General features: G+C 35.4%; 7 protein-coding genes and 1 long non-coding RNA gene across 12 annotated transcripts; 2 read left to right on the plus strand and 6 right to left on the minus strand.

Annotated features, from left to right (window-relative positions):
* The first annotated feature begins 14,787 nt into the window (after positions 1-14,787).
* D2HGDH (FAD-linked oxidases family protein) lies at positions 14,788-18,070 on the plus strand. 2 transcript variants are annotated; one of them, XM_078980491.1, is made up of 13 exons: positions 14,789-15,036; positions 15,279-15,601; positions 15,700-15,801; positions 15,896-15,943; positions 16,068-16,138; positions 16,217-16,335; positions 16,437-16,532; positions 16,608-16,717; positions 16,796-16,977; positions 17,063-17,277; positions 17,352-17,437; positions 17,518-17,643; positions 17,851-18,070. In XM_078980491.1, the coding sequence occupies exons 1-13, from the start codon at positions 14,886-14,888 to the stop codon at positions 17,941-17,943; spliced, it is 1,722 nt and encodes a 573-aa protein (XP_078836617.1). In that variant the 5' UTR covers positions 14,789-14,885; the 3' UTR covers positions 17,944-18,070. The 2 variants fall into 2 exon arrangements, with proteins under 2 accessions (XP_078836618.1, XP_078836617.1); XM_078980492.1 differs by lacking the exon at positions 16,437-16,532 and having other exon boundaries at positions 14,788-15,036.
* A 1,751-nt stretch (positions 18,071-19,821) lies between these two features.
* Positions 19,822-21,899, plus strand: LOC145031855 (putative ubiquitin-conjugating enzyme E2 16). Its single transcript, XM_078980494.1, has 6 exons — positions 19,822-19,986; positions 20,190-20,293; positions 20,963-21,065; positions 21,165-21,228; positions 21,297-21,385; positions 21,478-21,899. The coding sequence occupies exons 1-6, from the start codon at positions 19,957-19,959 to the stop codon at positions 21,571-21,573; spliced, it is 486 nt and encodes a 161-aa protein (XP_078836620.1). The 5' UTR covers positions 19,822-19,956; the 3' UTR covers positions 21,574-21,899.
* Positions 21,900-21,993: 94 nt separating this feature from the next.
* Positions 21,994-24,849, minus strand: LOC145031854 (folate transporter 1, chloroplastic-like). The gene is made up of 10 exons (XM_078980493.1): positions 24,583-24,849; positions 24,396-24,472; positions 23,573-23,649; positions 23,273-23,363; positions 23,079-23,169; positions 22,922-22,995; positions 22,629-22,811; positions 22,447-22,539; positions 22,308-22,372; positions 21,994-22,223 (listed from the first exon to the last, which is right to left on the minus strand). Exons 1-10 carry the CDS (start codon positions 24,692-24,694, stop codon positions 22,076-22,078), a joined length of 1,011 nt encoding a protein of 336 aa, XP_078836619.1. The 5' UTR covers positions 24,695-24,849; the 3' UTR covers positions 21,994-22,075.
* Positions 24,850-25,429: 580 nt separating this feature from the next.
* LOC145031857 (uncharacterized) lies at positions 25,430-27,293 on the minus strand. Its single transcript, XM_078980499.1, has 2 exons — positions 26,580-27,293; positions 25,430-25,734 (listed from the first exon to the last, which is right to left on the minus strand). Exon 1 carries the CDS (start codon positions 27,178-27,180, stop codon positions 26,581-26,583), a length of 600 nt encoding a protein of 199 aa, XP_078836625.1. The 5' UTR covers positions 27,181-27,293; the 3' UTR covers positions 25,430-25,734; position 26,580.
* Positions 27,294-29,059: 1,766 nt separating this feature from the next.
* On the minus strand, positions 29,060-32,403 carry LOC145031856 (G-protein coupled receptor). 4 transcript variants are annotated; one of them, XM_078980496.1, is made up of 17 exons: positions 32,190-32,403; positions 32,038-32,101; positions 31,825-31,916; positions 31,697-31,735; positions 31,543-31,596; positions 31,378-31,452; positions 31,177-31,285; positions 31,029-31,074; positions 30,834-30,927; positions 30,680-30,732; positions 30,512-30,596; positions 30,317-30,419; positions 30,093-30,185; positions 29,929-29,995; positions 29,742-29,808; positions 29,583-29,636; positions 29,060-29,484 (listed from the first exon to the last, which is right to left on the minus strand). In XM_078980496.1, the coding sequence occupies exons 2-17, from the start codon at positions 32,075-32,077 to the stop codon at positions 29,335-29,337; spliced, it is 1,221 nt and encodes a 406-aa protein (XP_078836622.1). In that variant the 5' UTR covers positions 32,078-32,101; positions 32,190-32,403; the 3' UTR covers positions 29,060-29,334. The 4 variants fall into 4 exon arrangements, with proteins under 4 accessions (XP_078836622.1, XP_078836621.1, XP_078836624.1 ...); XM_078980495.1 differs by having other exon boundaries at positions 32,038-32,078; positions 32,190-32,402; XM_078980498.1 differs by lacking the exons at positions 31,825-31,916; positions 32,038-32,101; positions 32,190-32,403 and having other exon boundaries at positions 31,378-31,432.
* Positions 32,404-38,600: 6,197 nt separating this feature from the next.
* Positions 38,601-39,394, minus strand: LOC145031858 (uncharacterized). The gene is made up of 2 exons (XM_078980500.1): positions 39,075-39,394; positions 38,601-38,995 (listed from the first exon to the last, which is right to left on the minus strand). Exons 1-2 carry the CDS (start codon positions 39,291-39,293, stop codon positions 38,783-38,785), a joined length of 432 nt encoding a protein of 143 aa, XP_078836626.1. The 5' UTR covers positions 39,294-39,394; the 3' UTR covers positions 38,601-38,782.
* Positions 39,395-54,032: 14,638 nt separating this feature from the next.
* On the minus strand, positions 54,033-55,441 carry LOC145029145 (uncharacterized). Its single transcript, XR_013676391.1, has 3 exons — positions 55,184-55,441; positions 54,530-54,676; positions 54,033-54,185 (listed from the first exon to the last, which is right to left on the minus strand). It is a non-coding gene; the product is annotated as an uncharacterized LOC145029145 (long non-coding RNA).
* Positions 55,442-57,324: 1,883 nt separating this feature from the next.
* Positions 57,325-58,219, minus strand: LOC145031860 (uncharacterized). The gene is made up of 2 exons (XM_078980501.1): positions 57,909-58,219; positions 57,325-57,750 (listed from the first exon to the last, which is right to left on the minus strand). Exons 1-2 carry the CDS (start codon positions 58,137-58,139, stop codon positions 57,541-57,543), a joined length of 441 nt encoding a protein of 146 aa, XP_078836627.1. The 5' UTR covers positions 58,140-58,219; the 3' UTR covers positions 57,325-57,540.
* Positions 58,220-59,466: the final 1,247 nt, after the last annotated feature.

Consider the following 59,466-nt stretch of genomic DNA (forward strand, 5'->3'; position numbering starts at 1 on the left):
TGAGAGGCTACGTGAGTTCATCACGTCGGAGATCACCAGGGGCATCCTTGAGTCGACCCCCATCCTCTTTGGGTCGATCAAGGAAGGGATCATGGAGTTGATGGAGGATCGCCTACGGGCATTCAGGAGCAATTTAGCCTCTAGCCAGTCAGGATCTCGCACACTGTCCTTCAAGGACTTCAGGGGCAGTGGTGCGCCGGATTTTCATAGGGTGAAGGACCCCATTGTCGCCAGGCGGTGGATTGCGGATATCGAGTCTGCCCAGTTGACTAGCTTCTGCCTCGAGGGGTCGAAGGTGAGGTACGTAGCAGGGTGTTTACGGGACCGAGCCCGGGATTGGTGGGAGTCAGTGGGTGACTCGTTGGGAGCCTAGGCTATCGAGGCAATGACCTGGTCAGACTTTGTGACTAGGTTCAGGGCAGAGTTTGCACCGGCGGTCGAGCTTCAGCAGCTGGCCAGGGAGTTTCTAGACATGAGGCAGACGATGGAGACTGTGGCGGAGATCACCGCCAGGTTCCGGGAGAGGGCTTTATTGGTGCCCCAGTATGCCGGTGACGAGGATATGAGGAGGACTCGTTACCATGATATGCTACGAGCTGACATCCGGGAGCATGTTAGCTTTTCGGCTTGCCCTACCCTGGACTCTATGATTGCCAGGGCTAGGGAGAGGGAGATAGATTTGGAGCACATCCGGAAACGGAAACTAGAGGACGGTCAGGCAGGAGGGGCTTCGGGGAAGAAGCTCAAGGGATCAGACGGTAGACTGAAAGGTCATTCAGGATCGAGCCGCTGCGGGAAATGCGGCAGGACGCACGTGGGGATATGTAGGATGGGATCAGGAGGCTGCTACAAGTGCGGCAAGACATGGCACTTTAGCAGGGATTGTACTGCCCCAGCTTCAGCTATTCAGACATCCGAGTTGCTATGTTTTCACTGCAACCAGAGGGGCCACAAGAAGGCCAATTGCCCCCAATTGACAGTCACAGCGCCAGTAAAGGCGCCAGCTCCAGCGACCCTGCGGATCACGGATGGTCGGCAGGGCAAGGCAGAGGCTCCAGTGGTGAGGATTCGGGCATTTCAGTTGACTACCGAGGAGGCACGCGCCGCGCCCGATGTGGTGACGGGATCGTTCCATGTGAACGGCATCCCGGTTCAGGTATTGTTCGACTCGGGTGCATCCCGATCGTTCGTTTCTCTTACTCTTAGCAAAAGATTTCATGAGACTCCAGGTGAGTTAGATCGCCCGTTAGAGGTAGAGATTGCTGACGATCGATCGGTGCGAGCATCGATGGTGTTTCGAGATTGTGTTCTGCGACTGTTTGAGGAGCGTTACCTGGTAGACTTGGTTCCCATCCCGTTGTGTGGGAACAAGGTGATTATTGGTATGGATTGGTTGTGCCCTAATGGGGCAGTGATAGATTGCACGCAGCAGCTAGTGCGAGTCAGGACCCCAAGCGGGGGAGAGTTAGTGATTCATGGCAAACGGCCGCAGTGTGGACCCACTATATGTTCAGCTGCGAGGGCTAGGCGCTACCTCCAGCAGGGATGTGCAGGATATGTCACATATGTGATAAATACCCGGGAGGCGGGTAAGGCGACAGTAAGCGAGGTTCCGGTGGTTCAAGACTTTGCGGATGTTTTCCCGGAGGAGCTTCCTGGGATACCTCCGGAGCGACAGGTGGAGTTCAGGATTGACCTTGTCCCTGGCGCGGCTCCGATCGCCAAGGCGCCGTATCGGTTGGCCCCTCCCGAGATGCAGGAGTTGTCTACACAGCTACAGGAGCTGCTAGACAAGGGATTTATTCGTCCGAGCAGTTCACCCTGGGGAGCCCCGATTCTGTTTGTAAGGAAGAAGGACGGGTCGCATCGGATGTGCATAGATTATCGGGAGCTGAACAAGGTAACGGTGAAGAACCGTTACCCGCTTCCGAGGATTGATGACCTATTTGACCAGCTTCAGGGAGTATCTTGGTTCTCCAAGATTGACTTGCGTTCGGGCTATCATCAGATGAGGGTCAGGGAGGAGGATATGCAGAAGACCGCGTTTCGGACGCGCTATGGTCATTACGAGTTCGTGGTGATGCCGTTTGGGCTCACCAATGCTCCTGCCGCGTTCATGGACCTCATGAACCGCGTGTGTAGACCGATGCTGGATCGGTCTGTGATAGTCTTTATCGATGATATCTTGGTCTATTCCAAGACTCGGGAGGAACACGAGGAGCATCTGAGGGAGGTATTGGAGACCTTGAGGAGGGAGAGCTTGTATGCCAAGTTCTCCAAGTGTGAGTTTTGGTTGCGCGAGGTGCAATTTCTTGGACACCTCGTCAACCAGAACGGGATTCTGGTTGATCCGGCCAAGGTCGAGGCCGTGATGAGATGGGAGGTCCCGAAGTCTCCATCTGAGATTCGGAGCTTCCTGGGATTGGCAGGCTACTATCGGAGATTTATCCAAGATTTCTCCAAGATAGCCGTACCCCTGACACGACTGACGAAGAAAGTCGTGGTCTTTCGGTGGGGACCCGAGCAGCAGGCTGCGTTTGAGATGCTGAGACAGAAAGTGTGTGAGGCGCCGATCCTAGCCCTGCCTGAGGGCGTAGAGGATTTTGTGGTTTACTGCGATGCGTCCATTTCGGGGTTGGGCGCAGTTCTGATGCAGAGGGGGCATGTCATTGCCTACGCTTCGCGGCAGCTCAAGCCTCACGAGGCGAACTACCCGACGCACGATTTGGAGTTGGGGGCGGTGGTCTTTGCCCTCAAGATTTGGCGACATTACCTCTACGGGGTTCGGTGTACCATCTACACGGACCACAAGAGTTTGAGGTACCTCATGGACCAGCCGAATCTGAATATGAGGCAGCGGCGGTGGTTGGACGTGGTGAAGGATTATGATTGCGAGATCCTTTACCACCCGGGGAAGGCCAATGTGGTGGCCGATGCGCTTAGCTGCAAGACGGTGCCGATCAGGGACGTTTGCTTGAGGATGACCGTGGTGACTCCCCTATTGGAGCAGATTCGGGAGGCTCAACAGGAGGCTATCAAGGAGGAGCATCGGAAGAGCGAGCGTGTGGTGGGTCAGGTTTCCTCCTTTGATTATGATGGCAGAGGACTTTTGACACTACACCGTAGGGTGTGGGTGCCGTATCACGGTGGCGTGCGTCAGATTTTGATGGAGGAGGCGCACAAGTCCCGATTTTCTATTCATCCCGGGGCGACGAAGATGTATAGGGATCTTCGTCCGGATTACTGGTGGCCTTGCATGAAGCGGGATGTGGCATGGTACGTCGAGCGGTGTTTGACCTGCAGGAAGGTCAAGGCCGAACATCAGAGACCGCATGGCAAGATGCAGCCGTTGGACATCCCACTGTGGAAATGGGAAGATATCACGATGGATTTTATCACAAAGCTTCCCAGGACCGCACGTGGAGTGGATTCGATTTGGGTCATCGTGGATAGATTGACCAAGAGTGCTCACTTTATTCCAATACAGGAGAGCATATCGGCCGAAAAATTGGCCGACATCTATATCAGGGAGATTGTGGCACGGCATGGAGTGCCAGTATCGGTAATCTCGGACAGGGATGTGCGTTTTACTTCCAGATTTTGGAAGAAATTCCATGACGAGTTGGGCACTCGTCTGCATTTCAGCACCGCCTTTCACCCGCAGACAGATGGTCAGAGTGAGCGGACCATCCAGACTTTGGAGGACATGTTGCGGGCGTGTGTGTTGGATTTTGGTGGTAGCTGGGATACCTATCTTCCCTTGGCTGAGTTCTCCTACAACAACAGCTATCACGCGAGTATTGACCGACCACCGTTCGAGATGTTGTACGGGCGGAGGTGCAGAACCCCGATATGTTGGGGTGAAGTTGGCCAGAGAGTCATGGGAAGCACCGAGGTGGTGCTAGAGACGACCGAGAGGATCCAGCAGGTTCGGAGCAGACTTCAGACTGCTCAGAGTCGGCAGAAAAGTTACGCCGATAAGCGTCGATCCGACTTGGAGTTCCAAGTCGAGGATATGGTTCTCCTGAAAGTGTCGCCTTGGAAAGGCGTCATTCGATTCAGGAAGCGGGGCAAGTTGGGCCCAAGATTCATCGGGCCGTTCAGGGTCGCAGCCCGGGTGGGCAAGGTGGCGTATAGGCTGGACCTGCCAGCCGAGCTCAGTCAGATCCACAACACCTTTCATGTTTCGCAGCTGCGGAAGTGCCTGGTGGACGATTCAGCAGTAGTACCATTGGAGGATATTCAGGTTGCTGACAGCTTGAATTACATTGAGCGCCCAGTCGCAATACTTGACAGAAAGACAGAGGCTTTGAGAAACAAGAGGGTAGAACTAGTAAAGGTGCAATGGCAGCACCGCAAGGGTTCGGAATGGACTTGGGAACCGATGGACGAGATGATAGAGCATTACCCCGAGCTGTTTCAGGACCGGGCAGCAGACTTCAAGGACGAAGTCTAAAATAAGTGGGGGAGATTTGTAGCACCTGGTTTCCGGTATGTGAATTTTATTTGAGCATTGCCCTATTTTAGCCTTGGACTCGGCGAGTCATAAGGTCCGACTCGCCGAGTAGGGACGAGACTCAGGACACGTTTAAGTGGGCGAATCGGCGAGTCCATATCCTGGACTCGGCGAGTCACCGCTGCTGGATGAAACCCTAAGTTTCAAGGGTTTGCACCCTATTTAAACCCTCATTCCGCCCCAACTCGTCCCCATCCACCCCCCAGAACTCCCCAACATCGTTTTCCCTTAATTCCTTGAGAGATTGAAGTGCTCTTGGTGTGTTCTTGAAGGTTTTGAGGAGAAAGAGGTGTAGATCAAGAAGAGGAGAAGGAGATCAGGCATCTTTGTGTCATTTCAACATATTCCTTGAGGTATAGCTCGTTTCCCCTCTGTTTTCAAGCTTGTAATCTCTTTTAGCTTCATAGGAGTCCTTCTTGGGCTCTTCCCCAAGCTTGTTTGTGCTTTGTGGGTTGTAATAAGTTGTTAGCCTTTAGATCTAGGCATGATCTAGTCCCTGGAACTTGGATCTAATGCCTTTATGGGGTCATATTGCATGAAAGCCCTAGATCTACCTCTTTTGGTGCACTTTGAGCCTTAAAATCCATATTGGTGAATATCTACACGTAAAGTTGGAAACTTTACGTGTGATTTGTGTCCTAGAAGCCCAGATCTGTGAATGGTATGGACTGGAATTGAGCAAATCGGCGTATTTGATGGATGCATGGCTGCGACTCGGCGAGTCGTATATGTGACTCGACGAGTCTGGTCGCGAGTCACTGAACTGGTCCCTTTAAGATGTATCGAGTTGAGCCGTGAGTCACAGGGGGTGACTCGGTGAGTTGGAAGCTGAACTCACTCATGATAGGACTCGGCGAGTCAATGCCCTGACTCGGCGAGTCCAAGGCAATCTTCATAGATCAAGAACAAACTCGGCGAGTTGTTCATACAACTCGGCGAGTCTTAGCATATGTGTTCTTCGGATGAAGATGAACTCGACGAGTTGTTCATACAACTCGGCGAGTAGGATGAAGGAGTTGAATGACAGTTTAGAAGATGAACTCGTCGAGTCATAGCCCAACTCGACGAGTAGAATCAGGGACCCAGGACAATAGGTTGCTAGGGACTCGGCGAGTGGAGATCCACTCGGCGAGTTGGGTCAACTAAAAGTTGACTTCGATTTGACTTAGGGCTAGACCAGGGGTAAAATGGTCTTTTTACCCAAAGGACAGTTAGCAGTGTATGATTAAGTATATTGTGGGAATTACAGTCGGGGAGTTTCCGGAGCAGCAGCAGCAGTAGTAGGTGATCAATTCCCACACAGACCAACAGCTATTTCGAGGTGAGTTTCCTTCCAGTAGTAACGGGTCTAAGGCACCAAGGCCGGCCCGTATAGATGAGACGTTAGTATTATAGTGTGGGCCGAGCCCGTATCTATTAGTTGAGTTGATTGTGTTATATACCAGCATGATAGAACTGTTTACACTTGTTGTCTGTGCGATACTTGTATGATATGAGTTGGCGGTTGAGTGTGGGCGGGGCCCGTATCTCTCCGAGAATGGAGTGTGGGCTAGGCCCGTATCTCCCAGGTAGCGAAGTGTGGGCGGGGCCCGTATCTTCACGAGTGTGGGCGGGGCCCGTATCTCTCAAAAAGTGAGGTGTGGGCGGGGCCCGTATCTTCACGAGTGTGGGCGAGGCCCGTATCTCCTAATTGCATGTTATATGTTAAATGCTTGTATGGTATGGGGTATTATGGGAGAGCTCACTAAGCTTTGTGCTTACGGTTTCAGTTTTGGTTTCAGGTACCTCCTCAGCTAGGGGAAAGGAGCCGGCGCGGTAGCAGCATGTCACACACACACTCTTCGGTTTCCGCATTTACGAGATTCACTGGGATTGTACTCTGATATTTGATGGGATGTATGGTTTGACTTTTAAAACATGGTTTGCGATGTGTTATGGTGTGATCAAACAATGTTTTTATTTATTAATGTTTTCTAAAGTAATATTTTAAAATGAAATTTTTGGACATGAAAATTGGGTCGTTACACTCCACTAGTCAAGCAAGCGGTGGGTGAGAGTGGACACCCATTAAGTTGCCACTTGTGAAATTCTAAGGGTTGGAACTAAAGTTTTAATATGACTTTACTTGTTCCAAAACTTGAGGGCAAGTTTTGTAAACTTTCAAAACTTTTCATTTCTTGTAACTTATGAGTTAAATAGAGTAATAAAATGAAGACTCTTCATTTTTCTAACTCTTGTGTTCTTTTAATGGTTTTAATTCAAGTGTGACTCTTGGTTTTCCATAACTTGAGGACAAGTTATGGACTCCATTAAAACACATTATGATCAAGAATTAAACTACCACATAGGTTACAAATAATTCCTATGATCATCTAAACATCATAAGATCAAGAACATGAATATGAACACTTTCATGAATCAAAAATTACACATAAAACTTTGTAATTTTGATAACAAGTTGTTGTAAATGGATTATCAAAGACATTACACCATCTAAAACAAGTTTTCAAGTACCAAAACAGTTTAGGGTAATGTTTATAGTCCATTTCCAGCAACTAAAGTTGAAAATCAGCACTCTGTCGCTCCTACTCGTCGAGTGCATGAACTTACTCGCCGAGTAGGTTGAAGATACACATGAACTCGGCGAGTCCCCCATGGACTCGACGAGTTTAACTAGCAGACAACAAGTTTTTCGACTTTTTCAACTATATTGCATCAAGTATCAAACAAACAAGCCTAGGCTCTGATACCACTGATGGGTTTTGAGCATTCTAACACTTCCTAAGTCTACATGTAACCCTAATAAACCTTGGATCTATGTTTGTCTAAGATACATGCAAATAATTATTTTTCCAAGGTTCGTATCCTAACTAGCATGGCATGGGGAACATGAATCAAATAAAGCTAGTAGAAATACTTACCTTGTAGTAGTAGTTGATTGCTTGGAGTTTTAGAGCCTAGCACCAATAGTGTGAATGCCTCAAATGGAAATCACAAATCACCACAAACTTGGAACTTTGAGAGAATAGTCACTACTATCTTGAAATCGGCCCTCACCTCTACAAGTGTCAACTAGTGTGATTTCAAGAACCAAAGCCTCCTTTATATAGTGTGGTGGATTAGGGTTACATCCATGTAAACCCTAATACCCATGTCTCTTCATTTCCATGAGATCCATGGGTTAAAGCTCCATGGAGTATCCATGGACTTTTCCATGCAAGCCTATCCCATTCCAAATAAGCATTAGCCCACACTATATAAATATAGAAGCCCATATTTAATTAGTAATATCTTTGATCTCTAAATTAATCCTAGATTAATTATAGATCAATACTAATTGAATAATATGATCTTATATTAATATATTAGAACTTATAATATATTAATAAATCATAACTTGTACTATTCTTAAATATTATCCATAAATTGTTCGGGTGAAGTGCAACCCAAATGGACCATGCCGGATTGGGTCAAGTACATACCAAATATAGTTATGGACTTAGACACTTTATCCAACACATACAACTCGCTGAGTCTACCCATGTGACTCGCTGAGTTACTACACGACTCAAGTCTGATATCTAGCCCGACTCGCCGAGTCATCTCCTAGACTCGCTGAGTCCATACGTGTATTCCCATAATTTCGAGTCACATAGCTTCTCATTTGCTCCAAACAATAGATCTGGTCTTCTAAGACTATATGAACACGTAAAGTTGCTAACTTTACGTGTGTCTATGATGTAATGAAGCCAAAACACTACAAATTAACTATTAAGGAGGTTAATTGGGCTAGAACAGGGTCATGGATACCAAAAAATGTCTTTCTTGAGCTCCTGGAGCTCAAGGATGTCTAGATCTACAATATGAACCGATATAACTGCTTTATCATTACGAATTTATGGTTTTTGAGCTCAAAACCATCCATTTGGGGCAAACTAGATCTAGAAGTACAATAGCCAAGGTGAGAGCTTTATTACCAGAAAGTGATGAGGTTGAGAAGCTAATCTTGGACCTCCCAACTCCTTCTTCTTTTTCTTCTTCTTCAAAGATTGCAAATTACTTCTCCAAGGCTAGATCTTGCTCCAAAAACGGATATGGCGGCTAGGGTTTGGTGTTCTGGGTGAGAGGGGCTGTAAAGGAACCCGAGGGAAGAAAATGAGGCGTTTAAATAGGGCACAAAGTCCCGGATTTAGGGTTTCCCAACCCAGACCAGACTCACCGAGTCCACTTGCTGACTCACCGACTCGGTCACTTACTTTACACCAGGATCCCTCTCCGACTCGACGAGTTCCTCCCTAGACTCGACGAGTCGACCCTCTTTAACTTATGGTTTTCCTTTCCTTTCTTGACCTTTCTAATTTCGGGTGTTATATATATATATATATATATATATATATATATATATATATATATATATATATGTATATATCTGTAAGAACGAATATGTCACACCCCCGAACCTGACGGCGGAAACGTCCGGGGGCTCGTATGACTAAAAATTGAATAATCATCACAACGAATATACATGAAACATAACACATTCGTCACCAATATTACATAATACAACCATTATTGTTCACATCAAGTACATTGTTAAAATACATAAGTTCAAATTTGTTAAAAGTACGATAAATGTTGTTACATAAAACAAAACCATACACACTTGCAAATCTTCTAGCTTAACGATTACCTGAGAATACATGTTATTTTAAAAACAGCCAACACATATAATGTTGGTGAGTTCATAAGTATGTTTGAGTAAAAGTCATTGTATATTTCATAAAAACCCAGAAAATCCGATATTTTCTGTAAAATGTCTGAAAATGATGTGGAAATCAAGAATAAATGCATGTGTGAATTTCATAGTTATAACTTGTACGAGTATAGTTTAGATTCATTGTATTGTGAATAAATGATAAATGTATATGAATAATTTCCCCAGAAAATCCGATATTTTCTGTTTTATAACAACATCTAGATTCTTGTATCGTTAAATAAGTTATTTTTGAATTGACACAATCGAAGAGTTTATCTTCGAAAGGTTAAATTTTTGGTACTGAATCCTTATATGAGTTGTTATAACCATGCATGATAATGACTAGGTCGCCCGTCTTGGTATTTTTCCAAATGCCGGTCTTGCTAAGGATTTTGTCGCGCTATACTGGCCTAGTATAGCTGTAGCAAACAACTAAGGCGTGGGGGTCATCCCGTATAGATCTATACACAAACTCCCGCTTTCCTACCAGGAAACTCTGATTATAACTACAGGCTACGATTGTACACTCAGAGGTGCCAACCAACATGTCTCACTAGATCCTCAACCCCTTTGTACTATGTTTAATGTTTACATATATGTGATATGTTTTGGTATTCGAAAAGTACATATATAAGTATACTAGGTTCAATGATTATGCAACGGTATAGTTATGATCCACTAGCATATAAATTCCATTCCAAGCCCAATTAGCATGTAATTAGACCACAAAGGCCTAATAACGTGTAAGAGGGTAATTTAGGCCCAATGGTCATGTAAATGGGCCACAAAAGCCTAATAAACATGTAATCTATAACTTAGGCCCAAATTAACATGTAAGTGGGTCGCAAGGCCCAATAAACATGTCATGGAAAACATTGGGCTCAATATACACTTAATTGGCCCTTAGGGCCCAATGACCAAGTAACGTGAATATTAGGCCTAATAAATAGTTATCGACGTATTTTGTTCATTTGTTTTATTCTGTTGTTTTTTTAGCTCGAGTTTTTAATAGATTGATGATAAAAATCCTCTTTTTGTAAAAACGACGTTTTGAGCCAATAATCCTTCACTTTTTAATTAAGGCTCAAAGTTTTGTAAAAATGACACTTTAGTCCATAATTTATAAAAATTTGCAATTTTGTCCCAAATGTATAAAATTTTACGGTTTTAGCCCAAAAAGTTATATTTTCACATTTAGAATCCTGTTTTGCAGAAAAGTGCATTTTCAACCCCTTGTTTGTAAAAATTTACACTTTCGGTCCAATTTTGGAAAATCTTACATTTTTGGTCCAATTTGAAAATAAATATTATTTTCACCCCTAAATTTGTTTTATTTACATTTATGACTCCAACTTTGGCCAAATAACATTTTTAACCCTAATTTTTTTTTTGTAAATTGGGCCCAAAACTGTGAGGCCCAAAAGTTTTGGCCCATTAAGCTTAAATTTGCATTTTTGGCCCTTTTTAAAGTATGTTTAACATAAAAATACCTTTTATACATGTTGGACCTGTTTAGCCCTTATAAAAACATAAATGTCACTTTTTGCCCTTATCTTTTGTTTTCTTGACAATTTTGACATTTTATAAGGTTTTTGTTGAAATCTTTTGTATCTTAAACATGTAATCGCTTTTGGCTTGATAATGTGATGTATATAATGTCATAGTTCATAGATCTTTGCTAAATAATACTTAAGATTTTGAGATTTGCTATGATCTAACACAATTTTACCAAATAAACTAAGAATTCACACTAAACATGCATAGAACACATAGATCTACACATTTTACTTGTATTCTCCCCCAAAAATCATATGAAAACCAAAAACAAGGGGTTATGAACTCACATTTGCTTGATGTTTCGGTTTTTTGAAGAAGAAGTGGAAAGAGATGAAGTGATTTTTGGCCCTAGCAAACTCCCTTGAGTAGTTTTCGAACTTAGGGGCTTCTAATGAGTTAGAACATTAAAGAAGGTTATGTAAGAGAAGATTTTTAGCATTAAAATGGATAATATGTGTTTATATATTATAAACACTTACCAAGAGGTTGAAACCTTGAAGATTACTCTTGAAACACAAACAAAACCTTAAGATCTTTGATGAAAGAAGAAGAAGATTTTAGAGATGTTTGGAGAGGATTTTCAAGTGTGTGTGTGTGTGTGTGTTTTTGGCTCTCGGCCGAGAGTAGTAGAAGAAGAGAGGGGAGAGAGTGATGAGATGACTAGCATGGAAGCATGGAGGATCTAACATTGTTACATGTTGAACAATATGGAGGTGGCACCTCCAAAGTCAACCCCCCATTTCACTTCTTTTCCTTTTTTTTTGTTTTATACATGGGCCGAGATTTTGGGCCAAGAATAAAGGGTGGAGTAGTTTGGGATCATTAACTTTAGTTAGGATCTTTGGATGCTAAACGTAAAAAATTTCGGCCCATTGGGTCCTTGGAAGCATTCACGGCCCAAATAGAATAAAAGAATGGGCTTTATGGCTCACTAAGGTTAATTGGATTAGTTATGGCCCAATAAGGCCCATTAGGGTTAGAATAAATCATTCTAGACCCAAATGGTTCAAAATGTTTTATATTTATGAATCATGTCCAATTAGGATCCAATTAGGGCTTCTAAGTCCAATAAAGTTGAATTGGGTGTTTATTGGTCCATTAGACCCAATAAGGAAATCCTAGTCCAATATGGACTTAAACCGGGATTCTTAGGGTTTTCAGACTCTTTGATGAACATAATTGATGAATATAAATGAGCATTGAGTGAGATTTACTTAGAGTACATGTTTTACAATAGATGAACAGTTACACAGGAATAGAATTTCCTAGCTAAAATGCTAGTTGTGATTGAATAACCCATGATAATTAAAATTTCTATAAATATAAATATCTATCTTATCAGAGGATGATTATATATTTTTAAGCATATAGTGATATTTACAAGAATAAATAATGTTTATTACCTTTTTTGACATTTAAATATGAAGAGTATTAGTGATGATAGTATAATTCTTATGAATACATTAATTGATATTATCGCATGTACCTATGAAAAAAATATCAATTTGTATTATATTCAAACATTAGAAGCATGTTGGATGAGTAGTTATGTTATTTGATTTCAAACCAAGAGGTGGTGGTATCGGTTCATCTCCAAGATATCATTTAAGCTTTAATTTTGTGAGCCTTATAAGAGTATCTCCCATCGCCTTTAAGATAAAACTTTCACCATTCTCACATTTCATATAAGAGATTCAATACGACGCTCCTCATCTCTGTAGAAAGTTTTTCAATAAATGATTAACATTCCTCATCCGAATCAAAGTAACTCGTTGAGTTACTGAGTTTTAGTAAAAATGCAAAACAAAAACCAAATAAAAAAACTAACAAAAAACCGCAAAATAAATAAATAAATAAATAAATAAAATAAACAAAAAACCACATAAAAATCGAACGGTGCAGTTTTTAAACTTCAAAAAACCGAAGTTGCGGTTTTCGGTTCAGTTTTGGCCAAAACTGCACCATGCTCACAACTATTTGTTGAACATTGTTTTACAGGTATCTAGATCTATACCTTTTGTTTCTTTCTTGTTTTATTTTCATTCTCTTATGCTCCATTCCAATTTATTTTCTTTTTTAATGATTGATCAATAACAATTTCACCTTAAAGGTAAAATTAGAGTTCCTAAAGGAGTTTCCGGATAAACATAGATATTCCATTGCACCACCCATAAATGACATCTAGATCGATTTAATAAGTTGTTCGTTGTTATAGCTATCAAATTTTCTTAATTAAGATTTTTTTGTGATTCCTCTTTGTAACAACAGGCTGAGCTCTTGAGCTCAATTGTTGGAAGATTTATCCCGGGGTATTAGATTCATTCAATCGGATTTTCAGGTAGATACTAACAATGCTTATCCTTTATCTTCCTCTTCATGGACGATCCTGGTTACTCAATTTTAATTTCCCAATTTTGGGTTTTTTTGTGATTTTGAAAGCATACTCTGGTTACATTTTCAGAAAATCATTCCGGTGATTTGCCAAGGGTGGACTTTCTTCTATATCTCACCAGGTATACACAATGAGAAATTTAGCAACAATGTTTTTTTTTTTTTTTTTTTTTTTTTTTTCAATGTGTGTTAATTACTTATGAACATCATATTGTTTAATGAAATGAGTGGTAGTTGTCAAACAATATACATATTGGTTTCTCTTGGTTATAATATGTTAGTATATATATTTTCCTATTGCTTTTACAAAATTATCACTTTTTAACAACATATATTGTTTTTGGTGTTTTATCGCATATTTTAATATGTTTATTTAATTTCTTTGACATAATTATAATAGTACGTAAACAATTGTAATTGATATCCACAGTCCAAAAATCATGATTAATAACCCACACTTAATATAACATCTAACCATCTCTATTCTAATAAAAGAATAGTTTTATTCTCATTTAGACACGTGTCATTGTATTAGGCTTCTTAATTAATGCATATGTTATTCTCTTTTTACCATGTGTCACCCTATTATGTCATCTAATTAATGCATGTCATTTATCAACCTATTGATTCTTCATTTTAAATTTCAAAATTTAAATTTACCACTCTAATTACATTAAATTAATAACATTAGAATAAAAATTAAAATAAAATTAATACAAATTATAAAATGATATAATTTCACATATTTATTTAAATCAATGATTATAATTTCATATAACTAAAAAAATATCTTAATTAATAATTTATTTAAAATAATTGATTAATAATTTTGAGTTTTTATTATAAAAGTTCAATTACTTTTGTATCCGTGATTTCCACGGGTTATAAACTAGTGATTAATAACCCACACTTAATATAACATCTAATCACAACAAAATTAGTAACTGAAAGTGAACATTGTATTTAATAAGGACATCATTAGGTCCAGTTATTACTTTAAAAGAAGATAATATGTAATACAACCAAACTTTACTTTTGATTTCTATAATAGAATGATACTACGATATTTGAATTTGGAAGTTTTTAAATATGTTATGTTTTAGTACGAACAAAATATAAAAACACAATGATAAATTAAAATAACTTGGGGAGTTATAATAAATAGCAATAATAATCTCAATCCACTAAACGAATGACTTAACCAATGATGACAATACAGACTTAGTTTTAGACGGCTATTGATTTTAAATTGAAAAAAGAAATAAAAGGTTGAAAAGACAAGCTTACCCTCGTAACACATGAGGAGGGTTAACATGGCGAGGTAACAAATTGTTAGCTGAAGGACCAAATTGCAATAAAACAATGAAACAGGGACCAACGATACAAGAAGTCAATCGTCTGGATTATAAATGCAACTTTTTAGGGAATATAATGATTTTATTATAAAAAATATTTTAGCTATTAATTAAATAACTTATATAATTAAACTGTTTTTAAATAATCCATACGACAACATGTAACCAAAAAGTTTTGGGTAGATTTACCGTTATAAAATTGTCATAAGATTTTATATACGGAGTGCTGATCCATCATTCGCAAAACCAACAAACCATTCAACTTTGAAGCTTCAGAGTTCCAGTGGGGCAAGCAAGTGCAAAATCAAAAATGGAGAAGCGGATGGCTGCTGCTACTGCTTCTGCTTCTGCTTCTTATCGTCTACTCAACCAAAAGAAGCACACCTCTAAAAGATTTCTGGATCATCGCCGATTGGTCACTAATTTCGGTGAACTTCACCGATCGTCTTCAAGTTCACGAGGTAAGGTATCGCTCTACAGTTACACTTATAGCTATGCACCCCTCTTTTTCATGTCCTATGCTTATAATTATCCCAATTCACTTCGCAATCGACATGAAATAATGTTTTACATTCTCTTTTTAGGTCTTACATCACAACTGTTGTTTAGTGTTTGTAATATTTCTTAATGAGTTAGTAACCGGGATTAATGAACATCCAAATGAATTGGGGAAAGTGCGAATTATCTGATACTAATTCCACAGGTTTTATGCATCATTGTGGAACTGCGCCTCTCCAGAGTTTTCTTTCACGTTTTCTATGGGCTCTTCAGAAATCTTCCCTAAATCACATACAGAATCTTCCTGGAATCCAGCACAGAACTTTCGGTTCAGCAACTTCCACCATAATTCAACGAAACCCCTTGTTTTCAACCATTAATCATGATGATATCATCTATTTCGAAAACAAATTAGGTTTGAAAAACGTAATTCAGGACGAAGAAGAACTACAAACTGCAAACACGGATTGGATGCATAAGTACAAAGGCTCAAGTAAGCTTATGCTCCTACCTGAGAACACTGATCAGGTTTGTAATTGTATTATCTTTCCTTTTTCCAAAGTTGTTTCTTATACTGCTTTTAATCACATACAGTTAGTTATCACTTTGGGTGTGTTTCCATGCAGTTATCTCAAATTCTTAAGTATTGCAATTCCAGATGTTTGGCAGTTGTTCCTCAAGGTGGAAACACAGGTCTTGTTGGAGGAAGTGTTCCTGTATTTGATGAGGTAACACTAACACTAACACTAACACTACTATCCCTTCATCTTAGATTCATTGTTTGCTTGTGTTCCAGTTTTTGATTTACTGTATCAATTTCAGGTGATTATAAATACTCGTCGCATGAATAATATCATTTCCTTTGACGAGGTAGGGAGGTCAGTCTTCTTATATTACTAATCCAAAGGACTTTTTGGTCATTTTTTATTAAAAACACACACATATTTTGTTGGTTGCTAATATCAATATATACTAAAGCTGTACAATTTTGCAGGTGAGTGGTGTACTGGTATGTGAAGCAGGATGCATACTGGAAAATCTAATCTCTTTCCTAGACAAACAAGGGTAATAGTTTTAAATTTTATAATATTATTAAAAGTTATAATATTTGTGTAAACATATTTAATTAAAATTTTGTTTCAGGTTTATTATGCCATTAGATTTAGGTGCAAAAGGAAGCTGTCAGATTGGTGGAAATGTTTCAACTAATGCTGGTGGATTACGCCTTATACGTTATGGATCTCTTCATGGAACTGTTCTTGGTAAGCCTTTTTTTTTTTTTCTCATTTCATTTTAGTCAAGTATTTAAATTTTTGGAATTAAACAGTTATATAATTTAAAAAAAAAAAAAAAAAAAAATCAGGTCTTGAAGTTGTTTTGGCGAATGGTAATGTGATTGATATGCTTGGGACTTTGCGAAAAGACAACACAGGCTATGACCTAAAGCATTTATTTATCGGTATGACATAAAAATAAACTTTTATTTTATAAATATATCAAAATATTTAGTCGATTTAGTACTATGTATTTTCAGGAAGTGAAGGGTCTTTGGGTATTATAACAAAAGTTTCCATATTAACACCTCCAAAGCTGTCTTCTGTAAACATTGCTTTCCTTGCTTGTCAAGATTATATCAGTTGCCAGGTAAAACATTGTTTTTCTTTTTATTCTCTTTTTAAAAAAAAAAAATCTTATATTCTTTTTTTTTTGTGTGTCTATTAGAAACTTGTATTCCAAGCTAAAAGAAAACTTGGTGAAATATTATCTGCATTTGAGTTTCTTGATGCACAAGCAATGAATCTTGTTCTTGATCATTTAGACAGTGTCCGAAATCCATTACCATCTTCAATTTACAACTTCTATGTTCTTATCGAGACAACTGGCAGCAATGAATGTAATGACAAGTAAGTAACTTTTTTTTTTCTTTCTATTTTACTTTACCTATTTATTATTTATATATATAATAATTATTTGATTTTTGTTTTGTAGAGAGAAGGTTGAGGGGTTTCTTGTGGATGCAATGGAAAGTGGTTTAGTAAGTGATGGAGCCATAGCACAGGATTTGAATCAGGCATCATCATTTTGGCAAATTCGTGAGGGAATTCCAGAAGCATTGCAGAAAGCTGGAGCTGTATATAAATATGATTTATCAATTCCTGTTGAGAAAATGTATGATCTTGTTGAAGAAATGAGGATACGTTTAGGTAAAAGTTTAACTTTTTTTTTTTTTCTCAATTTGTTATGATTTGCTGATTTTGGTTTTAAAAACGAAAAATAGGTGGTAAAGCAAATGTAGTGGGATATGGTCACCTTGGAGATGGAAACCTTCATTTGAATGTTTCGGCTCCTCAGTATGATGATGCTGTAAGATTTTTTTTATTTTGTTTTTCAAAAATATAAAATTATATTTTGTTCTAATTGTTACCAAAAAAAAAAAAATACAGATTTTGGCTGAAATTGAACCATTTGTGTATGAATGGACATCAAAGCAACATGGGAGTATTAGTGCTGAACATGGATTAGGTCTTATGAAAGCTGAAAAGATTTACTATAGCAAGTCAACTGCAACTGTAAGTCTACTTTTGTAATATTATTATCTGTTTGACTTAATGGACCTAATAGTTCAGGGCTTAATAGATACAGATATATTCAGACAGTTCATTCAGTGAAAAAGAAACACACATCATGTATATAACAAGTTAACCAGACATGTATCATTATCAATTCAGCTACTATACTTGTACAGAGTAAAAGATAATTTGTTATGTAATTTGTAGGTAGAGTTGATGGCTTCTATGAAGAAGATGTTGGATCCTAATGGAATTCTCAATCCTTACAAAGTTATCCCACAATCACTCCTATTATCCTGAATTCATCCTCCTAATATCAATGTTGTTAATTGTGGTGCTACTTTTTAATTTAAATTAACAACTACTCTTTTGTAAATTACTTCATATTCAATAAATATAAAATAGTTCAGATTGTTTGTGTAAATAATTATTTGTTTTTGATGTTTTCTAGGTAGGTTTTTTATTCGCTTAATGAAATACAGAAAGACTCATAACATTACCTGAAATAATTATTTTTCTTTTTGAAAAAACAATTACCTTGCTTTAATATTTTAGCGAAAAAAAAAATCATGGTGTTGTGTTTGCTTTAATTTTTTTGTTGAAAAAACGATTACAAAGTTTGTAAGAAGAAAACGTAAACCAAAATGATTTAAATGGTCATAACTCACAAGTACAAGGAGGTGGTAGTTGGTGGGTGCACTTAACATCAAAGATGCATGCATTAACTTCGATTTTGGGTTTGACCCATTTCCATTAATGGTGATTTTGAAGTTAAAGGTTATTTACAGGAAAGTTCTAAATTTTTCTAAAAAATTTCAATAAAATCTTAAAAAAAATTGAACAGATTAGTCTCAATATTTTGAAAAAATCAGATAATCTATCATTTGTTGTTCAAATATAAAAAATGATTTTTTTTTCGTTAATTTAGGCAAAACATTAAAATATTTAGATTTTTCTGTTAAAAAAAAAACTTTTAGAACTTTATCGAAATTTTTAAATTTTTTTTGGGACTTTTCTATAAATAACCCTTTAAACTTGTGTTGGTTGAAGGTGATACATTTGTAGTAATAAACTATCGGGAATGTGAAATAAAACTCAAAATATATATTTGGTTAAAAGTGCATTTGGAGGTTTGAATTCATAAAAGAAAATGACATTTTTACCTTATTTTTTACATCTTTTCATAACCCACCAAATGAATAGATTTTGCGAATGGAGAAGAGCCATGAGGTTTTTCTAGGGTGTAGATTTACGAACAGAGTGTAAATCTGTGAACCATAGATGTTGTTGCAATGGCGGTGCATTGGTGGTGATGGCGACATACAAGTGGCAATAGTCGAACAGCGAAGAGAGAAAAGAGAGGACGAGAGTGAGAGGGTGTTCTTTGTTTTGTGTTTTACTGCTATCCACTCACCGAAGTGTAGATCTCCACCATCACCTCTAGTCGTGGTGTTGTTAGGAGCCAAATGTAAGCTTTAGCATCTTTTTTGATATCTAAAGACTCACCGGTCCAAACACATGTGTAATCCGTTGGTGATTTGAGAGTGGGTTTTGAGGAGTCATTTGATACATCTTTTCTGACGAAAATATGACCGGAAAATGGGATGTTGTTTGGTTCTGTATATGAGCCTAAACTTGAAAAACGTTGTGGGATCTCAACTAGGTCGTAAAATGTAGCACCGAGATTGTTAGTTCCTCCTCCATTTGTTGCCCATATTTTGTTGAATTATGTTACCCGACTCACTTGTAACCCTCCAAGATCTATGATTTTGTTTTTGGTTTTAGTTTGATTGTTTCTTGAAGACTGGAAGATAAAAAGGAGAGAGAGAGAGAGAGAGAGAGAGAGAGAGAGAGAGAGAGAGAGAGAGAGAGAGAGAGAGAGATTTTATTATTATTATTATTTTTTATTATTTAGATACCAAAATAAATAAAGAAAATAGAAAAAAGAAATAAAATTGGTAAAATCGATTTTTCAATGTATCAGAGTTGAAACTTTTTGAATTATATTCAAAAAAAAAATTGAATACTATAGGACCAATCTTGCACTTTTGTCTTTATATATTCTTAAAAACCAATAATGTGAAATAAACAATTCAAACACCACAAATTGAAATATACCAGCAACCTGAGGGACTATTTATGTAATTACTCGTAAATAAAATTGAGCAGCCAGCCATCCATGTATTTGTCACAACTCACAACACCGCATCACCACCCTCACACTTACAAAAGTCAATCTCTCTCTCTCTCTCTCTCTCTCTCTCTCCGGCATCACTACCGACTTTGTGGCTCGCTCTGCCGTTCACCCCCGTCATGACCGGCTCTTCCACCTCTTCTCGCAAGGTGCTCTCTCCATCTTTCAACATACACTTCTTTATCTGTTCTGTCTACGTATATGCGTGTGTGTACACGACTTTAGGGACTTTATTGTATACTCACACAGATACGTATCTAAATTACGCGTTCCACTGACTTCGTCTCCAGAAAATTGAAGCATAATTGCAATCAGTTATAAGTTTGACTAAAATTTGATGTTGAATAATTAGGTTTTGAGCAAAATAGCTAGCAATAGACTTCAAAAGGAGCTGGTAGAGTGGCAGGTCAATCCTCCTTCTGGATTTATACACAAAGTCACCGACAACCTTCAGAGGTTATTAACTTTTCATTTCAATTATTTTTCTAGGGTTTATCTATCCCAAAGTGTGATTTCCGATATTATTTCCTCGTGGTATACTCATAAAAGGGGATATAACTGTAAATTTTGATTCAGGGTTCCACGACCATGTTAAAATTCTCCACATATCCGTTGTCTAGTATCGATTTTCTTCTTAAAATTCTCCATGAAATTTGCTGACAACTTTGATTTAAGGAAATTCTATGATCTTTTAATGTGCAACTACCTACCATTAATAACTATAAACAATCAATTTTATTCCTCCAATCTGTTACTTCCTTGGGCATATTGCAACCTCTGAGAATATGGAAATCGTTTGAACTTCCTTTCGTTTTGACAAAAGTAGGAATCTTGTTGAACCAAAAGGATGGAAAATCTAACTTTCTTGCAATGATGATGATGGATCACATTTTTTTTGCACTATACTACATAAATGGACAAAAAAATGTGTCCATATGTAATGGTGTCCAAAGTTGGTGAAAACCCATGTGATGTGTTGCATCAAAGAAAAATCATGTTTTTTCAACATATGATATGTGAGAGTTATTGTTTTCAAATAACTACGTCTGAAAAACTTATAATCCCTTTTCGACACAACCAACTATTTTGTAACTATTTTTACATTCAACATTTTCTTGTTTAAAGGTGGGTGATTGAAGTGTATGGAGCTCAGGGGACAATTTATGCAAATGAAAAGTATCAACTCCAAGTTGATTTTCCTGAGAATTATCCTATGGAAGCACCTCAGGTCTGTGTCTGAAATCTTGAATTTATTAAGTAAATTATGTGTTTTACTTCCTTCATCTTAGCTTATGTTAGTTATGGATTGTTTGGTGGAAGGATACAGGTGATATTTTTGCATCCAGCTCCTTTACACCCACACATCTATAGCAATGGCCATATTTGTTTAGGTAAAGTAATTATTATTCATGTCCATGATGCAATTTTTGTTAATATTTTTTAACTGCTTGTTTTGTAGATATTTTATATGACTCATGGTCACCAGCCATGACTGTTAGCTCTGTGTGTATCAGTATTCTGTCCATGCTTTCAAGTTCAACAGTCAAGGTTCGTTTTCTTTTCTTCCAAAAAAAAAAAACACATATTTTGTATTGTTTTAGTGATAACTGATAACACAAACACTTAACCTATGGATGCAGGAAAGACCAGAAGATAATGATCGGTATGTTAGAAACTGTAGAAATGGTAGATCTCCTAAAGAAACAAGATGGTGGTTTCATGATGATAAAGTTTAATGAAAATCTCAATGTGATGGATGTAGCTGTAAAGTGGTAAACGAAAGCCAGGTCACATTTCTTGGTTATTTTACTCGGTCAGAAAGAACACCTTCTTCTGGCTCTGGGCTGGCTGTTCCAAAGGATGCTTTCATTATACACATTTTATCAAATCTATACCATGATCGTTTATTTATGCTATACTTTTATTACTAACATTTCATAAAAGTTGGGCTTTGGGTTTGCTTACACACACGTGCGTGTGATGAGATTGGAAGACTAGTTATGTTGTTTGCCCCCCTTCCTTCTATTTTTGAATGCTAATAATGAATGAATGATTCAAAGAAGTTTGTTCTTGACCTCAAGATTGACAGACAATAACAGCGATATCCAACTACATTTGCCTACATGTACATTCCTTGAAAACTAAAAAAAAAAAAATGATAAAGAAAGCAAAGCGCATTGAATGAATTGTTGTTTTTATCCCAAAAGTAGTACCATAAAATAAATACATGTGTGTCAGTCAGTTGTTTGCCCTTTCGCTTGTTGTCTTTGCAAGTTTTAGCAGATGCAGAACGTTTTCATACACAATGAAAGTTATTGAAGCTGCAGGCAGGTTTTTCAAAAGGTTTGCTGTTATACCTCTGTAAAAACCTCGTACGCCTTCTAACCTACAGCAACCCACCCATATTTAATACTAGTAAATCATAATAGTAATTAAGATTTTTCAAAAAAAGGATAAAGATAAAACTGACCGAGCAGTTTGCTTCACGGCATGCCAGCTGTCCATGTATCTTGGAACCCCATCCATGGGCCGTTGCTACAGTAAGTACGTACAATTCAAAATCATTTAAAAAAAAAATTCAAAATTTAATCATGCTAACTATATACTACCTGCAAGCGAGAGCGAATGACCTGAAACGGATATGTTGCCAGGCTGGCAGCCAGTTTCGAGGAAGCTCCTAAAACTGCGTAATCAACTGTCGTCTGTCACAAAAGTTATTATCATTATTATCAAAATTTACGAATAAATCACCTACATTAAATAATCATATTATGAATTACTCTGAAATTACCAATGACTCAGGAGTGTAAGAACTCAAGCCTCTTTGTTTATCCCTTAAGTCACGCAATTTCTTACGAAAACTTGCTAATAAATCAGCAGCAGTAGTAATGGAAGCCATTTGTCTATCCCTTCGATCAACCAAAAGCTTACGAAGCTCCTCATATGCTGTAAACTGAATGGCACCATGCGTCACCTGTTTTTTTTTATTTATTAAAAAAAAACTTATTTTCGAATATTCAAGACCAACAATTATGTTCTTCTATTCTAACATTTTTGAACAGAGATAACAGTACCAAATCTAACCAGAAAAAGACCCGGTAAAAGCCCTTTGTATAACGCCCTCCATCCTTCATCTTTCAGTATCGTTTTCAAAGCATCTAAATAACGAAACAACACAGTGAGGGTAATTTTGTCTTTTTAGTTATTAAAAAAGGAATGGAAGGATGGGAATTCAATATACCAGCAAAGCCAGTATATGCGCGAGTGTTTTGAGGAGTTTGAAGTTGTAATCGTGTTTTCACCAGCCAGATAGGATTCGTGAAAAGACACACCTGAAAAAAAAAAAGTAACAATAATATTAATTACAACCTATACATATTACATGTATGAAATGATATATAATAAGCCAAAAAAAAAAAAGTGAAAGAAACTAACCAATCCTCCAGCTTCAGCAGCTGATGCAAGATGAATATGGACAGTTGTTTCCTGTTGATTTTTCAGGTACCTTTGTTTGGCTCTGTTATAGCTATTCAACAAAAGGGTATATATGTCAACAAGTTGGATATGCATGATTCTAAAATACCCTCCAACAATATTCAATAAAAGAGAAAATAATACAACTCTCTAAGCATGGAAACATATGCACTATGTATGCACTATGGTGTCCTATTATAAAACCTTCAATAGAATAATTAAGTATAGCTTAAGTACTGCAGGGCTCAATACTTCACTTACAAAAAGAAGTATAGACCCCATGAGATAGTTGAGCCTAGCACTGCAGGGCAAAAGCCAGAATAGAGCCCTCTGAGACCCTGAAAAAATGGTAACCATATAATTACTAGCATAAAAGACAACATTAAACAGAACATGTGAAAGACTTCCAAAGGTATCATGGATATGTAATAAAATTCTAGTTGGAATGATGAATACAATATCATATCTAGTTATAAGAGTAATTCAATTCAATAATTACAGCAGCATGAATACTAAACAGGGCAACATAACGAGATGTTTGTATTGGTATGAGATTTTATGTTGAGTTAAATGATTCCAGACAGAGTAGTTAAGCATATCTTGCTGATTCTAATAAAAATCAATGGAGTTGGGTGTAGAACACTGCTTATGGTACTTGATTTGTTATTACCAAATTAAATTAAATTAGAAGTTAAGCCAGGGTTGACTCGATCTGTATAAATGCTTATTAACATGAGAAATAATCATGTTAGCTATGTGGTCATCAGCACTAGAGATTAGAGAATGGACTTTCATACAAAGTAGTATGTAAAAACCAAACCCTATCATACCAATCATACATCATGCTTCCTTCTTATTGCTTTAATCTGTATCTGGAACTGAGACCAACAATAATTAAAAATCATTAAGTTCGCTTTTGAAACACTAAATTGTATCAAATCACCATATGCACGAAACAAAACGCAACATAATTATCAAACTCCTTTCCTAGTGTAAGTTTACAATAAATGAGCAATGAAACGCCCGTTGCATCAACAGGAGAAATTGAAATTTAGCAACAACGAATAGTGTTAAATAAACGCACCTCTGATCGACCAATGGTGAAGAGAGCATGAGGAGTGTGCTTGTAGGTCGGAAGGTTAGGGTTCCGACCATCATTAACTGTTAAATCGAATAAAATCAACGAAAAAATATATATACAGAGAGAATAAACTTGTTATTAGAGTATGAAAGTAGACACGATCAATCTGAGTAAATCAACATTTACGCACCTTGGAATCTAGTCCGGACAACATCGAGCGGATGAGAAAACGTGACGGTAGCAAGACCGGCAACGGATCCCGCGGTGGCGTTCTCCCATCGCCAATCCGTCGACTGAGTCATAATTTAGTTTTGCCGACGACAGTTAGCGTTAGTAGTATGCAACTTTAGGTGTTTATGGAGGGAGAAGAAATGGCAGTACGTAATGTTACACCGACCTGTTTGTTTGAAGAGCATACAAGATCCCGTCTATACGGATCCACTTTTGGTAATGGAATTTCAAATCTGATTTAATCAAAAAAATGAGAAAACTGTGTAACGCGAAACGATTTTTATATTTATAATATTTATCTTAAAATAATTATATATTTATAATAGAATTCCATTATTCCTAAAAAAACATTTTAAGGTTTTATGATAATGGTTAATTGAGTCAAAGCTTGTCTCATGCTAGTAACAGGTATATCATATGTTAATTGTTAAATATGTTTTAGATCAGGTATATCATATGGTTTTTTTTTATATGTAAATAAAATTCTGTATAGTAAAACTGGTTTTGGGTTTTTTCCGGAAAAATTATGATACAAGAAAAAGCAATTTTGCAAAATATATTTGGTCATTGTGATTTGTGATAAAAATTTGTTAAAAAAAAATAGTTACTTTGTGTTATCTTATTATATACTTGCTTCTTTTGATCAATTTTGGACCAACTCTTCAAATTTTGTACTTGGAGGTTTCATCACTTGAATTTCATTTGATTTTATTTATGAAAAAAATGTAATATACAACTTGTTTTCATGTTTTGCATGATATTTTACTTAAAATAAAATTTTATTAAATAAAAACACAAAAACAAGCTTGAGAAGATCAATCGGGATTGTTTTTTTCCAGGTGAGAAATGAAGACTATTTTACTAGCACATGCGATGATGATGCACAAATTGTTCAAAATCTGGATCACAAATCTCTGATACAATTATTTTGTGATGAAAAATATTAAAAAGAGAAAGGTAAATGATCTTTTCAGCTCCTATGATACCAGTGTACCAAAACTTAAAAGCTTAAATGGTGCTTTTTTGGCATAGAAATATGAATGAACACTTCTACAAAGAACATAAGTATGCGTATGAGGTTAAGAAACTCTGCCATGATCTCCAAAGTTACCTGAATATGAGAAAAGAGCAAATGATTATGATTTCTTGTTACTCGTGTGAAAAAGAAATTAAAAAACAATATTAAAATAACGATTGCTAGTTATCAACATATAGAGAAACCTGTTCTTTTTTCCCTATTAAGTGCTATCTGGCTTAAACTGTTGTTTGGATAAAGGATGATTAAAAATATTTTTGGCACACTTGGGAAAATGGAAGGGAAAAATAAATTCACGGAAAGTTTGTAAAAGGTTAGGATTTCATGGGGAAAGTCTCATTTCCAAAAAAAATCTGTTAAATTGTTTTTCCTGCATAAATTCAAAAAGAAGCACTCATATATAACTTATCGGATTAAGGGGCTGTTTCTTTTTAACTTAACTGGCTTAGTGTGTTAAGCACTTAATATGGATTCAGCTATACATGGTTGTTTCTTTTTGACTTAATCTGGACACAATGACATAATGAGTTAAGTCAATTTTAGTTATGTCAAATACAAGTACAGTCAACTCCATTCAACTAAAATGAAATTAAACCAGTAGTATTGAACTAAACAGCATGTACAGAAAATAACTCTGATCTAAAACATGAAAAAACCATATGTTCATGTGATTCAAAATCAAATAAACGAGTTGCAACTTAACATTTAATTCAAGATTAGTATCTTCAAAACGGAAGTTTAAAATTGATTTTACCACAAGATTGTTCTGTTTGCAGCAATATGTGTGATGTGTAATCAACATTAACTCAAAGGTTCAAAAACACTTCTGACATCTTAAACATCAGTTCAAGATCATACATATGAAAGAACAGGATATCAGCTAATTAATTGATACTCTAAAGGATTTCAAATACAATTACCTCATTCCATAATGACTTTAGCCCCAATTGCCTTCATTTTCTCAATAATCTTCTCAGCTTCCTCTTTTGGTACCCCTTTCTTCAACAAGGTAGGAGCTTTCTCCACTAATTCTTTAGCCTCCTTCAAACCCAGATCAGTAAATGTTCTCACTTCCTTAATGATCTTAATCTTCGACCCAGCGTCAAATCCACCTTCAAGTTTCAAATCAAACGCTGTCTTCTCCGCCGCCTTCTCTTCCCCACCTTTCACCGAACCGCCGGCGCCTCCTTTCATTCCGGTCTTCAGCCCCATGCCGGGCATCATCACCGCCATAACCGGCATCTCATTTATACCCATTTTCTTCCTCATAACCTCAGTCAAGTCTGCGGATTCGAGCAACGTTAAATTCATTAGCTCGTTAACGATGTCCGAGACGCGACTGGACGGCGTTGAAGGGTTTGAATTTGATTGTTGTGGAGAAGCGCAGAATCCTCGGATGGTATGCAAATTGGTACATTGTGGGGGATGAGATTCAATCAAATTGAAGCTTCGAAACCCTAATAAACGAGATTGGTGACGTGAGAGGGATTGGGAAAGTCGTTGGCAGTAGTATTTCCTCATGTTAATAACCTTATTCTTGCGTGATCATGGAAAATATTGATGGGAAAAATGAAAAACCAGGAATGCAGGGTTTTAGACAAGATTTACAGTCCGACGGCGATAGGTTTTCAAGATTTGCATTAGGGAATATAAAAGTTAAAGGGGGCACTTTGTATTTCTGATAAAAAGCAGGGGATCTTTGGGTACTTTTTGATCTCTTATTTGTTACTGAATTATTTTTTTAAACCGTTAAAATGGCGTTTATAAAAAAGTATGTAGTTTTTATTTACATAGGAGTATATGATAAAAGTAGTTGGATATTTTTAAAATACGTAAAATTATATAAACAGATTTATTTAAAATATGTCATTGATTTAAAAAAAATGAAATTAATTTGCAAGATTATAAAAGATCTTTTTTGTTAAACATTGCTTGAAATAATTTTTGAATTTGAAGCTATTCGTTTTAATTAAAATCTAGAAACTTCTACCGACAAACAAAACTTTTTTTTTGTTAAACGCTACTACCGGAAGCTTCCAAAAGTTATGTGTCAAAGAAGTTTCTATTTTACTTTTAATATCACTATGGTTTAAATAACCATCTAACATTATGGAGCCGCACACTGTATCGTTAAGTCAAAAGTGTTTTGATAAAACTTGTGAGTATTTATGTATGATATTTATAAGTTAATTTGTTTTTTGAGTTTCTTATAATGTAGTTTTTTAAGAAAAATTGTTATATAATTTAATAACTTTATTAAAGATTTTTAATTTGTACAAATTAGTATTTTGTTTTCAAATTCATTTTCTAAATTACTTTATATATATTTATTTTTAAAATTGTAAGATTATAAACATGTAAAAAATCATTTTTTTTATATATTCATTTTACAAATTTGTAAATATAAACTAGTAGTAATTATTTTTTGTAAATTTCTTTTTGTCAAAAACATAATTAAAAAAAAGTTATAAATCATAGAAAGGTCGTTAAAAAAATACATTTATAGAGAAATAAGAGAATAATTAACAACAATTTTTAAGATGACTACTTCTTGATGTAATAAATACATAAATCGATTTTTATAGATATTTGAGATAGTTAGTTAACAAATTTGGTGTAAACTCGTTTATAATTATAACTTTAAATGTATTTTTATGTAATTTTATATTTTCTATCTAGTATCAATGATTTTACTTGGGATGAGTAAATGCACCACCTAGACCAAATCAAACCGGACCGATCCTACATTATACGGTACGGTTTCCGATTACATCAAATAGCTTAATATTGTTCTTGGTTCTAACCATTTTGATTCCACTGGACTGAATCAAGGCTAAAATGACATGTGCATCAAAACCATGTGCACCGAAACCACATATTTTCATCTTTGTCTTCAGTTTATGTTCTAACTTGAAATGGTTAATGACTTATAAGATTAATAAACTTCATCTCATGTACATATTCACTCATTTAAATTTGTTTGTATAATTATATTTAAATTTTTTGGTACACATGACCATTAGAAAGAAATTGTAGGTATTTTGTTTCTTAAGTTTTTTTTGTACACTTATGAACATCAAGTCTAATATAGTCATACTTGAATAAAGAAAAAAGTTTAATAGTTGTTTGTGTACAAAAAACAAGGTTAATTGTCATATGTGTACAAAAATTATATATAAATGATTAAACATGTACAAAAAAAATATAAATGACGATAAATTTTATTATTTTTATAATTTATAAGTCATTAACCCAACTTGAAACCACATCTTCGTATTTAATTTCTCTTTGTTTGATAAAAAAATTTTCTAATCAAACCTATTTTTTTTATAACTAAGAAAGAGTACAATCTCAACAAACCTATCATTTAAACTACAATCCTGAAACATACACAATCAACTAAAACTCCAAACATGGTTGCTTCTTTGATATGTAAACAACATAAAGCACTATAACTCTATAAGTTCAAACTCCATGAACATGATCCCACATAGGATTATTCCCAAACAATATAAATGCAATTTTGTCACAACAAATAGAGTCAAGAAACACACGCACATGTAGATCCAATGCTCTGACTCTCGTGGGGAACAACACTAGAATCTGGTTGGAGGGCAAAATAGGAAAAAGAAACGCCTTCCATTGTATATCACCATGAATAGGCCAAAAGGGTAATTACGTCCCATATTTTCTCTCACTTGTTCTTGAAGATCCTGAAGCCACTTCAGTAGGCTCACGTGTCCATGAAGCTTGACTTGTAAATACATCATTCGGATCATCCACCCGAAGGTACCCTGACCCGGACCCCCCTCCAACACCACTCACCTGATTTTTTAATCTTATTTTGTGTCAAAAAATATGAAACTTTTTTATTTTATTTTATTTTTTCATTTTCTTTTATATGTATAAAATTATTCACTTACAGTCTCCAAACATGCAGATAAAATTGTCATGCCCGGCAACGCATCAATCCCATGCTGCATTAATCAACAAAAGTTTATAAATTTTCATCAGAAAAATAAACAAAATAATGTTTCTATTTTTATAAAAAGACGAAATTAGACACATATGATGTATCCTACCTGTTTTTGTACTCGAGTCTTGTAAACAAAGCCACCACAGCAGAATAGTATTGAAATGACAACGAATCTGCTCCATTTACAATGTGTTTTGCATTAATAACACTAAAAAAGTAATTTTGCCCTTTGAAATATGCAATTTGTTAAAGGTATAAGTGCTGTGTAAATAGAGATAATTAAATTCACATACACACAGGAAAAAATTCCAAATAGAGCCCATCCTTTAGTAGAATCCCCTCCTTTATTTTGCCTAGATTCTGCAATGTTATGAAAAATCATGCATCAGATGACGCCACTATTGAGGGAGGGGCATTTTAGACATTTTGGTCAAACAGATAAGAAATTGAGTATTACCGCACATTTTTGTAAGAGTAAACTGAATAGGATCATAACCCTCCACTGGGATAGTTATATGAACCTCATATGGATCCTCACTGGTTTTTTCACCTGAAATTTTATAAAAAATTGAGTCATGATGAAATATAGAATAATAGATAATATATATATATATATATATATATATATATATATATATATATATATATATATATATATATATATATATAAAATAATTGTACATCTCCAATCGATGTTCAACAATGTTGGAGACAAAGTTGTAGGCGGAGTCCCGGTTGCCCCTGAACCAGACAAAGTAACCTCCAAACCGGTCTCTGGAGAAACCTTAAAAATTACAAACAATTAAAAAATTAAATTAAAATAGAATCCAATCAATGGAAACAAAAGAAAGTGGGTAGATATGAGTATATATATACATTTGTGGATGGTTTTTTTACTAAGTGTGAAAGGGATGCAATTGCTGTCATATAGAGTGATACATAACTCTGGTCTGTATCAAACCTGCAATAAAGTAAACAAAGGGTAAAATAGTAATTTACTAGAATTTAAGAACCAAAAAATGGAAGGACATCTACTTCTCACACCTGTAATCCTTATAAGCCTTTTCGTAACCGATTTGAGTCATGCCATTGTAAACCTATGAGGAGTTAAGCAGCGAGTCAAGGGTATAATAGTAATTTTTCCAACATAACTTTAAAATCAATCATATGATTTATAGAATATAATACAGTATCTTACAATTTCCCATGACCTTGGATGAAAACCCACTGTGAATCCTTCAAACACTCGTAAACCTGGTTTCTCACATGGAATTGCAAGTTCAACAATAATTCTGCATTCAAATATTAGAAATTAATAAAAAAAAAAATATATTAGCATGTAGGAGTGAAAAAATTAGTGCCAATGAAAAACACAAGTTTTGCTAGAGAAAACCTGCAATCTGACTCAAGTGTAACATTGCATACACATTCAAGTCCACCTGAGAATTGGGTACAATTTTTTTATTTAAAAAACATGCAAATATCTTTAGAACATTTAAAAAGTTTTAAATTCAGAGAAAAAAAAAAAAAAACTCACATACCTTTGCAACGCCCATTTGGGCAATCACCACATATGATGTTTACTTGAGCTGTACGCCCCCTTTTGTCAAGACTTAATTCACAGTGTTGAAGATCACCATTATAAAATTCCTAATGCATAAAAAAAACCACTATTATTAATCAAACATATTGAATAACAAAATTTCATGAATGAGATATAAAGATTCTCAAATTCAGCTTACTTGAACAAAATCATAACGTCCTGAACCAGCAACAAAATAATTGAAGTCATCAAATCTGCCAAAAGCAACATACCCCTGCAGTAAGCTCACACATTTACAATTTTGCCATCATGTTTATAATAAGTATAATACATTTTAATCATTAAACAAAGTATGATGAGTCACCGGTTGTGATCTTGTTTCCACATCTTTGCAGAATCGTATTGCATAATCAGTATCCTAAATACAATGAAAACAAGATCAATATGTACAAAAGAAACTATCCCAAATTAAAACAACTAGAATGATATCAAGGTCAATATGTACAAAAGGAAATTACCACTCCATCATACTCAATAGGGTGTCCAAACCAGCTACTCTGTATAATATGTTAGAGAAAACAAACTTTTTTTTGTCACCAAGTAATACAGAATTTAATTCCAAATTGCAGTTAGTTGAGGAGGATACAAAATCATGAATGTGGCTAGAATTGTCAAGAGCATAGCAACTGGTTGCAGGTACAACCACAGAACCAACGATGCCTGTTTGATAGAGGAAAGCTGGAAATGAAACGAGAAAACGAAGTTGTCATTTAAAAAAAGAACAAAATCGATATACATTCAACAGTTTGTTTCTTAATTCTTACAGAGACGAGTAAATAACTACTAATTCATCAATTACCTGTAAAAAGGGAAAAGAAAAAACTGATCTGGAGCTTCATACTAACAGAAGGAGAAGGAAGAGACTGTAAGTAAGACATCGACATATCTTGAAGCGAAAGGCATTTAGTTTTATGTAAGGTAATGGATTTGAGATTTAAAAGGAACATATACCTGGTTTCTATGCACAAACTGATCGCGAATAACGAATTACAGGAGGCAGGCAAGCGAATATTACAATGGCATTTGAATCATCGAACACCTGAAGATAACTATGACAGTTACCCTGAAGTTCAACAACGACGGTTTTGTATTATTTTGGGTTTTGCAAGTTATTAGGGTTCGAATCTAGGGGTTCAATTCCGATGAAGGATCAAATGTATAATAAACTAGTAAACACTATTATTTCATTTTTAGGGATCTTACACAAAAACATTTTAATTTTAATTATTATACTCTATTCCACTCAATAAAAACCATCTGTTTTTTTTTTTCTTTGAATAATTTCAGATATAACCACTGCAACCTTTTATTTTCCTTGTCCGTTTAATATGTGCTAAAAGCCTAAAACTAACATAATTTTTTCATTTATTTGTCAGGTATGTATTCAATGAAAACTTATTCTGTTTCTTAAAATGATTTTTGTAGTTGTCCGCTATACATACAAGCTAAACAGATAAATTAAAAATCATTTTAGAAAATTAAATGTTATTTTGAAAATCACATGTAATGTTATGTAAGTTAAAAAGAAATCATGTCAACTTTTATACATGCTAAACTATAAATAACAAGTCCTTATAAAAATTTTAAATTTCGAAAATCAAATAAATTTTATTAAACAAAAAATATTTTTTATAATTAACCGATAAAAACTAAAATATATTGACAAATGAATATTGTCCTTTGTATTAGAGAAAATGATTCAGAAGGGTAACAAACTATCGTTTTTGTTCATATTTGGTTAATTTTTTTGTACGCTATTTGTTAGAGGTATCAAATCCAACAAATTATAAGGATACAATAGACTTCAAATACACTACTTTAATGTACTAAAAAATATTACAAAGCAAGCAGAGTCGAACCACAGATATACGATATAAAAATCTATACCTCTTTGCGCAAGGTACTTTGGTTACAAATGGAGTTTTGTTTGCAAAAGTTAAATAATGAAAACAACAATTTACTTTAAGAACACTAGCCGTCTACCCGCGCAAAGCGGCGGGGCACGTGAGTTCTTTCGGTGATATGTTTCCATTACAAAATTGTTATGTTAAAAAAAAGTACATGTTGAAGACAATATAATCAAACTATGGTGTTATTTGTTACATCATGCATCAAATAACCAATAAAAAGCAACCAGTCAAGACGACACAAAATATTAATCGTGCAATACTTCTTTATACACCACATTTGCTGTATAAACCCCATCACCTTTTGAATTTTCGTTAGGCTTTACTAATACTTTTGTATTGCAACGTGAAACCCCTCTGGACAATGCAACATAAAGTTGTCCATGCGAGAATACTGGTTCTGGAAGATAGATACCTACATATGGAATTGTTTGTCCCTGAGCTTTATTGATTGTCATTGCAAAGCACAATCGAATAGGAAACTGTTTCCTCATTAGAGGATCGATGGTTGCTACTAATTGCTTGTAACTGGTATTGGTTTCATATCGATGGATGTGGATTCACATATGAAATCAATTGTGTTCGCATCTATGAAATCAGTTCTCATATGACATCAATTGAGTTCGCATTTGGTTTTGTGGGTCAAAACAGTTCGCATAAGAAGTTCACGATTTGTTTGAGGTTAATTGATTTTGATTTCGCAAGCTTGGAGTCGGAGATCTGGATTGTGTTCGCATCTATAGAATGCGAGGAGAATTTAATGGTGATATTCAGTTCGCATTTGGTGACACAAGTACGTGGTTGATGATTTTTGGTTGGTTCGCATTTGAAATTAGTGGGTTTCGCATTTGGCTTCGTATCTGGGTTTCTCAAACAACTGAAATGCGAATATGAGACAATTGATTAATTTCTCAGTTAATGCGATGAAATGCGAATGAACTCAAAGACGGATGGATGCAAGATGCGAAGAATTTGAATGAAAATGCGAAGTTTTTAATGTATAAATGCGAATTGGGGAAGAAAGCTTAGAGTTTCGCATTTGGCACCTGATCTTTTCAAGAAATAATATAAGTGGTCCAACTTCGCAAAATGGGGTCATTTAATCAGAAAATCGATCATTCTTCAAATATGACATTTAATCAGAAAATCGATCTAAAAATGAGACATTTGGTGTTTATCGATTTTTCAGGGTCGACGGGTTGTATGAAAAGCGAAGGCTGAGTAATTGAAAATTAGAGGATCGATGGTTGCTACTAATTGCTTGCAACTGGTATTGGTTTCATATCGATGGATGTGGATTCGCATATGAAATCAATTGTGTTCGCATCTATGAAATCAGTTCGCATATGACATCAATTGAGTTCGCATTTGGTTTTGTGGGTCAAAACAGTTCGCATAAGAAGTTCACGATTTGTTTGAGGTTAATTGATTTTGATTTCACAAGCTTGGAGTCGGAGATCTGGATTGTGTTCGCATCTATGGAATGCGAGGAGAATTTAATGGTGATATTCAGTTCGCATTTGGTGACACAAGTACGTGGTTGATGATTTTTGGTTGGTTCGCATTTGAAATCAGTGGGTTTCGCATTTGGGTTCGTATCTGGGTTTCTCAAACAACTGAAATGCGAATATGAGACAACTGATTAATTTCTCAGTTAATGCGATGAAATGCGAATGAACTCAAAGACGGATGGATGCAAGATGCGAAGAATTTGAATGAAAATGCGAAGTTTTTAATGTATAAATGCGAATTGGGGAAGAAAGCTTAGAGTTTCGCATTTGGCACCTGATCTTTTCAAGAAATAATATAAGTGGTCCAACTTCGCAAAATGGGGTCATTTAATCAGAAAATCGATCATTCTTCAAATATGACATTTAATCAGAAAATCGATCTAAAAATGAGACATTTGGTGTTTATCGATTTTTCAGGGTCGACGGGTTGTATGAAAAGCGAAGGCTGAGTAATTGAAAATTAGAGGATCGATGGTTGTTGCTACTAATTGCTTGTAACTGGTATTGGTTTCATATCGATGGATGTGGATTCGCATATGAAATCAATTGTGTTCGCATCTATGAAATCAGTTCGCATATGACATCAATTGAGTTCGCATTTGGTTTTGTGGGTCAAAACAGTTCGCATAAGAAGTTCACGATTTGTTTGAGGTTAATTGATTTTGATTTCGCAAGCTTGGAGTCGGAGATCTGGATTGTGTTCGCATCTATGGAATGCGAGGAGAATTTAATGGTGATATTCAGTTCGCATTTGGTGACACAAGTACGTGGTTGATGATTTTTGGTTGGTTCGCATTTGAAATCAGTGGGTTTCGCATTTGGGTTCGTATCTGGGTTTCTCAAACAACTGAAATGCGAATATGAGACAACTGATTAATTTCTCAGTTAATGCGATGAAATGCGAATGAACTCAAAGACGGATGGATGCAAGATGCGAAGAATTTGAATGAAAATGCGAAGTTTTTAATGTATAAATGCGAATTGGGGAAGAAAGCTTAGAGTTTCGCATTTGGCACCTGATCTTTTCAAGAAATAATATAAGTGGTCCAACTTCGCAAAATGGGGTCATAAAAAGACAAAAGTGCAGAATTTTCATTTCGCATCCCTGTAGTCTTCGCAAAATGGAAAATTTTACCCAGTTTCGCATTTGGGGTAAATTTTTTTGAGAAATTGGAATATTTTCAAACTTTTTTTCTTAAAAAAAACACATTGTCTTCGTCTAAGAGAGGGAGAAAAACGATTAGGGTTTATAAGGGAAATACTTCATGGCAGTGGGATTTATAGCAGGGTTTATAAGGTGGAGAGAACAAACACACGTCTGCTATGAGATATTTTAATCAGCTGCAAATGCAACATTTAAAGGATATTTGTTGAAGCGTATTAGGATGAAAAGGTTTTAAATTTTGAATGACCATGAAATTAGGATTTTGCTGAGAAATATAAGGAATCAAAACAAATTTAAAATTTAATATTATTTTATTAATGGTTGTTTGTAATATTAGCTTAATCGTTTGTACGTCTTAAAAAAATAATATTATTATATTCAATCTATTTATAGAAATAGTTAGATTTCTTTTATAAGTAGTAAAGATATAGAAAATGAATTAGGTTTGTAAACAATTTGTTGGAATGGTTTTAGTTGTAGTTCTAGTTCCCAGTGTTGCCATTTAACTTGATTATGACTTGATGTAATTCATGATTGTTATTCTAAGTTAGTACTGAAACATATTAACACGCTTTACTACCTCTCGCTTGCCAAATTATCTATCCAAAACACGCTCTTTAACTAGACCTAACTTTACTAATTCAATTTAAATACGCTCTTAGATTGTATAAAAAAACTGCATTAAGTTTTGTACAAGTTTCCTAACAATGTTAATTTCTTCTCATGCACTCGGAAGTGTGAAAACATGTGATATATATCCTACAATATGAAAAATGGTTATGATTAACAACTTTTAAAACACCCATTTTTCCCAAATAGGTGTATCAGTTTCATGTATAATGGTATTGATCTCTCGTATGCCAAAGACCTCCGAAATCCTTTCTAATCTTAGCCAAGCTAAGTAAATTCATACCCACATCATCGATATGGGTCTTTATCAATGTTGTTAAGTAATCACAAAACTAGTTCGTGCGTTGACTACGAAATGTGACGTCCCTATGGACCCATACCCCATCCAAGCCATTCACCAAGTTAAGCGCCCAAACCCATTTTTGTTAACAGCTTTGATACGTGGTTACTCTATATGGAGTCTGTAATTAACGTTTTATAATTTGATATGACGACAAGGGATTGGTTGTGTGTCGTTTACATTCACAACTTTATTGAAAGTTTGTAGTGTTGTTGGTGGGGTTAGTTAGGGTATGTAGATTCACGGGGAGGTTACAAGCAGGGGCAGATCCCTTTGAGGGCCAGAGGGGGGCCATGGCCTCCCCGTTTTTCAACCTACTTATACTTGTTTATGCATAAATTTAAATTATTTCTTGCATATTAAAAAAATGAAGCTTTGGAGAGACTTGAAATGAACAGGACAACTAGAAAAATACAAACAAGAAGTTTTGTGAATAACTAAAAATCCTAATATGAAGGAAACGGATACACCAAAAATAAATTCTGAAATTTTAAACTATTTGGTAACCATAAAAGAAAAAAAGAAATAAAGAGAGAGAGAGAGAGAGAGAGAGAGAGAGAACTAAGAAGTCTCGAAAGAATGTAACTGAAGCACCACTCTTCTCTTCGTCTCCGTTAATGTCGATTTCCTCCCCGGTCTCGTCGTCTTATGCGAGCTCCGATCTCTGCGACTCAAATGTGTACTGGTTTTTGTTAACCTTTGCAGCTTCACTTACTTGTAAGTCCACAATACATACATGTTCCTTTTCGTTGGCTGCTTTAGGGTTTTTTTTTTTTTTTTTTTTTTTTTTTTTTAATTGTATAGCGATGTTAAGGTGAGTCAAAGAGTACAACATATTGCATGTGTATCTATATATGAATTGCTTTTTCTATTAAACAAAAGAAAAACACTCTCTCTTGTGCATCCTATATTAGCTTTTGATTTTTTCTTTGAATATGTTAGTGATAAGTGGAAATATTGTTAATATTTTAAAAAAAATATATAAGATAGTAAATGTCTTTAGTAAAACATGTATAAACCATTTAGTTATGTTCACTTTTTTTTAATCTCTATCTTGTGTTACTGTTTAATGTATATATGATTTGAGGATATATGATTTGAGGAGATTATAAAAATATATTAGAAAACCGTTTAGAAAAAAATTATTAGGGTCTTTTCTCAATAAGAAAAAACTAAAACATTAAGATGTGTAAACCTAATTGTCGATTATTAATTCAACTAGACTCAAAAATCTAGTTGGTAATTGTTAGAAACCGATTAATAAACAAAAAAGCATAAGGGTTTTATGACATGCTACGATTTAAATAAAAGTAACTTTGTTTATACTATTTTGTTTTGTAGTTTTGGTTCTGGCCCCTCATTTTAGTACTTGTGCTCTTTTTACTTTTCATTTGTATGTGGGTAATACTTTGATTGACATATACGTTAGATGTGAGTTCTTGGATATTACTCGTAAAGTGTTGGATGAAATGATGTAAAGAAATGAAATCTCATGGACGTCGTTAATTGTGGCTTATGCGAGACATGGGAACATGGAAGAAACAAGTGAGTTGTTCGAAGGACCGCCTACAAAATGTTCATGGGATTTTTACAAACTGCCAAGCCAAGGGAGGCTTTGGACTACTTTGACAAAAGGCAAGAGGCTTAAGTCAAAACAGACGAGGTTAGCTAGTGTCATTTAAGCTTGTGCCCAATTAGTGAATTAGGTGCAACGAAGTATGCCAAATATTGGGGTCGTGAAATTGTTGAAAAAGCTTCATCCTAAAAGTTTCTTTTTATCTTTTTAATCCATTATATTATAATAGGAACTTAACTTAATTGATCGTATAATATTACAAATCAGGAACCAAACATACAAAACCATATCCCCAGCTGCATGCCTTGTGTATCACTCACACACCAAACCCACAAGGCAGATTATTGTATCTACTATATCGTGTCATAAATACATGCATCATACATGATTAATTATACATGTAGACATCAAACAATTACTGCTGACTCCCTGATAACTTCTCCTTTATTTGCTCCATCAGTCCCTTTTTCTCATACCCTTCATCCTCCCCCTCATATCCAACGCCACCGCCGGTTTCAACGGTGGTTGTGGTTGAAGGGTCCTGCTCATCTCCACCAGGCAGCTTCTCCTTGATCTTCTCAACCACACCTTTCTTCTTCCTTCGTCCTCCCTCACCATCATCCTCCGACTGCACAATCAAACACAACGTTAGTTATTGATTTTAAAGTCTTAGAAGGTTTAAGATGATGTATATACATTTCACTTACAGAGCTGGAATTGCCACTGCCGGAAAGGTGGAGGATTCCCCCGGCACCGGCGAAATTATGTTTCCCTTGTTCATGGACGTGACCATGAGCAGCTCCCGTTCCGATGGTGTTAGTTTTTGTAGCTTCGATATCTTCATCATGACCTACGGCTGTTGACTGCAGTGGGTTGTGGGCTTGCTCGTCGGTGTGGTGACCCTCTTCATGACCGTATTGTGCCATTACTTCCGGTGAAAAAGATTGTTATAAAGTACGAGTGATTATGCAGAACGTGCAAACAAACAGATGATTATAGTGGGAAAGTCGATGGGATTTGAGATGGGTGCACTCGGGATTATATAGTGTCATAAGGACTAGGGAGTAGTACACGTTCAGAGGTAGGGGTGAGCAAACCCAAACCAAAAAACCGAAAAACCAATTAAAACCGATGAAACCGAAACTGAAAAAACCGAAACCGAAACAAAACCGACGGTTAGGGTTTGGTATTTTTAAAAACCGAAAAAACGGGTTCGGTTTCGGTTTTTACCTAGAAACCGACCCATACTTAAAACTGACAAACCACCCCAAGAAACCAATCCATTCAACCCAAGTAACCACCCATACTTGATTGTGTTTTGGTTGTAACAGCTTACTTCGAGCTTTGGTTGTAACTTGTAATAGATTATTTATTGTAAGACTTATGTTTTTTGAAGTATTTAATTTCAATTTAGTGTTTTTTGAAGTACTTAGCTTCTAGTTTCCTTTATAAAAAATGGGTTAAAATCCAAACCCCATGGATTTAAACCCAGAACCCGTGAATATATATATGGGTTGAACCTAAGAAACCGAAAAACCGCCCAAACCGATCTCAGAACCCAAGAAATCGAACCGACCAGAAACCGATGTTATTGGGTTCTAAAAACCAGAAACCGACCATTTATGGGTTGGGTTGGGTTTAGATCCAAAACCGACCCATGTACGGTCCTAATTAAAGGAGTTCACGAGTATCTCGCACAAGTTTGGGTTAGCCCATTTTGTTAAAAGTGTTTGTTTTTAATAAGGTGATATCGGCTTCAATCTAAACATGTTATAACTATCATTCTAAAAAAAAAAAAAAAAAAAAAAAAAAAAAAAAAAAAAAAAAGTATCTTATTCTATGAATTTAAGTTATTTTTATTCTTATAATTCGACTAGTTTTAACCGACATTTTCAATATTTAACTTTTATAATAGTTTTTATATTTTATTATAAATTCATTTATTTATTAGTTTTTTTTTTTATAAATATACAAAAGTTTAAGTAAACTAAGATGGTTTTAAATGGTGATGAATAACAGAGTAAAGTAGTAATTTTTGTTTTCTTGTTTTTCGTTTCTTTGTTTTATGCTGGTTCAAAATTTTATATTTATTTCTTTTATTTTTATTTTTATTTGTGTAGCTGTCATCGTACTTTTTGATATGTTTGAGATCGAAAGAAGACAAAACGTATACGTTTTCTTCTTTTATATGGGTACTATTTGGTACCATTGGAAAAAAAATGACAAAAGAAAACTAGCCTAACTTTATTTTATTTTAGATCAATATTTATTTTGTTATTTATCTTTAACAATTATTTCTCGTTTTATTTTTTATTTCATATGAATCAATATTTATTTATAATCTTTGCGTTAAATATACAATTATTTATTGAGTAAATTACACAAATCGTTTTTCATATAAATATCAAAATACACTTTCAGTCTTTATTTTTAAAAATTAATTTGATACATCTCTCATTTGTTTATAACTAACACGTTTCGTCTCTTATATGCGGTTTTGTTGAAAGTTTAGTCCATATTTGGTATGAAATAACCATAATGTTCTTTGTGTATTTATTTTCTAATTCTTATTCTTATATATATTAAAGAAAGACCATTGTTAGGAACAGTACCTAACCAGGATATTGTTCCTCGGTTCACTTCCTCAACCATGGTAACCGCCCCATCACCGTTTATCTATGTTTACTCACCGGTCACCGCCTCCCTCGCCCAATCACATACACTTGCTTCCACCGCTTTCTATTTCTTGTATCTGCCTCACTCTTTTGGAGACGATCACTCTCCAGTTCCTTCCATTCCCTACCCGCCTCCAAACCACCGCCTCACTCTTAGGAATAGTGAACTACTTTATATAGATATTAAAGGATGACCATTCTTAGGAATAGTGTACTAGGTGTTCTTTTGGCATAAATGGTCATTTGTTTATGGATGTGTTTACAGTTGGTTTTGGTTTTTATTATGGGCATTTTATGTCATTTTGTATATTCTTGATGGATACGTGTTCTTCCACCACTGCCACTTTCCGACAGGATTCCATACGCGGTTTCGTCCATTTGTTTCTTTTTCGTCTCAGTTCCACCTCCAATCTAAACCAATAGACGTTTGATTTGTGTCGATGAGTCGGTGAACTCTCCCAACAAAAGCCCTGATTCTCTCAGATCCTTTCTATTTTCTTTCCCCATCCCACTGTTCTTTCCGATCACATATCTATTTTGTGTCCACTGAAGCGGCGTTCCTCATCACGTATCTATTTAGTGTTTGATTTCGCTTTTCACCTTCTATGTTCTAAGATCAACCAAGAACTGATTCGGGCATAGTTTTTTGTTTGGCGTGAAGTGGTAATTGGTATCATCCTTTTTCTAGACTTCTCTCGCCTTTCATTTTCTCTTCTCTGCTTCACACACAACCTTCAGCACCGACCTCCATTGTCGCTAGAAAAGGATCGACTGCGAGATCGAAGGTCTGGATCGAATGAAGCTGCTCGTCATCTTCCTCCACCATTGAAGCACCTCCTGTTAGTGAAACGCTTCCGAAGTAAGTAGCATTTGGATTTTTTTCAACCGGGTTTTTGGGTTTCATTGCCGATTTTGTATAATTGTGTTTAATAATTGGTTTAGTTTCCCTTCAAGAAAGCAAAGGTTAGGGTTTTCTGTTCAGTTCGTTTAACCTTCGCTTTACTGCTAGCATGTTGAAATTGCCTTACACAAACTTTGAATTTGAAATTGATATTGCTTCAATCAAATGCGTATGCCTTCCCAAACGGACGACCCCATGGCGATTGATTTGGCTTTGCTCAAGAACTCCGTCGACAGTGGCACTGGTTGAATTTTTTTGGATTTTTCTTTTAAGTTTGTTTCAAATTGATGATTTTGAAATCAATTTACTCACTTTTTTTTTTGTAGAAATAGTGGAAGTGGTGTTTCTACCAGTTTCTGATCATACCTTCTTGCTCAACGACGTACCGGACTCTAAAATGGTACTGTATGACACGTTAGGCAATTTTAGACAATTTTACCCCTCTAGCAATTACATAGAGGTAGACTTTCAGATTTTGTGTTAAAAGAATATATGGACCACCGTAACAAAACCAATAAAAAATATATCTATAATCTTTACAGGGTTGGCTTATGTATTTACATGAGATTATGTTTTGAACCCACATGAATGTTTCTAAATTATAAGTGTTGAAGTTTTTACAAATAGTATACTCTACGAAGAGGATGGCGATTGTGCAGACGAAACATGACAGGAGGAAATTGGGATCAGGTAGAGTAGATAAGAGGAAGGTGGTCAAAATTGTTGGCTGTGAAATTCCTAAACGTTGAAATCCTTATTCATTTTCAGCAAATGTCTCCATTATGGTATGGTTTTTTTTAACAATAATCTACACCCTAACATTTAGATACCTTTTTAACATTTCATGAGCGTAGTTACAAAGATAGGCGAAACACTCTGAATCTATATCTGGTCCTAAATAAGAAAATGTAAGTACATCTGTATTTCGGGTTACATAATGCATTAGATCTGATTACAAGTCCAAAAAACATAAATAATTTTTCTTGAAAATTTTCGTAGGTATGTAAATACAGAAGATGGACATGCATGGATGACTGATGTGTATTGATCGGTTTTCAAGTTTTATGCTGTTTCAGAGATGAAAAATGGTAAAAATGAAGTTACTACACCTTTTATTTACAGTGCTAAACTCATAAATAACAATGTACTCTCCATTTTTGTACCATGGATGCCATGCTTTGGCAATTTAAATCTGTAGCTGAAATTAAAAATGTACTAACCCTTATTTCCATGTAATAATTTTGGAATATTTTAAAATTCAATCACATTATTATATTTAGGTTATCACAGATGACTATGTACTACCATTAGTATCAGATGAGGTATTCCACCCCCACGACGAGGTATTCAAATCATAAATTATTTAAAAATAAACGAAAGAAAATTGGTAAGGGTACTATTGGAGTATCCAATGTTTTCGCAATTACAATTGGATTGCTTATAAAGAAGCTCTTAAAGAAAATCTTGTTTTGGCTAAGATGATGATAAGTGGTTTTGTTTACTCTATAGACAACTGGATTGCACAAGTAACTTCTTTACTCCCAATTTCTTGTTGAATTTAGCTTTTCAATATGTTCTTTTTTCCAGTTTCAACATTTATAAATGTTTTTTAAGAATAAATTGCAGAGAAAAAGTAACTTTATCAATAGATTTTCTCCTATTCACTTTTTGGAAAATATCGGGGGTCGTTTATAGGAATTGGAATCGTATTATATGGTTTAGCAAAATCAGCTCAGATCTTTGTAGTTTTTGTTTGAAATTTCAAATCAAGAAGTGTAATATGAAAACCTCTTACCTCAACTGTTATGCTCAGAGATGCTTAGTCATCGGCATGTGCAATAAGTTCACCTTTTAGTATTTTTTTGTTTTTTTAATTCCCAAAAGTTAGTATCTATGATGTTGTAACTCTACCTCAAAATATTATCCTATTTTAGTCTGAATTCTGAACCTTACAAGTTTGAAATTGGTTACAAATATCACACAGAAACCAATTTAATAATTCTGAAAAGAAGTGCACTTGGCAGACTCACGGCCCGCCATGGACAATCAAGACCACCACAACCGAGTTTACCGAATGCAGATCTACTTACAGGTAACTACTATTAATTTATCAATGATTTCTTACCTTTTTTTTCAGTTATTGGATCCCATTACCAGTTACCTGTTATTTCTTGGTTGTGTATATTAATGTAGGGTTTTTCTCAAATCAGTTGGACCTCATATTTGGCATCTGGAAGTATGTAAGTGGGAATGTTCGCTATTGTCGCAAGGTCACAACCTGAACCTGTTTACCTTTCTTTTTGGTCATATAAAAACTGTCGTATTCTTATATATTTATAAATGGTATTGGTAGGAAGATATGGTTAGGTGTGATATCCCCATTTTCATGGCCAGAAAAGACTGATTTTTTTATGCTTTGTTTTAAAATGAGAGTAATCTTTTAAAGAAAATAGTTGCGGAATTTGTCCCAAAAAATATGATAACCATTTATCAAAACATTTCTCAGAGAGAATGTATTTTCATTAAATAACAAAATCTCGGGATGTCATGTTCCGTTACAGACCAAAAGCATAAATAATATAAAATAGACCTTACAACAGTTATTTATAACTACTTATGTATAATCCAAAATCTCTCGTCAAGTCTACCAGGTTATACCCTTGTGCCATTACCTGTAATGCAAAGAAAACTGAGTGGGTCGGGCTTGGGAGCCTGGTGAGCATATAGGGTTTTCAACCCATAATAATATAATTATTATATTTAATCATCAAACAATCAACCCAATTACCCATCCCCATTATCTTCGTTTAATCTTCCCTAAATATATTATCCTAAGGGTCATCTCCTATATCATATTTACCTCTCATCTCCTTACATCTTATTTCCTTATATGTTTGTTCCTAAGAACTTTTCCTAAGGATCATCGCCTACATCGCATAGACAATACTAATTCGGGGATCACTCCCTTAATATGTGTCTAGTAAGGGTTAGGGTATCATCGCATGATTACGCTGCCACAACATCGCGTGGACTCGTAAATCATAATAAGGGTTAGACTATCGTCGTATGAATGCGCAACCACAACATCGCCTGGACTCGTAATTCATAATAAGATTTAGACTATCATTGCATGAATACGCAGCCACAACATCGCCTGGACTCGTAATTCATAATAAGGGTTAGACTATCATCGCATGAACACGCAGCCACAACATTACCTGGACTCGTAACTCATAATAAGGGTTAGACTATCATCGCATGAATACGCAGCCACAACATCGCCTGGACTCGTAATTCCTTACCAATCTATCATCACTAAATTATCATCACCATTATATCCTCACCTATCTCTTATCACATTATTTCATCACACACCAACTATTTCCTCTACCCATGTTCTACTCAACATACTTGTAGATATAAATTACATATACAGTTTAAAACTATTTAAAAACCTATAAAAAAATTCATTCAACATCCATCTCAACTAAACAACAATATATAAACACATAACACGTATTTCATAGCAAATAATTCATATCTTTGTGTTAGAAGAAAATAACCACACACTCACACATATAAACAACAATATATATACACATAACATGTATTTTATAAAATACTTCATATCTATGTGTAAGATGAAAGTGACTATACACTCACTTGATCAGAAGATGATCGGACATCACTACAACTCTAAGAGTAGTACTTCTTCAGTAAAGGCACCAGCTCCAGCAACCATGTGGATCACTGATGGCCAGCAGGGCAAGGCAGAGGCTCCAGTGGTGAGGAGCAGGGCATTCCAGTTGACTACCGAGGAGGCATGTGTTGCACTCGATGTGGTGATAGGTATGATTTCTTATCATTATGCTTTATGATGCGCTGCTGTGATTTTGATATGTTATGTATGTGCTCTATTTAGGATTGTTCCATGTGAACGGTATCCCAGTTCAGGTACTATTTGATTCGGGGGCTACCCGATCATTTGTCTCTCTTGCGATTAGCAAGAAGTTTCCTGAGTCTTCGGGCATGTTGGATTGCCCTTTAGAGGTAGAGATTGCAGATGAATGATCGGTGCGAGCATCGATGGTATTTCGAGATTGTGTGCTGAGATTATTCGAGGAGCGTTATCTGGTGGACCTGGTTCCTATTCCGTTGAGAGGGAACAAGGTGATTATAGGCATGGATTGGTTGAGCCCCAATGTGGCAGTGATAGATTGTGCGCAACAGCTGGTTCGGATCAGGACCCCAAGTGGGGGAGAGTTTGTAGTTCAGGGTGAGAGGCCGCAGCAACGATCAGCGGTATGTTCAGCAACGAGAACTAGGCGTTACCTTCAGCAGGGTTGTTCAGGATATGTCGCTTATGTTATGGACACCTAGAAGTCGGGTAAGGCGACAATGGGCGATGTGCCCGTAGTGCGAGAGTTTATGGATGTATTCCCCGAGGAGTTGCCAGGGATACCTCCGGAGAGGCAAGTGGAATTCAGGATCGACCTAGTCCTTGGTGCGGCTCCGATAGCCAAGGCACCGTATCGGTTGGCTCCTCCTGAGATGCAAGAGTTGTCTACACAGTCGCAGGAACTGTTAGTCAAGGGATTCATTAGACCGAGTAGCTCTCCCTGGGGAGCCCCGATTCTGTTTGTGAGGAAGAAGAACGGGTCGCATCGGATGTGTATAGATTACCGTCCTTCTTCCTCACAAACAGAATCGGGTATTGGGTAAAGAGTGACATCCCCATTTTCACGGCCATAAAAGACCGATTTTTCTTATGCTTTATAAAAATCAAAGTACTTCTTTTCATAAAAATGTTGCGGAATTTGTTCCCAGAAAAATACGATAAATACGTTATCAAAACATTTTCGAAGAAACGTATTTTATTCATTTTAAAACGTTTGGCATGTCATTGTCAATACAAGAACATAAGCATAAACGGAACTTACATTTATTTACACTAGTGATCTACATCTCATTAATCTCTCAGTGTAATGTCACTTCATATCGACACCTGTGATATAAATAAACTGAGTGGGTCAGGTTGGGAAACTTGGTGAGTACATAGGGTTTTCAACCCACAATAATATAATTATTATGTTTAAGCATCAAATAGTTAACCCAATTACCCATCCTATTATCTTAATTATTCTTAAGGATCTACCCTAAGAATCAACTATTTCTTATTCATTCATTCCTAAGGAATAGGTACGAATTCCATCGTTGTAAATGACACATCTATCAAGCCCAACTGCTAGTTCTATCACTTAGGCACAGCTGCCAAAATTGTGACATTCTCTATGGGGCGCATCTGCCGGAATAGTCCTTTAGGCGCATCTGCCGGGGTTATGAGGTTCTCTATTAGGCGCTTCTGCCGGTAGAGTCCTTTAGGCGCATCTGCCAGGGTTTTATTGACAGTATCTTTTTCGAGAGTCCACTCGCAATACATATCAATGGGTTTTTTAGAGTACACTGGTGAACACATCGTTCACAACACTTACAGGTTGCGAGCCTGCTAGTGTTCCACCAGACTGTCTAGACTAGTCCGTAGTTGTCATCCATACTCTGCTGAATGACGGGGCCATCATTTAGGAAAAAGGCTTCTCACATCGTCCACCTCTCACCCTCACTTCACGGTCTATTTCACCTCTCAACTCATCATCCAACTCATATTTCATCTATTACATCTACCCATATCTTACCCCAACATTTTCGTAGATATTTAATACATATACAGATTAAATCATTTAAAACGTGTATAAAATCGTTCATCCAGCATAGACAGCAAGTACTCAGGTAATATGCACACATAGCACGTAATTTATATAAAATACTTCATATCTATGTGTAAGATGAAAGTAACTATGCACTCACATGAAAGGTTGTGACTCAGCGCTTCGATACTCTCAAAACAATTTTCCTTCGATAAAACGTAGTATCAATACCACTAGGGTTTAGTCTAACGATAACCGCGGCAAATTAATAGTCTAGCTATTATTATTTATTATATAAGCGTTAAATAACACTCCATATAACTCAAAATAATAGCCCAAGCAATTATTTTAAGGACCTAATAACATTACAATAATTATTTGAAAGCTATATTAAAAATTGCGTAAGCGTAGCTCACTTACAGCGGATTTCAGAGAAAACCGGGCTTTGCTCGGAGCAGCGTTTTGAAACCGAAAGACCCTTTTTCTCAGGACTCTGGGAGCCTCGGGGCTTCCTTCGGGAGCTAGGGGTTTTACCTAGGGTCTAGGAGGGTTAAAAACCCCAGAGAGAGAAAGAAATCTAGAGAGAGAATGGAAATGGTGTGAAAAACTCGGAAATCTTCGCATCTATTTATAGCCTCAGCAGCCTCAGTTACGCTGGGCGTAGTTTCGAGGTACGCTGGTAGCGGTGTTAATTTATGACACGACACGACAAAAATACACGACACGAAACGAAATCGGGACGAAATCATAATTCGAATTCGTTTTCGTGTCGTGTTCGTTTTTGCAAATCCACACGAAACTGACACGATTGAGCATGTATTTGTCGTGTTTTCATGTTTGTCATTTTTATCGTGTTATATATGATTAAATATGAATTAAATAAAATAATAGTTATGTAATATTATCTTTGTCGTGTCGTGTCGTGTTGTCGTTTTTTAATTGGTTCGTTTTCGTGTTAGTGAAAAAAAAAACACGACATCGTGTCGTGTCGTGTCATACAAAAACACGACACGACGGCCCGATTTGACAGGCCTATACGCTAGGCGTAGTTCGCATTGGATTACCAGATGGCTTCGTACGAGACACGCGTCGGACATCGGCTGGAGCTACGCGGCTGCTTGTGGACCGAGGGTGGTAGATGTACGTGGTGCGTACTGAGCTTCGGACGCTGGGCGTAAGCGAAGGTGACGTGTCGCAAATCCGAAGCGAGGCGTGATCATCAAGCAACGGCTAGGATCCGGCCACATCACCAAATCTCGCAAATTTCACAAATTTCCTTCCCAACTTCTAAAAATCATAACTTTTATATACGAGCTCCGTTTTCGACGTTCTTTATATCCACACGTAGGCGGGAACGTATTATACAACTTTCGTTTAGACTCCGTTGGCTAATTTTGATTTTATTTTAAAAGTTATATTATTAACAGGCCGGGACATGATTGGTCCGTTAAATTTTCATAACTCCTTCATCCGACGTCCGTTTTCGCCCATCTTTTTCTCGTTACACTAATCTTAACGAGATCTTTGATTCTCATTTAGGTCGTGTCAGCTAAAAACCGCTCGGTCTATTATTCGAATTTCGGGTTGTACACTGCTAATCCAAAACTTTGAAAAATCATAACTTCCTCATACGTAGTCAGATTTGGGCGTTCTTTTTATCGATGCTCTTTGTTTAACATATTCTACGACTTTCGTTTATATTGATAAGGCTAAATCTCGCTCTATCGTAAACTCACTATTTACGCTTCCCGGTGTCGTGCCAGTTCCGTCGCAAAACTTCGACAGGTCATAACTTCTTCGTTATAACTCAAATTTCGGTGTTCTTTATATGTATGGAAACCTTGAGACATATACTACAACTTGGTTGATATTATTTATTCTAAATAATCTTTTATCGAAAAGTCGTTTTCGACCTCTATTGCCTCTAAATTGACTAGCCCGGATCTACGGGCGTTACATAAAGTATCATTTTTCAATACTTTACCGGTATTGAGCCACTGGGTATTGGGTTTATCCTTTCAATCTTTCAATATGTGGAAGACACCATCCTCTTAGGCGAATGGTCGATAAATAATGTGAAAAACCTCATACGCATTCTCTCTTGTTTTCACATATCGTCTACACTGAAGATAAACATAAAATATGCAAGATATTTTGAATTGGGGTGCCTCAAAGGGAAATCAACGAGATGGCCAATAGAATTGGGTATGAAGGAGGCGACATAGCTCCCATCGATCAACAAAATCGTAATGACTAATCAAACATCGCCCTTTTCTCTTTTATACTCTTTGATTATTAACAAAGTTCCTAATTTTCTGCAAATTAGTTCATCCGATGATTTGCTTTCTGATTTTCACTCTTCATTATCATAGATGGTATCTAAAGAAATCAGCAAGCATTCCTCGATCCGAGAAATCCACAACTAATCACCGAGATTTTTTCATGTTTGAATCGTTGATTAACAAGATCGCAACAAACTTCATCGCAATCCACTCATTCCACCTCCTTATTTTTTTATAAGAAATCAGCAGATTCATTCCAGAAAGGTCTCTCTATACTTTTCTCTCGACAAAAGTTTAGGGTTTTGGATGGTATTCATCGCTGCCAACAATCTTATGTTAACTTTTGTCGATCAACAAAACCTTTTAATCTTCATGGAGATTTGGGTTATCTTCCTTGAGATCCGGTTAATAGTGGTTTGAGGGTATTAATTTTAACTATGGGCTTATATGAGGTATGAATCTGGATCTTTGACTCCATTTTGATTTTTATTATGAATCATGATTTTTATTTTCGTTTTTTACTGATTTAGAAACTATTTAATTGTATATATTCATTTCCAGGGTCTAAATGATAGTAATGATTGAGATATGAGCTTATCAGATTCAGAAATTGTTCAATCGTTTTCTTGGGTTCCAGCATCAATTATTTTGGTGATGAAGATAATTGGGTTTTCAGGGTGTATAATCCTTAATCAGTTAAAGCATGGGAAAAAAGCTAACAGTTCTTTGGAGTTTAAGGCTTTATGAAGCTTTTTTTCTTTATATCTAACAAATAAGTTATTGTTTTGACAGTTGTATAGATAGGTTATTGATAGTTGTATAGATATGGAGTTTATTGATTATCAGTCTGGTTATCAGGTTCTTATGTTTTTGCTAATTATTAGGTTGGTTCCTTCACTTATATGTGTTCTTTTATTTTGTTGCACATTATGTGGTTGCATCTACCAAGCACAACACTAACATTGTTATTGTTGTTATAGGATAACATAATGAAGGTATATCACGCATAATGGATGGTAAGTATTAAGAATGATCTTTTTTACCTGATATATAATGGGTAAAAGTAACTCTATGTAATCTCTGCAGTTTGATCATGAAACTGGTATTTTGAATTAACTATGTTTTGGTGAACACTAAAGGGGTCAACAAGAATTTATAAACATTGAATGGGTATCCTTCATCACATCTTTTTTTCTGATTAAAATGTCTATTTAAAATTATCATTTATTATTTATTTTTTGGTTTTCATGTATTTAAGCAGAAAGCTACGGTAAGTGCACACACACAAATAAGCTTGATCATTTTTGTAATGCTATTACATCCATTATAGCAATTCACTTTCAAAGAATAATAAAATACTTTTTGTTCCTTCTAAATTATCGGTTTAATCATTTCTGTCAAAGGGCAAAACTGTCATCTTTTTTTGGTTGATGATTTTTATTATGTGATTACATCCATTTAGATCAAATGCAATGTCATCAATCTTTTAAAACATTGTTTACGAATTGTTAATGTGTTCTTTAGATTCAACACCAATTAAGTGAAGAACACCTTTAAGGCGTCTAAAGGTATCATCATCTCTTCCTGTTCTTGATCACATACATATATGTAAGCTTAAAATTGTAACCAGAGATTTCAAGTGGTTGTTTCTTTTTGATTTATTGGGTTAAGCCAAAAAATCCGGTTTAATGTATTTAGAGTTTAAGTTAGTAACCATTTAGCTATTTTCCATTCTTCTTTTTTCCTCTCAACTCCTATCATTAAAATTGATGATTACTAGAATTGATGAATATTTACTAAAACCTAACCATATATTTTTACAAAAAGTTTTTATTTTTTAAACTTTTATTTATTTGTTATAAAGGAAATGAGAAGCTTGGTAGTATGATTGAAGGCCAAACATTTACTATTGATAATTAAGTGATTGCTTCACATGAAAAAAAGATTAACAAAAAATTATTAGAATTTAGAAAAGTATGTTGTTATTTTGTGCATAACCAATTCTTACACTTGGAACATAAGATTTTGTTAGATGGGAAGATAATTAGACTACCTTAACAAAGGATGACAATCCTTCAGCTCAATTTGAGCACACTATTTGATCACAAAAACTGGTGCAGAAATTGACAAAATTTTAAAGCTTTTTACATAATGTTGCACATAATAACATAAAAAGTCAAAGAGAGATTTCAATATTTGTTTATTTTAGTGATTTTACATTAATATAGCGACTAATTTAAAAAATTATAGCATTGTACTTTGAAAATACATTGTTGTAATTGTTATCTTTTACTTTTGGTTATCCAAATTATAACAATGTACTTTCAAAGTATAATGCTATAATTAGGAATCTATCATTTGGCAATGTACCTTCAAACAAGTCATCCAAAATTTAATGTTTTATAATTAGGTTTGTCACTAAAATGTCAACCCTTTCAAACAATATGAATATTAGTTCTTAGTTTTTATTGATATACATATATTTGAATTTTGTTATTTATTTTTTATATTAAGTCATTTACTATGTATTATTGTTTATCTAAGTAATCAGCCCCGTGTATTACACGGGTTTTCACCTAGTATATATATATATATATATATATATATATATATATATATATATATATATATATATATATATATATATATATATATATATATATATATTAGGCCAATACTTAAAGTTGTGTCGTTTTGTTATTGACTTCGTTCGAAAGAAAAATTGATACGTAAATTCATTCTTAAAAACATTGATACATCACGTTCCCATGATCATAGCTTTAAACAAAAAAAAAAAAAAACGCCGATTGACATCCCGCTTCTACTAATTGGATTTCACAGAACTCAAAGGAAAAAAAACGCCTACCGATGATCACATCGACTTATTTCCTTAAGTCAATGATTGCTTGATGCAAACGACAATGTTTAAATCGATTTCTTTCCCATTCTTTTCTGGTTTTATGAATTTATTCCAAGTTATTTATTTATTTATTCTGAACGATTGAACCCTCAGAATCGAGACTTATTCACTCGAAAGTTATTTGATTTCTTATTGCTATTCACTTGGTGTCAACAATTGATTTATGATTCTCATTGAATATGTGTAAGTTCTACTCTTTTTCTAGCCTTCTTAAAGAATCGAGACTTATTCACTATAGGCAGCTCTTTTTCATTTCCAACTTTATTAAAAAAAGCCCACGAGGTGTTTGACAAAATGTCATCTCATATCATAACACTATTTTTTTTTTCAATTTAGTGAGATAATGAGCTGTTAGTTGAAGGTGTGTTTGACAAAATGTCATCTCATATCATAACACTATTTGTTTTTCAATTTAGTGAGATAATGAGCTGTTAGTTGAAGATTTATGCAGATTCTAAATATGGAGAAAGATGTTAACAATGTTTTTGTAGTGTTTTTTGTGCAGGATTCCGACATTTCGTATGTAATTCTGTCAGATTACTTCATTCCATTGTGTGTTTATTTGCTATGAGATCCAACCGATTACATTATTTTTGTATAATTAATGATGGAGCGTTGAGTCTTGAGCGATGTATAAGTTTTTATGTATAATTTACAAGTTGTTATAATAGAATTTCAGTTGTCATTTTTGTACGACTTTTTATTTGGTGGGTGTTATCATCTTTTTTGAATCCCCGTTTCCAATGATTTTGTATGAAAAAGTTAAAAATTTGACTGGGAAAAAGTTGGAGAAAACCATATGTGTTCCTTTTTTTGATTGTCTCTAATCTTGTACTACTTCCTGAGTTCCTTCATGTGTTTCCTCTTTAATCTCCCCTCTAGTTTGCAGGCTGTTCTATATATGGACCTCCTTTCTTTGAATGAAAATCGAAGCTTGGCCTTCAAAAGCATACCAGTAAAACAAAACAGGGAGGAATACTTGACAGAATCAGAAAGATGGTCAACATATGCAGTTTATCAAGCACCTTGGTTGAATTCGATTTTTTAGGACAGGGGAAAAAATCATCCAACAAGGGACAAACCATAATTGCAACAAAGTTTTGTTTTTAACCCATAACAACAACCAACATTCAATTTTAAACACACAAATAAGAAATAATCAACAATTTTCATTTGAAATCATTAAAAATGTTAAGGAACATAAAAACTTTCCAAATTATTCATACATCGTTGACCAAAAAAGAAAGTAAAAATGTCAAGAATCACGTGAAAATTTTCATTTGCTCACAAAAACAGCACATCTGGTCATTTTTTCTCTTGCAATGCTTCATCTACCTGATTAATGAAAAAGTAAAAAATTGTTAATATAATTATCATATTTCTAAAATCAAGATTTAATTATTTTTATAAGTAACTTTCTTTTTGAACAACTAGTAGCGTTTCTACAATTCTTTCAATTCTTCAAGTTTCAACAATCCTTTGTTTTTGAGAAATGCTAACCACAACCTCTATTGTAGCTACAACACTTTATCATGAAGAGAAGGAAAAGATTCCAACAACAAGGCTTTGCAAGTTTTACTTTGCACAAAGTTTGTTCATTCTCCTAAAAAAAGTTATTAGATCACTAACAGGAAAATAATGACATACAAAGTTAACATAATGAAGAGCAATAGTCGCACATGAATCACAGATTGAAGTTGTATCCTTGGTGAATATGAACATCAAACTCTCTACAGGTTTGTTTTTGTTATGATCCTTTGATCCCAAATCTTTTCGGCTCTTAACATCTCCATCATTATGCAAAAATGATTTCCAGATCATGGAACCTGCAACAAGGGTATTTTAGTCATTAGTAAGGTTGTGTAGAGGAGTAGAGGACTAAGATGGTATTTCAGTAAACTACAGATTTCTTTTTTTCTTGTGTTGGAAGTGTCCACAACCTCATTGTCAGATTTAAGCAGCAATAGTAACTTTTCGGCTGTTAAAGAATCTGGAAGAGCCATGACATATGCACTCACAAGGGTATTTCAGTCATTGGTTTTTAATAATACCCATTCCAGCCTATGCTTTTCAAGCAATATTCACAGAAAATTTCACTGAGACATTTAATCGAGCACCTGGTGGGTGGGCTGCATATACTACAATTTATAGTGAAAATGGGTTGCATGTAGTGATGTTGATTCCACATTGCCTATTAGACCTAACTCACTCTATACACAATGTACAAGGGAAAGAAGAAAAGAAAATGAGATTGTTTTATTTCAGATACTCATGACTCATGAGCTACAAACTATATCCAAAAATTGTCCAACACAAGAGTGCAATTCACGAACCTGGTTGGACAAACAAGCTGTAAAGCGGCGGATTAATCAGGTGGATGACGAAACCATTGGAACAATGGCCGACTGTGACTCCTTAAACCGAAAAATAAACCGAAAACATGTGTGTGGGATTAATCAGGAACCAATGTGTTATGGAAATGATATCAGTCGATCAACGAAATAGTTTTTTCTTTCAGAAAATTATACCAATAATCAATCAATGTGTTCAGCCTCTTTATTTTTGCTCTGAATTCCGAATTCTTTAAAAGGAAAATGACTTATTAAGGTAACTAACTATTTCAATTGTCCATATATAGGTAATGTTCTTTTTTTTTGTACATATTAAGGTAACTAACTTGTTTTGTTTGTTCACATTTAGGTAATATGACCGGCTATCACCTGTTTTTGCTTATGTGGCATCCACCTGACATTACGTGGCATGGTGCATATATGGGAAAATGACTTATTAAGGTAACTAACTATTTCAATTGTCCATATATAGGTAATGTTCTTTTTTTTATACACATTAAGGTAACTAACTTGTTTTGTTTGTTCACATTTAGGTAATATGACCGACTATCACATGTTTTTGCTTATGTGACATCCACCTGGCATATGACTTGAATACGTTACACCTACGTGGCATCCACCTGACATATGACTTGTTTTGTTTCTTCTTCCTCATCTTATTCTTCAAAACAACAAGATGAATTTCAAGCTGATCATCCATGTGATTGCGGTTTACCATCTCGTGTGAAGATTTCAAGAACTCCTGACAACCATGGAAGAAAATTTAGAGTTCGTTAAAACTCGATGGTAAATCAATATTGTTGAATATGTTGCAGGAGTTCTTGAAATCTTCACACGAGATGGTAAACCGCAATCGATAATCAGCTTGAAATTCATCTTGTCATTTTGAAGAATAAGATGAGGAAGAAGAAGCCATCATCGATCGATCTAGGGTTTAGAATTAGGGGTGGAATCGTATGACACAGTTATAGTGTAATCGAATGAAGACAAAATATGCACCATGCCACGTAGCTGTAATGTATTCAAGTCATATGCCAGGTGGATGTCACATAAGCAAAAACATGTGATAGTCGGTCATATTACCTAAATGTGAACAAACAAAACAAGTTAGTTACCTTAATATGTATAAAAAAAAGAACATTACCTATATATGGACAATTTAAATAGTTAGTTACCTTAATAAGTCATTTTCCCATATATGCACCATGCCACGTAATGCCAGGTGGATGCCACATAAGCAAAAACAGGTGATAGCCGGTCATATTACCTAAATGTGAACAAACAAAACAAGTTAGTTACCTTAATGTGTACAAAAAAAAGAACATTACCTATATATGGACAATTGAAATAGTTAGTTACCTTAATAAATCATTTTCCCTTCTTTAAATTGTTGATTATGGAAGCAAGAGAACGGAAGCAGAAAATTCAGGAGGAATAGAGTTCCATTTTATTGAAACTACGGAGTTTAATAGACTTGGGTACCTTGTGTGTGTGTGAGAGAGAGAGAGAGAGAGAGAGATTATCTTTAGTAAATCATAATTTCAAATGTCGTAGATGGAAATGCATTTAACCAAAAATATTATTTGCTTTAGAAGATGAAAGATAAAAAGTTTTGTGTGATCGTGTGACATTTGTTTTTACATAAGATAAATAAATAATTTATAATTTTGGAAGATATGTTGTAGGTTCTAACCATAATCTAGTGTTTTTTCTACCACCTATGATTCCACCACCACCGTAACCTCCAATCTCCGCCGCCACCACATCTACCACCTCCACTATCGTCATCGTCTTTTACTGTCATCAAGAAATCGATACGGTTAATGTACAATATCATTAATTTATAGAGTCTGTAAATATTAAAAACAACATATATATTTTTTTAGATTATTATAGAAAACATTTGAGGATTATAGACTTTTAGTACACATTTATTGTCTAGATGTAGAAAAAGGATCATACTTAAAAAAAAATCACTCATCTTCATTACCTAAAAAACTTTTTTTTTTTTTTTTAATCTTCTTAACCGATTTTATTATCTAAAGACACCCAAGTCAATTCTCAGTTCTCACGAATTCCTTAACGGCTTAAACACCATTCAATAAAAAGTTTAAAAAATAAAATAAAATAAAAAGGAACTTCACTTCATCATATAACCCAAATCAGAAACCAAACATACAAAAACATATCCCAAGCATCGCCTTGTGAATATATAACTCACGCACCCACCGTCCACCCACAAGGCAGATTATTGTATACACTATCATGTGTACGACATACATACTTACATACACACTTACAAACATACAAACATACATGCATCATACATTTTATAACAATTACTGGTGACTCCCTGGTAACTTCTCCTTTATTTTCTCCATAAGGCCCTTCTTCTCATGCCCTTCCTCTCCCTGATATCCAACGCCGCCGCCGGTGCCAACAGTGGTAGTGGCTGAAGTCTTCTGCTCATCTCCACCAGGAAGCTTCTCCTTGATCTTCTCAACCACACCTTTCTTCTTCCTTCGTCCTCCCTCACCATCATCCTCCGACTGCACAATCAAACCCAACGTTAGTTATTAATCTTTAAAGTCATTTAGAAGATTAATGATAACATATATATATATATATATATATATATATATATATATATATATATATATATATATATATATATATATATATATATATATATATATATTTCACTTACAGAGCTGGAACTGCCACTGCCAGAGCGGTGGAGGACACCTCCAGCACCGGCATCATTATGTTTCCCTTGTTCATGGGCGTGACCATGAGCAGCTCCCGTTCCGATGGTGTTGATTTTTGTAGCGTCGATATTGTCATGACCAACGGCTGTCGACTGCAGTGGGTTGTGGGCGTGCTCGTCGGTGTTGTGACCCTCCTTATGGCCGTACTGTTCTCCTCCGTATTGTGCCATTTCTTCCGGTGAAAAAGATTGTTAGAAAGTACAAGTGATGATTCAAAACGTTCAAGCAAACAGTTGATTATTGTGGGAAAGATGATGGGAATAGAGATGGATTTAAGTAGCTTTATATAGAGAATAGTCGAATAGATTGGTTAGTAAATTATGGTGTACGTGGAGGATTGACGATGCATGGAAGGGCCGACCACGTCGAAGATATATATGATTGACTAAAACTCAAAATAGAATATATTTTTTATTTATTAATAAATTAATATATAATACATTTGATAAATATTTTTTTTAACGGAACCACTTTTATTTAATCGAGTTAGTTAAGTAAGTATCACGAAGAATTCTACTTGGATTATGGTTTATATTTTTAATGATTGATGGTTAACCACAAAATCGAAGTTTTTCGATAAGTAAACTATCAAATTCTTATTTCTTTACACATATAGATGGAGATATCAATTATTATATATAGATAAAACTGTAAAAATGGTGTATATGATATGTATTTATTTTTAGGTTTAGCTTATTCTAATTTTTTGATTTTGTGGTTATTTTGAACTATTTCTTTGTGTTTTTAGTCTTTCTAAATATTGAAATAACAGTAATATCTTTAGAGTATTTATTTTTCATTTTTCTTACATTTTTTTTTAAATCTAAAACTTATTTATTTATTTTAACATTAAAAAATAGGAGGGTCTCTCTCTCTATCTATCTCTATCTTTATCTCTCTCCCTCTCCCTCTCTCTCCCTCTCCTTCTCCCTCTTGCATACACACTCACTGATGAACATGCTTCAACAAACATATTGATGATGAACATATAAATCAACACCACTAGACCATCGATTTAATAAATAAAATGTTTATTCTTAGTTCACTCAAAAACTAACAAGACCTTGAGTGATTGCGATAGAGAAGACAAAATCACCACTGAAGCTTTTTCAATACATACATACATTGATTCAGTAATTTAGGGAAAAACAATTCATATATGAACCTAAACCAACACATTCTGCTACCGACCAAATTAGAAGATAAAATCATGTCTAAACCCACGCCAACAAATCAAATATGAACCCACATCAACACATCTAGCAATCAATGAGAATGTTTTCATGGATGATAACAAAAAGGGAGAAGATTAAACCTATGGATGGACAAAGGAGATGATGGGTACACAAAATGAGTGGCAAAATAAGCAATTGATCAAATTAGAAATCAATCCACAAAAGAATCCTGAAATTGCCAGCCCCTACCCCACTTCATCTCCCTCGTCTCACCCCTCTCCCTTACAATTGACCACAGTAACCCATCTCCTCCGGCAAACCG

Source organism: Lactuca saligna, chromosome 2 (genome assembly GCF_052625555.1).
Source record: "Lactuca saligna cultivar CGN05327 chromosome 2, ASM5262555v1, whole genome shotgun sequence".
In the NCBI taxonomy this organism is placed as follows: Eukaryota; Viridiplantae; Streptophyta; class Magnoliopsida; order Asterales; family Asteraceae; genus Lactuca; species Lactuca saligna.

Bases quoted from the DNA above. Each gene is read 5' to 3' on its own strand.
- LOC145031856 (XM_078980496.1), bottom strand. From the start codon at position 32,077: ATGAAGCTCCAGATCAGTTTTTTCTTTTCCCTTTTTACAG. The intron at 31,917-32,037 runs GTAATTGATGAA...TTTCATTTCCAG, and splicing joins TTTCTTTTCCCTTTTTACAG to CTTTCCTCTATCAAACAGGC. The intron at 30,597-30,679 runs GTGTGAGAAGTA...ACTTTATTGCAG, and splicing joins AAGGCTTATAAGGATTACAG to GTTTGATACAGACCAGAGTT.
- D2HGDH (XM_078980491.1), top strand. From the start codon at position 14,886: ATGGAGAAGCGGATGGCTGCTGCTACTGCTTCTGCTTCTGCTTCTTAT. The intron at 15,944-16,067 runs GTAGGGAGGTCA...ACAATTTTGCAG, and splicing joins ATATCATTTCCTTTGACGAG to GTGAGTGGTGTACTGGTATG. The intron at 16,978-17,062 runs GTAAGTAACTTT...TTTGTTTTGTAG, and splicing joins AGCAATGAATGTAATGACAA to AGAGAAGGTTGAGGGGTTTC.
- LOC145031855 (XM_078980494.1), top strand. From the start codon at position 19,957: ATGACCGGCTCTTCCACCTCTTCTCGCAAG. The intron at 19,987-20,189 runs GTGCTCTCTCCA...TTGAATAATTAG, and splicing joins CTTCCACCTCTTCTCGCAAG to GTTTTGAGCAAAATAGCTAG. The intron at 20,294-20,962 runs GTTATTAACTTT...TCTTGTTTAAAG, and splicing joins GTCACCGACAACCTTCAGAG to GTGGGTGATTGAAGTGTATG.
- LOC145031857 (XM_078980499.1), bottom strand. From the start codon at position 27,180: ATGAGGAAATACTACTGCCAACGACTTTCCCAATCCCTCTCACGTCAC.
- LOC145031854 (XM_078980493.1), bottom strand. From the start codon at position 24,694: ATGACTCAGTCGACGGATTGGCGATGGGAGAACGCCACCGCGGGATCC. The intron at 23,650-24,395 runs GTGCGTTTATTT...CCATTTTTTCAG, and splicing joins TCACCATTGGTCGATCAGAG to GGTCTCAGAGGGCTCTATTC. The intron at 22,224-22,307 runs GTCAGTTTTATC...GGGTTGCTGTAG, and splicing joins GCCGTGAAGCAAACTGCTCG to GTTAGAAGGCGTACGAGGTT.
- LOC145031860 (XM_078980501.1), bottom strand. From the start codon at position 58,139: ATGGCACAATACGGAGGAGAACAGTACGGCCATAAGGAGGGTCACAAC. The intron at 57,751-57,908 runs GTAAGTGAAATA...TTGATTGTGCAG, and splicing joins GCAGTGGCAGTTCCAGCTCT to TCGGAGGATGATGGTGAGGG.
- LOC145031858 (XM_078980500.1), bottom strand. From the start codon at position 39,293: ATGGCACAATACGGTCATGAAGAGGGTCACCACACCGACGAGCAAGCC. The intron at 38,996-39,074 runs GTAAGTGAAATG...TTGATTGTGCAG, and splicing joins GCAGTGGCAATTCCAGCTCT to TCGGAGGATGATGGTGAGGG.